Source organism: Bidens hawaiensis, unplaced genomic scaffold, assembly GCF_021521415.1.
Source record: "Bidens hawaiensis isolate Kalapana, Puna unplaced genomic scaffold, B.hawaiensis_p1.1 tig00045993_1, whole genome shotgun sequence".
Classification (NCBI taxonomy): Eukaryota; Viridiplantae; Streptophyta; class Magnoliopsida; order Asterales; family Asteraceae; genus Bidens; species Bidens hawaiensis.
Window position 1 is genome coordinate 10,306 of NW_027498185.1, and position 72,089 is coordinate 82,394.

A 72,089-nucleotide genomic window follows, 5' to 3' on the forward strand; every position below is an offset into this window, starting at 1 on the left:
TAGTAACACTTGAAATCACCTCCTTGTTTCTTGTCCTTGGCCATCCAAAAGAGAAAAGAGAGGGAGAGGATTTTTCCTCTATGTATCTTGTTTGTTACTTGTGTGTTCTTGTGTATTGTTTTGTGGTAATGAGAGAAAATAAAAGAAAGACGGAATAAGTCTTTCAATAATTGACACCACCCAAGTCCACCAATGGAACTCTATGCATGTACCCACTAAAGAAAAATAATAATATAAAATTGAAAGATGCAAAGAGAGAGAGAGAGAGAGGGGGGGGGGGGACCCTCTCAACCTTTTCAAAATCATATTATTTTTTTTTCTTTTCCTTTAAACAAGTTTTATAACATAAACTCAATATATGTTATTTCCTATAATAAACATAACACAATGTAGGTAACATGCTGGTAACCATTTTCACATATTGTTACTTAACCATCTTAAGTAACATTATGGAATGCTATCTCTCAAAATATAAATCATCCATATGATTTATTTATTTCACAAGTACATTGTATTTAGAAACCCCTTTCTAAATAACTCAAGTGTTAATATTTATTTGTTATGATCATAGCATATATAAACAAATATTATTGGTGTTTGACTAGCTTGTTATTGGGTATGACCCGACTTGGATCATGACGTACTAGCCACATAAATAATAATATGTGTCTTGGGCATACCGAGTCCAACACCCGTGAGGCTGATCTTGCCAAAGTGGAAGAGGCAAGGCAAGCTCTTGAGGCTCACCTTGCTTCGCAGGAAGAAATTCTCAACACTCTTCACGCTACCGTTGTTGAAAAGGATCAATTAATTAAAGATCTGATCACGTAAAACCCCAGATATATTGGTGAATAGGGCGCTTTGAAGATGCGTGCTGAGCAAGCTTCCTTTGACTAAGCCTGGTTGATGAAGGAAAGTCTTGCCAAGGTATGGGTTTTCTTTCGTTCGTGACTTGTAAATTTGTTTGTTGACGCTCGAAACATTCTCGCAGGTTATCTCCCATATTCATAAAGGGATATACTAGGAGACTGCCTTGCAGATCTTCTTTGCGCGTCAAGTGACTCAGGGCGTAAGGCAAGTTTCCAGGAGGGGATAACCTTTGCTTGGGAGGGGCGTTCCATGGAGGAGTTTGACCTTCATGGAGTGGATGTGGATGGGAAGTATGATGCACAATTGGACGCGTTTGACCAACTGCATTTTCCCATCCAGGACGCTATCCAAGGTTTTGCTGAAGCGGCGGATGGTGTAACATCTCGAATTTTTCGTATTTGTATTCGTTTAAGTTTAAACCGATTCGGGAACGTAATTCGGATCTTTTGAACTATTTAAAACTTGTATTTATTGGTATTTAACTTGTTTAACTTATTTTATAATTTCATAACTTTCAATTATGCCAAATAGCCCTTAGAAACCTTTAAAATCGCTTAAAACGGTTGAGAATCACATTTTCGGGAACTACAGGGACTAGTTTTGCCAATTCTTTCCTATTTTCGATTGAATTAACAAAACTTAAACTCCAAGAAATGTTATAGCTGGTCCAATTTCGTTTTCTTGGTGCCCAAGACAAATTTTGTTAGTTTTGTACTAGATTTTCTCATTAAATAGCTTATTTTGTTTCCTAATTTGTTTTTAGCATCCAAATCACTTATTTTTGGCATAAATCAGGTAAATTAAGGTCCAAGAAAAGAATTATAACTAAAATACAAGTCCATATTCTTAAATTACTGATAAATCACGAAATCTTTGATATATTACATCAATATTCTCATTAAAATCATATTTTGTTACTTAAACGAGTAAATCTTTCAAATATAGTTCGTTTTTGTAATCTCTATATAAACACATCATAATTATCTGCCAAACCTGTATTCTAACCCTAGAGACACCTCCTAGCCATCACCTACCTCTGACCATCACCAAACCCTTCGGTTTTTGCTTATTCGGTGAAGATACAATCCTTGTTCGTTTGATTTTGACTCATCATATCTCTTGATTCTTTCACTTTCCGGGTAAGTTGTAAACATAGGAATCATTCATAAATATTCCCTAGTCAATAACCTTCAATCAATTTCAGTGGTTGAAGGGTGTTGACTGGTGAATTCGCTTAAAACCCGTTAAAGGGTAAAATAGTCAACAAGTTTGACTTTACATTTTCTCATGCTTCTGGTCGGATTCAACATTCGGTCCAGAAGACTTTTATTCTCGTAATATAATTTTAAGGCTATTGACCAAAACCCGACTTCCAACTCGCTGTTCGGATTTTGGTCAGTACCAGCTCGCTTAAATCTTAAAACAAAGAGAACTTGAATTCTAAATTTCCGTTTGGATTGATTCCATCAGCAACAAGTTTGTTTTTACTTATATTATCATATCCTAAAATCTCAAATTCTGAATTGGTATATCGTTTGACGTGTAGTGGACGACTCGCTTATACCTATTTATATTTGTTTGTCCTTAATCTAAGGTGAGTTTATCATTCCCCTATTTTACAACTTTTCTAAATGTTTTGGGGACATATGTGCATGTATTCGTATTTCATACTATATATATATTCAAACAAATGCATACGTGTTATTATGAGTGATTTAATCAAACATACGTGATACTTGCTTACTTGTGTTACCATTCAATCAATCGTATATTGGGATTACTATTCAATCAATCATATAGCGGGTGTTCCTGCTGGAGACCAACGCCCGATTCACTTGGCAACGGTCCACATACTTGTTTGTGTTTTGATTATATTTACCGCACTTATCATGTCATGCTTATTTATATTGTTGTGTCGAAACTGGTGATAGTCTCACTCAACTTTATGTTGACAAAAACTCCATTTTATACGCACATGTAGGTTGCTTATATTAAAGATTGAAGTTTGGACATGTAGACAAGACCTTAGGATATAATCAAGTTAACTTTTATTTGAGTTTATATTTGTATATTTAAATTGTTTATTGTATTTGGATATGGTGTGTATAATTGAAATAAAATAATTAATTAGATATTGTCACATTTATATTATGATAGTATCTTCGAGCTGTGAGCGATCGGATCACGCCCCGACGTTTTCGCCTTAGGTTGGGGTGTGACAGATGGCATTCGTCAACTCCGCGATTATCTTCGAGAGGAATAATATCCGTACAGGAACTAAAATTCTAAAAATTTAAAAATGGATAATTATGCATTAACTATATTCGTATTAACGTCAGTTCAAGATAAACAGAATCTGGTACGCAGACCAATATAACAGGCACGCAGGCCAACAAAGAGGCGCGCAGGCCTAAGAGAAAATTACATAGTTTTAGATGTAGCACCTTCGCAGTTGTGTAACATTCCAAGTCCTGGGAACAGGAGTGCCGTCCAATTTTTACAGCTTGTATGCACCCTTTCCCAGTATTTCATCAATTTCGTAAGGGCCTTCCCATGTCGGTGCCAACTTTCCTGGCGATTCAGCATTTGATGCTTCATTACTTCAAAACACGTAATCGCCTTGGCTATACTCACATAGTTTGACTCGAGTGTTATAGTATTTTTGGAGTTGACGTTTATATTTGCTTTCACATATAGCGGCCAACTCTCTTCTTTCTTCCAAGAGTTCTAGGTTTAGTCAGAGTTCTTTTTCATTGTCAGCGATCAAAAGCATTTGTGCGGATGGGACACCAACTTCGGCAGGAATCATTGATTCCGTACCTTTTGTCAGGCTGAACGGGGTTCCGAGTTACTAGTTTTTTTGTTGGTTCGATGTGCCCATAGAACATGAGGCAATTCATCTACCCATCCCATTCGTTTGGTTCCAAACCGTGCTTTGATACCTTCTTTTATGCTCCTATTTGCTCGTTCCACTTGCCCATAGCTGGCGGGTGAGCTACCGACGTGAACACCTGATTAATGTGTAGCTCCGACAACCATTCCTGAAGGGTTTTATTAGCGAACTGAGTGCCGTTGTCACCGACTATCGTCTGGGGAAGACCAAAATGGAAGATAATGTATTCTTAGAGGAATTTTTGACGTTTGCTGCCGTGATGTGGGCCAATGGTTTGGCTTCTACCCACTTTGTGAAGTAGTCGATTGCCACGAGCAGGAATTTCATCCGCCCTGGTGCTTCTGGGAATGGTAGCATGATATCGATGGCCCACTTCTGGAAAGGCCACGCTGAGGTTACTGGCACAAGGTTGTTTTGTGGTCTCAAGGTTTGAGGTGCATGCCTCTGACAAGCATCGCACTTCCTGATTTCCTTGACTGCATCAACGTGCATTCCTGGCCAGTAATATTCAGTGTTCATTATCTTTGCCACTACCATCCTTGGACCTGCATGTAGCCCGCATATGCCCTCGTGAATTTCTCAGACCACCTAGTTGGCCTCCTCGGCGTCTACACACATGAGCAGCGGACCAAGGAAGGACTTTCAGAAGAGAGTGTCACCATGGATTTCGTAACACAACACCTTGTGGCGGATCTTCCTTGCTTCCGCTTTGTCATCTGGGAGGGTGCCAGGTGACAGGTATTCCCTTAAAGGTGTCATCCAAGAGACTATGCCAGTCTGGATGACCATTACTTGGTGTTGAGGTGTGGACGGGCTATCCAAGACTTCAATCCTCACATTTCTACCCATGTGTTCAAAGCTGGTGGATGCCAACTTGCTCAAAGCATTTGCGGGTCGATTCTCACTTCTTTTAATGTGGACTACTTTGCACGAAGTGAACTGTTGCATGAGGTCTTTAGCCTAGGACAGATATGAGGCCATAACATCGTTTTTTGCTTCTTAAGTCCCCGAGACCTGTCCTGTGATGAGCATAGAATCGACTCGAGCTTCCAGAAATTTCACACCGAGCTTTTTCGCGATCCACAGCCCGGCCAAGAATGCCTCGTATTCAGCTTCGTTATTTGTACTTTTGAAGTTTAGTTTGATGGAATAAGTGAACTCTTGGCCTTCTGGGTTCATCAGCTTTAGGCCCGCGCCCGATCCTTCCCCGCTTGAAGCTCCGTCAGTAAACAGAGTCCATTGTTGACTTTCGTCGGAAGGGACCGGGGGTTGCTGCTAGGACAAGCATTCTTGGACTTTACTCGTGGGTACTTCCGTGACGAAGTCTGCCAAGACCTGACCTTTGATTGCGGGTCTGGGTTTACACTCGATTGAGTGTTCACCTATCTCAATTGCCCACTTGGCCAGTCTCCCGGATAGCTCGGGCTTGGCTAGCACTGTGCGTTCTTCAATTTGTAATCAATTAACATATGTATTGGGTGACCCTAGAAGTACCTCTTTAACTTCCTTTCCATGTACACTAATGCCAGAACAAGCTTTTAGAGCATCGAATACCGGGTTTCAGCATCCATCAGTGTTCTGCTGACATAGTATATTGGCTTTTGGACGGCTTTCCGATCTGTCAGGAGGACTGCCCCTATTGCAATATCGGATGCAGATAGGTATAACGTGAGGGGCTCTCCTTCCTGAGGTGACGTTAATGTTGGAAGTTCCATAAGACACTTCTTTACTTTTAGGAAGGCTTGTTCTGCTTCTGGTGTCCATTTGAAATGTGCCTTTTTCAGGCAGTTCCGTAACGTGGATACGAAAGGATAAGATTTGGTTGCATGATTTGCAAGGAACCTATTCAGGGCAACCAACCTTCCGTTCAATGTATGGACTTCTTTCAACGAGGATGGGGAGGGCATTCGGGCGATTGCCTGAATCTATCTGGGTTCGCCTTGAATCCATCCCCCGTCACGATTACGCCCAGGAACTTCCCTTCTTCCATCCCGAATGAACACTTTGAGGGGTTCAACTTAATGTTGATCTTTCGCAGAGTGGAAAAAATATCTTCGATGTCCCTTAGCATTTGGTCATCTTCAATGCTTTTGATGACCAAATCATCCATGTAAACTTCAAGATTCTTTTCGATCTGATCACGGAACGTGCTGTCCATTAGACGCTGATACATGGCATCTGCGTTCTTCAGACCGAATGGCATCATTTTATAAAAAAATGTGCCCTGATCAGTACGGAAAGCCATTTTATCTTCATCGCGGGTTGCCATTGTATCTGGTGATACCCTTTGTAAGCGTCTAGGAAGCATTTGAATTTGAAGGGTGCGACCGCGTCAACTTGAATATTGATTTTCGGAAGCCAGTAACAATCTTTTGGACACGCCCTGTTCAAGTCCTTGAAGTCGATACACATCCTCCATGAGCCATTGCTCTTTGGAACCATCACTGGGTTTGCTACCCATGTTTGGTATTGAATTTCGCGGATAATCCCGGCACGTAGTAAGTCTTGCACCTGCTCATTCATGGCCTTTGTTTGTTCAGGTCTCATCTTCCTTTTCTTTTGAAAGATCGGTGTATACGCCAGATTGACCCGTAACCGATGTTCTGAAATTTCATGCGGAACGCCTGTCATATCTGAAGGCTTCAAGGAAAAAATATCAACGTTCTTGATCAACAATTGTTTCAAAAAGACCCGTACTGTTTCAGAGATAGTTGCGCCAATAACAACAGTTTGTTCTGGGTATTCCGGGTTGACAACACATTTCTCAAGCTCTGTTCGCAGTGTCTTTTCAGGGACCTTCGCAGGCTTCGACCATTCGGTCGCGTAACAATGCTTGTTGACTCGAATGATGGCTATCCCTGTTCACGTGGGCACTCCCATAGCGCCATGTGCCGTGGAAGGATTTGCGTTGAAATCACCAATTGCTTCCCGTCCTAAAATGATGTCATGTTTAGACCTCGCGGGCAGGACGAGGAACTCAACGTCCTCGGTCCTTGTATGAATCCCATCACTCAGTGTGACTGGGAATGTTATGATCCCCTTAGGGTGCATAACTTCATACCGAACCCGGAAACTGGGGCATGCACAGGTTTCAACTTCGCTTTATCTTCATCGTCCAGTTGTTCCAAACATTGTTCATACATTATGTCGGATGTACTTCCCGTATCGAACATGACATACTGAGAACGGTAATGACCGAATAGAGCTGTGACGATTAGAGGTTGCTTCATGCATGGGCCTCCCTTCACTCTTGGAAAAATTGCAGATTCACTTTTCCATTCACCCTCATCCGCCTCCATCCGCTTGAACTTCCGAGTAGGTCGTCCCTGAATCATGTGAACATTCAGGTCTTTGATCTGCTTTCGTGAAGGACCTTTGTCTGTGGGAGTCGCATTCTTCCGTGGGCCTTGCCGCACGTTTTTATCAAATGGTCAAGCTTTCCGGACTTTATGGCGGATTCGATTTCGATTTTTAAGCCTATGCACTCGTTTGTGTCATGCCCAATGTCTTCCTGGAACATGCAGTGCTTGTTTGGATTCAGGTTCACTCGCTTTATCAGCGGTTGAGGCTTCCTAAATTCGATGTTCTCCGTTGTTAAAATTCCGGACGGAGTTTTCTTCACGGGGTTCCAATGCTGTTGGTTAGACTTGCCCGCTTTCCTATCTTTTTGTTTCTGCCCAATCAATGATCTGGCATCAAACTACTTGGAAGAGCTTTCTGTGTGTTGAATCCTTGACCAGATTGAACCCCTCTCTTCCTTTTTCGATTGAGTGTTCCGAGGTTCGGCTATTGTGTGTTGCTTCGGTGCTTCCCGCCCCAACAAATTTTCTGTGGCTGCAGAGACCTTGGCCGCGAACGTGATTCCGTCCCAAGTTTGAGGCATGCATTCCCGGCCTGTCAAACATCTAACCATCTCTGGGCTCTTTGCGTTTACTCGGAATGCTCCCCTCAGCATATCCTTACTAATTCCACCAATATTTAAGCTCTCGTTGTTGAATCTGGTGATAAAGCTCTCCAGTGATTCGTTGTCTAAGCGGATGACACTCAGAATCTCTGAAGGGTCACGAGTATGCTTATGCTGCTGACTAAAATGCTATGAGAATTTCACCACTAGGTCGTCCCAGCTTTTAATTTGACCGTCTGGTAACTTCTCAAACCACTCTCTGGCTACTCCTGTTAGTGTCAATGCGAACATGTAACACCAATAAGGCAGCGTCCATCCGCTCAATCCGCCCACCGCTGTGAAGTTCAGTAAATGATCGCTTGGATCAGTCATCCCATTGTACTTACCCAAATTGCTTGGAATTTTGATATTTGTTGGGAAGGGAGCGGTGGTTATTCGCGGAATGAACTTTGACTTTTCTGCGAACGCGGAGGGACGGCATGGCTTGGTGAAATCCTCTTCCGCATCGCTAAAATATTCAGCATGCTTTACTTGTGGCTTGGGACGGCTAGAAGTTTCCCTACCATAGTCCCAACTGCCGTTACTTGCGAAACCCTCTTCTTGCTGAAACACCTCTTTCTGTCGAGTGTCCCGTGGGGTTCTGTGAGATGGGGCACGCTAAGTATGGTGACTTCTTTCGCGGCTTTTTGTAAGTGATCGACCAGCTGATCGAGAGTTATCTTCCAACTCTAGATCCTGAGTGTGTCAGACTGCTGGTGGTGGTGATGGAGATGGCGAGTCATATGTCAGTGTTCTGGCTTGTACCTGATCTCGTCTTATTCTTTGCTCATACTCATCTTTCAACCATTGTTTCTCTTGTTAGTACCACCACTCTTCAGGGGTGAGGATGTTTTTTCCAGATCTGGTCGGAAAAACTCTCGTTTCATCCCCGTCAAATCAGGGAAATTCTCCAGCTCCGTCTTCCAGAGCCGGAGTATGAGTGGTCCGTTGAATCTCAGTGACCTTGTGCCTCGGGAACTCTCCGGCCCTGTCTTCCAAGACCAGAGTTCGGGTGTTCCAGCTGTTGGGTTTTAACAAGATTATCAAAGTCATAAAACTCCGATTTTATGAAAAACGCAGCGGATAAAAGATTTAAATCTTGTTAGTTTATTGTGTATAAAACCGATTTTACACATGCAAAACCCAAGCCCGGATCCAAATACGAAATACATACTATCAAACACATGCATGTCACTATAAGTCCATGCATGTCAAGACTACCTTTCAAGATGACAAATCCAGGTGAAGGAGAGGATGGTAAGAAGGCAAGAACTTCAATAGGAAGGTCCTCAAGCTTGCATACCCCAAGCCTCCGACAATACACCTTGATTAGCTAGGATTTCACACTTTAAAGCACCTCCATCTTGTTCCTTGTTCTTTGGCCGAATTCAAAGAGAGGAAGAGAGGAGAGTGTTTTTGATGTCTTGTGTAATAGTCTCACGTGTTGTGAGAGAGAGTTGGGAGAGTTATGAAAGGCACCACCCAAGGCATCCAATCACAACTCTTGCATGCACCCACTAACTTGGTTATAATAATAAAATAAGACAAGGGTGAGAGAAAGGGGGCGGGGCGGCCCCGCTTCTTACCTTTCTTATTATTATTATTTTTCATAACTTTCCATATATATATATATATATATATATATATATATATATATATAACTTACATTGTGTTATATTACCTCCATTGTGCAATATAACTTACATTGTGTTATATATAACTTGTATTGTGTCATATATCTTGCATTGTGTCATGCACAACAATATTATGCTATACACAATGCTTTGTGTTATACATACTTATATTGTGTCATACACAATGCTTTGTGTTATTCACACTTATGTTGTGTCATACACATCAATAACACATTATAGGTAACATGCTTAACATATTGTTACTTAACGATTTTAAATAACAATATGGAATGCTCTTCTCAAAGCATAAATCATCCATATGATTTATTTATTTCACAAGTACATTTTATTTAGAAACCCCTTTCCAAATAACTCAAGTGTTAATATTTATTTGTTATGATCATATCATATATAAATAAATATTGTTAGTGTTACCGACTTTGATCATGACGAACTAGCCACATCAATAATAATATGTGTCTTGGGCATACTGAGTCCAACAATCTCCCACTTGCACAAGATACATAGAAGATTGATGCAAGTAGCAAATACCGCCTAACTACGGTTTACTACCCCTAATACGCATGATGAAATGCCATTCATTAACATCATCCCCTTCAAGTCCCTTACTTGAATTTATTTAGGTGAATCTTGTTGGGTTTTATACAAGATTATCAAAGTTCAAGTTAACCATATTTAACTAGAAAACGCAACGGAAGCTTAGATTTTAAAACTTGTTATGAACATACCATTATGTTAAAACTAAAACCCAAAGCCAAGGATCAAAATTACAAGAACAAGATGCTCACAAAATGTAAATTGTACCTTCTTCTACCTTTAGAAGAACAAGTGGGTTGTTGAAGGGGATGGTGGATGAATGACAAGCCTCCAAAGAAGAAGACCTCAAGAGTATGATACCCCAAGCTATTTGTGACAACACCAAGTTGTTTTGCTAGGATTTATGAACACAAAACAAGCTCACCAAGCTCTCTTTTTTCTGCTGCTGCTGCCGTGAGTTTATTAGAGAGAAAGAGAGAGTGTTCTTGCTTGTTTTACACTTGAAATTCAAAAGGGACAAGACACACATGCATGTGAGTTGAATGGAGGATCAAAAAGAGAGCCCTTGTTAATATGCAAAGAGCATCTAAATTTTGATTGGGTAAAACCACCACCCCCACATGGGTGGCCGGTTTTGTTTGTTTTTCTTTTTTTTTTTTTTTTTTGTATTTTGTTTTAACCATTTAAAACATCTCCATTCATTTTATAAAACTCATTTTTATAAAATGTACATACATTTATATAATTATTTAACCAATTAAATAATTAATTTATATAAACAAATTATCCAGATAATTTATTTAAATCCTCAAGTGTGTTTGTTTAGAAAACCAATTTTCTAAACACGTAGTGTTCGGTATTCGTTTAATTGATCAAATCATTAAAAGAATACATTTGGTGTTGTCTAGCTTGTTATTGGGTATGACCCGACTTGGATCAAACACAGTTAGCCACATTAATATAAATATGTGTCTCGGGCATACGTAATTCCAACAATCTCCCACTTGCACGAGATACATAGAAAATTAATGCAAGTGGTGAATACCGCCTAACAACAGTTCACCACCCCTAATGTGTTTGACGAAGTGCCATTCAATAACATCATTCCTTCAAGTCCCTTACTTGATATGATTTAGGTGAATCTATCATTATATCCCTTTGTTACTAGATGTCATGTTGGATCTAAGAGACATAGGCGATCATTCTCTTTACAATTCAACTTTATCAGGCCTTAGACATCTAAACTCTCAACACATAAGAGGAACAAATTCCATCTTGACTGTATACGCCTCTCACTATCACTTTATACTCCACCTGAGCTCATCCTTATGTACCATCTTTTACGAATAGCGAAGGGGAGAGTCAAAGTGTAATACTTGGTGAAAATCAAGACCCAGTATACATCTCAGGTCTAAGGATAATATGAAATTCTCCTTTACTCAAAATTACTAATGATCAGGTCCATTGACTCCATGTAGTAATATTTAGAGCGGGTCAGTCCAATATTCGTATCCCACAAATATCTATGAACCTTGGCAGCAAACCTATGCTCCATATTCATTCCTTATGAATATCCACCAATCCTAGTTCATAATAGTCTTGCTTCATATTTGTTCCCGCAAATGTGATCGACTACGGACTTTTAGAATAAGATAACTTATTCATGGATTAAACATGCAAAATTAGAATTTAACTCAAGATTCCATAATCATATAAAAGAGTTAAATTACAAAAGTCTTTTAAACGTAAATACAAAATAGATCAAATCCAATTACTAGAATATCGAAGTCCTAAGCCACTCGCATGACGCTCATGTTTCGGTCTTTCTAGGAGCTTCGTGAATGGATCCGCAAGATTTTGATCAGTTCCAACTTTGCGAATACATATCTTTCCTTTTTCAACTTCATCCCTTATGTAGTTGAATCTCCGCTCTATGTGCCTTGTCTTTTGGTGCGAACGAGGTTCCTTGATTTGAGCAATCGCACCCTCGTTGTCACAAAAGATTTCTAGGGGGTCTTGAATGGTAGGGACCACCCCTAGATCAGAAATAAATTTCTTCAACCATGCAGCTTCCTGAGCTGCCAATGAAGCGGCGATGTATTCTGATTCTGTAGTGGACAATGCTACCACTTCCTGTTTTGAGCTCTTCCAAGAGACAGCTCCTCCATTAAGAGTGAACACATACCCAGATTGTGATCGAGAATCATCTCGATCAGTTTGGAAGCTCGCATCCGTGTAACCTTTTATAGCGAGTTCCTCTTCACCAGATCCATATATCAGAAACATATCCTTAGTTCTCCTAAGGTATTTCAATATGTTCTTAACAGCCATCCAATGACTGTTTCCTGGATTCTGTTGGTATCTGCTTGTCATGCTCAAAGCGCATGACACATCCGGTCTAGTACATATCATCGCATACATAATGGATCCTATAGCAGAAGCATATGGGATTTGTTTCATCATCTCTTGCTCATCCTTTGAGCTTGGACATTGAGCTAAACTCAATATGGTCCCTCTTTGAATAGGTACAAAACCTTTCTTGGAGTTTTCCATCTTGAACCTTTTCAAGATCTTATCAATGTATGTACTTTGGTTCAAACCTATCAAGCGCCTTGACCTATCCCTATAGATCTTTATTCCCAAAATATAGGCAGCTTCACCAAGATCCTTGATGGAAAATCTACTTCCAAGCCAAGCCTTAACGCTTTCCATGGTTGGAATGTCATTTCCAAATAGTAGAATGTCATCGACATACAATACTAAGAAGGTAATTATACTCCCACTAGCTTTCTTATACACACAAGCCTCATCAGCATTCTTGATGAATCCAAAAATTTTGATTTCTTCATCAAAACGATGATTCCAAGTTCTAGATGCTTGTTTCAATCCATAGATTGATTTCTTTAACTTGCATACTTTATTAGGATGTTTCGGATCGACAAAACCTTCAGGCTGAACCATATAGACATCTTCCTCAAGATATCCATTTAGGAAAGCGGTCTTGACATCCATTTGCCAAATTTCATAATCATAATGTGCAGCTATGGCAAATAATATCCTAATAGACTTTAGCATTGCCACAGGCGAAAAAGTTTCATCATAATCAACCCCTTGAGTTTGAGTGAAACCCTTAGCTACAAGTCTTGCTTTATAAGTATCCAAGTTTCCATGCATATCAGTTTTTCTTTTGAAAACCCACTTACTTCCAACAGCTTTGGAATTGAGTGGTGGTTCAACCAATTCCCAAACTTGGTTGTCATACATGGATTGCATCTCAACGTTCATGGCTTCAAGCCATTTGTCACAATCATTCTTGGACATTGCATCACGGTATGTGGTTGGTTCATCCGAATCTACCACGTAGCAACCTTCTACAAAAAATCCATATCTTTCAGGTGGATTGCTAACTCTACCAGATCTGCGAACGTTTTGTGTGTTTTGATCAACCACTTGATCACTTTCAACAACCTCTTGTTGAGTGCTAGTATCAACCAATTGTGTATCATCTTGTGATTCTTGATCCTCATCAAATTTCACTGTTCTACTATTAGTTCCTTCCTCAAGGAACTTAGTTTCCAAGAACTTACCCTTTCGAGCAATAATAACATTTTGCTCACTAGGGTCGTAAAAGTAATATCCTATATCATCTTTAGGATAACCTATAAAGATACATTTAGTGGATCGGACTTCTAATTTGTTTGGGGTGTATTGCTTTACATAAGCTTCACAACCCCAAACTCTTAAGAATGATAGCGATGGAGCCTTTCCATGCCATATTTCAAAAGGTGTCTTCTCCACTTTCTTGGTTGGAGCCATATTCAATATGCGAACAGCGGAAAGTAAAGCATAGCCCCAAAATGATAGAGGTAAAGTGCTTCTAGCCATCATCGATCGAACCATATCTAATAGGGTACGATTTCTCCTTTCAGACACACCATTATGTTGTGGTGTTCCAGGTGGAGTAAGTTGTGAAATAATTCCACAACTCTTAAGATGATCTTGAAAAACACCACTTAGGTATTCACCTCCTCTATCACTACGAAGTACTTTGATTGTGGTCTTGAGTTGTCTTTCTACTTCAGTTTTGAAGTCTTTGAACATTTCAAAAGCTTCATCTTTGTGTTTCATTAAGTACACATAACCATATCGACTATAATCGTCAATAAAGGTAATGAAGTATCTTTCACCATTCCTAGTCATTGGTCTAAAAGGACCACATACATCCGAATGTATGATACCCAATAATTCTTTTGACCTTTCAAAAGTTTTATTAAAGGGTTGCTTTGTCATTTTGCCTTGTAAACAAGATTCACATACATCAAATGAGTCATACTCATTTGTTTCTAGAATACCACTCTTGCGAAGAGTTTGCATGCGATTCTTGTTTATATGTCCAAGGCGACAATGCCAAAGATAGGAATCACCCAAGTCCTTCTTGAGTTTCTTGGTGTTGACATTGTACATTGAACTACTATGTGACGCACCAATTTGATCTATTTCATATATACCATTTATGGGTATAGCTTTAAAATAAAATATGCCATTCATCAAAACATGAATATCATAATCAATAAACTTAAGATCAAAGCCACATTGTTTTAAAAGAGACACGGAAATAATGTTTCTCCTTAACTTAGGAGCATACAAAACATTCTTCAAAATTACTTCCAAACCACTTGGAAGCTTTAACAAGTAGTCTCCTTGGGCTTGGACTTCAACTCTTGCTCCATTGCCCATAAAGAGACTAATGTCCCCTTTGTTGAGTTGTTTACTTCTTTTGAACCCCTGCAACAAATTGCAAATGTGAGTTCCACATCCGGTATCAAGTACCCATGTATTTGAAGAAATAACATTTAGTTCAATATGTATAGTAAAGATAATACCTGAGGTATGCCCCGCATCCCTCTTATCTTTTAACGCATTGAGATAGGTCGGACAATTCCTTTTCCAATGACCTATCTCTCCACACTCAAAGCATGGATCTTGCGCCGCAACCTTTTGCTTCTTTTCCTTCGGTTTGATGGGCGTGATGGCTTTCCTCTTTCCCTTTCCTTGGACGTGGCCCTTGCCCTTAGCAACACTTGCTTTGGGGTTGGAGTTATGTCCCCTTTTTCCTTCATTGATTGTTAGAACGGGTAAAACCCTTTTACCCATTCCCGCTTCGGCCGTTCTTAGCATTGCGTGAAGCTCACCAATGCTTTTGTCCCACCCATTCATGTTATAATTCATGACAAAGGTTTCAAACCTTTTGGTCAAAGAGTTGAGGATCAAATCCGTAGCCAACTCATTAGACACGGGACAATTCAACCTACGAAGCTTTTCGATGTAGCTTTTCATCTTTAGGACATAAGATGAGACGCTTTGGGTTTCCTCCATACGACATGCATGAAACGCTCGAACCGTTTCGAAACGTTCCGCTCTAGCTTGTTGAAGGAACATTTCCTTCAATTGAGTTATCATGTCGTATGCCCCATGATGCTCGAAATCCTTTTGGATTTCGGGAATCATAGTCCCTAACATGAGGCAAGAGGCTTGCACCGAATCTTTGGTGTACTTGACCCAATTGTTATACGCCTCCTCATCTTCCACGTTAGGCTCGTCGGGAATGGGATCGTCTAAGACATATGATATCTCTTCTTGTTTGAGAACTATTCTCAAGTTGCGATACCAATCCATAAAGTTATTATGGTTTAGACGATCCTTTTCAAGGATGGTTCTTAAGGATAGGTTACGGGTGTTATGGGTAGAGGTGTTTGCATTGTTAGCGGCCATCTACAAAATTTAACAAAGTTTTATTTTAGTATTATAAACAATTTAATTATTAATACCCTTTTATTCCAAATTTTAAAATAATAATTAAATTCTAGAATCCAATGATAAATCAAATTTCGGTTAGGTGACCTTTATCCCGTTATTTGATTTAACAAGGTAGTCAATCTTGACAATTGCAACCCTTTGCAACTTCTAGAGGTATGGGACCATTCGAAATCCTTATTTCGTGTTGGCATGTTTATCCCATCAACACCATTGGATCCCATGCTTAGGTGACCTTTATCACATGGTTTCCAATTCAAGTCGTCCTACTTGTATAAACATGTAAGATTAACATACAAGTGGTTAGGTGACCTTTATCCCACAAATATGTTAATATTACCCTAAGTATATTAGTTTGCTCAAAATGGTTAGGTGACCTTTATCCCATTAAAAGTTCCCTAATACGTTAAGTGTCATACAAAAGGATGGTGTTAGACTTGTTTCTTTGGTAATTATGAAAAAAGGGATTTTAAATTTTTCAAATATTCTAGTTGAAAAACATTATGCCATATCCTAACATGCATTTAGAAATATGGCGATTTTGAAAACCAATTTTCAAGGTTCTAGTTATAATAAAACCAATTTTATTATAGGTGAGTGATCGCTTAGTTTTAATAAACCCATTTAATTAAACTAATTGACGCGATATTACCAAATATATATTAGAACCCGTTTTATGCTTGTTGTCGTTCCTATGTGACGGTTTGGATATCCTAATATCTATCAACCACACATTACATTAAGTAAAACAAACAACCAAGCATACACATGCAAAATATAGTCATAACCGAAAACCGCTAAATTTGACCATACTTGTTAGCCGAAACAAGTATAGGTCATAAGTCACACCTAAGGGACAAAACATGACACAAGGATGGAATGTTGACTCCCACTTGATCTTGCATCCAAATGCTTCAAGTATCCTTTCCAAGTTGTTGTGTTCTTGTTGGGCTTGTTAATGGGCTCCAAACTTCCAAAAGTCTTCTTGGGCCCAAGAGTGAAATTTATGGGCCTAATGGGCTTGAATCCCATGATGGGCCGGTGAGGCCCAACAAGCCCAAAATTTCGGTCCAAGGCCCAAATCCACCAATTCTTGCATCTTCAATTTTTACAAAATGTATCCTAATACATATTTTTCTAAAAAAAAGGAAAATGCAACTAATCTATTTATTACATACCAATTTATGAATAAATAAATTACACAAGCCTAAGATTATGAATTATTACAACCATATTGAATAATAAACATAATCAACATACACAAACAACAATCAACACATCCAAGGTCTAGGTTTCGGTTATGACACATCCAAACATACCAAATGTTCTAAGCATGCAACCTAAGCAACCAATGCCCAAAATATCACAAAGACAAAAGGTGCCCCCCCCCAAGAGGCTACGGCCACCCCCCCCCCCCAAAATTTACAATTTTGATATTTCAACATCCAAATGTTAAATGGTTTCCTAAGATCTTTCCATGCATGTCAAGATCTTACAAAACCATGAGGGGTAAAATCCACCAAATTTTCGGACCCCTTTTTCACCCATGAAAAAACCCGAAATTTATGAATACAAAAGAAGCATAAGTCCTTGTAACCGGCTCTTGATGCCATTGTTGGGTTTTATACAAGATTATCAAAGTTCAAGTTAACCATATTTAACTAGAAAACGCAACGGAAGCTTAGATTTTAAAACTTGTTATGAACATACCATTATGTTAAAACTAAAACCCAAAGCCAAGGATCAAAATTACAAGAACAAGATGCTCACAAAATGTAAATTGTACCTTCTTCTACCTTTAGAAGAACAAGTGGGTTGTTGAAGGGGATGGTGGATGAATGACAAGCCTCCAAAGAAGAAGACCTCAAGAGTATGATACCCCAAGCTATTTGTGACAACACCAAGTTGTTTTGCTAGGATTTATGAACACAAAACAAGCTCACCAAGCTCTCTTTTTTCTGCTGCTGCTGCCGTGAGTTTATTAGAGAGGAAGAGAGAGATTTTTGAAGCTTGAATACACTTAAAAGGATTCAAAAACAAGACACAAATGCATGTGTTGTGAATGGAGGTTTATCAAGTGGTCAACTTAAGAAGACAAGGCTTTTGATTGGACCAAAAACCTCCACCCACATGGGGTGGACGGTTATTATTATTATTATTATTATTTTTTTTTGTTTTGTTTTAACCATTAAAACATCTCCATTCATTTTATAAAACTCATTTTTATAAAATGTACATACATTTATATAATTATTTAACCAATTAAATAATTAATTTATATAAACAAATTATCTAGATAATTTATTTAAATCCTCAAGTGTGTTTGTTTAGAAAACCAATTTTCTAAATACTTAGTGTTCGGTATTCGTTTAAATGATCAAATCATTAAAAGAATACATTTGGTGTTGTCTAGCTTGTTATTGGGTATGACCCGACTTGGATCAAACACAGTTAGCCACATTAATATAAGCATGTGTCTCGGGCATACGTATTTCAACACAAAAAACTATAAACAAAAGACCAACCCCTCCACCGAACGTAGAGGAGCCGCCACAACAAAACAGTTAAGAATTTATTAGACAAAAACCAAACCAGCAAGTTGCTAGTTTAGCAGAAGTACAATGCCAAACCAAAACAACAAAACAACCACCCTAACCCTACTCAGCTTCACCATAAAACACTACATCAAAGGAAATGTCTTTGGCTGGAAAAACAATACTATACAGTTGTTTGACCAAGATGGTAGAATCTGTTTGTGTTGAGTGTTTGGGTATTGGCAAATACCTACTACCAGCTCAAATTATTAGTTACAGTAACTACTACACTTATAGAGGTAGGATACCAAAAATACCCAAATACCCTTAAGTATTACCCGCGGGTCGGTGGGAAGCTTCCTACGGTACACCCGTGGGACATTTGGATCACCCGCATAATTGTATAAGATAAGAACATCCTTGTATCATGCGCGGAAGCATCTAGGCACCCTTAGACGTCATCCGTATGGTGACGCATTCACCCGCCAAAAAGGACCAGGAGGCAATGCCATCAGGACAGCTGTAATTAACCAATTACCTTCTAGAAGAACTACCACGATTGTTACTTGGAGAATACGCGACTCATTAACCTATGAATAAAGGACACCTGGCCAGGTTGTTATAACCGTGCACATGGCCAGGGATTAACCCGTCCAATCATAGATCAACACGTGTCCAGGTTGTTATGCCCATGCACATGCAACGTATAGCTCAACCTATCATATGAAGTCACATGTCTAGACAGTTACGGGAGCATCTTCTAGAAAGGGATAGCTGGCCCAATCATATTCCCTCATCCTTCGGCTATTAATACCCTCTCAATCTCCATGAGGTATTCATTCACTCCCCACTATCTACTCTCAATATTCAAGTACTTTCTCTACATCAGAACTGTACTTATTCTCACGCCGGAGGGTGGTTACGGGAAGACCCCCCTCTTGTCCTTCCCGTAACGAGCTCACAGTGTCTGTTTTGCAGGTTCCAGTCACTGGACTTTGGGGAATTGAGCTCGTATCGTATTGGTTGTTATACGTATCCTACCCCGTGGACTAATTGGATCTAGGACCCGTCAAGGGGATTAGATCTGTGTTTCTTCATTGGCGCCATCCGTGCTTTTGTTAGAAGAACGACAATACTTTGGTTTTTGGTTCGTACGATATGAGTCAGTTTCCTGAAGGGCCGGCAGGAACTCCTGCACCTATTTCATGTATCACTGATACGGAAGCACCTGAAGGTTTCGCTTCAAGTGTTTTTGCATGTGTCACGGCTCCCGTTTCACGAACTGCTAATGTAACACCTGAAGGTTTTACCTTAGAGCGTGTTGCAGCACCAGCTGGTCCTACTCCTACTGATTTAGGACGTGTCACGGCACCAGAAGGTTCTAATCTGGGAGATTTAGGACGAATTATGAGAGAAACTCGCCAGACTCGTTCAGAATTGGGTCCGGAAAAGGATTCTGGTGATTCTGAACCAGTGAGAACTCACCGTCATAATTCCAGATCTAGGGGACTCTTATCTCCGGATGAGTGGCTCCATATTCAACAAGAAAGTGTTGCAGCTGAGTACGAGCGTAGAGTGCATGAAGAGAGACTCTATGCCCGTACTCTGACGTATGATGAATCTCCCATGAGGTCTCTATCTCCTCCTCCAACAACGAGGAGGAGCCAGATCCGTCAAAGTGTTCAGACGAATAGAGATCCGGTGGAGGTTTGGGAATTGCGGGAACGTCCTCGCAGGGTTTTGCATGTACATGCTTATGTAGAGGAATACGAAAGTCATGACTCGACGTATCACCCAGGGGACATTAGTTATTACAGTGGTGATAGAAGACTCCACCTACGAGGAGGAGCGAGCTAACCGCGACCAGTTGTTCGCCATGCGGAGTATCATAGTGATGTCGAGCAGGACTTTTCCAAACCTTATCGCCCAGCAGCCTTTGCTGAGAAGTCAAAGTTCATTTCACGCATTGCGACAGCTCCGTTTCCAGCAAACGCAAAAAATTCCAACATCTGTTGGGAAGTACGAAGGGATGATAGATCCCAGTTATCACTTATTGAATTTCGTGGCAGTAGGAGGAGTCAGTGGTTGACTCTTCCCTACTGGTGTCACATGTTCGCACTAACATTCACTGGGCTGCGCGAGAATGGTTTGAGAAATTATCTGATGGACATATTAGAAACTGGGATGACTTTGTGGCTAAGTTTTCCCAACATTTTAGTCAGCAAAAGAAAGATACTCGTGACCTTTCAGAAATATTGGATGTGGTAAGGAGAAACAATGAGTCCATTGAAGACTTCATTACCCATTTTAACAATGAAAGCCTTAACATCAGTGGGGTCAGCGAAGATATGCTGAGAGCAGCGTTCCGCAAAAATGTGAAATGTGATGATTTGATTCGCACTTTGACGGGAAGAGATGGAATGCCCAAAACTTGGGATGAGATCATGACGGCGGCTAAATTGTACGCAAGAACTGAGAAAACTTTGAGTTCTAGTAACCAAAAGCAATTGCCGAAGGTCGAATTTCAAACTCAGAGGCCGAATAAGCAGGCCAAGGGAACAACTTGGTCGAGGCTTCAGCCGACTGCGGAACCATCGAAACAATTCGATGCCAGGTCCCTGATTGGCAACAAGAACAAGCAGAATTCTTCAGCCCAGTCTTCCAACAGTTGGAATCCGCTATCAAAAACTCCTTCACAAATTCTCACCACTGAGAATGAAAATTTCAGGAAACCCCAACCATTAACAAGGAGATCGTTCCTTGATACCAAGAAGCACTGCTCATTTCACAATGACATCGGACACAACACGAATGAGTGTGTGGCCTTGAAAAATAAGATTGAAGCAGTTGCGAAGTCTGGCAAACTCAAACATTTGGTCAAAGGCACAAAACCAGGGACTGGTAAACCTCTCGCGCGAGACAACTAGGGCCCGTTCAAAAAACAGGTTAAAGATTTGAACGTCCACATGATTCAAGGTGGCATAGGGTTGGAGGAAAAAGGAGAGAGTTCCTAGACGAGGAATGGAAAAACGAACCTGTGATTTTTCCCCGAGTTAAGGGTGGATCGTGCAATAAAAATCCTTTGATAATTACTGCCCTCTTTGGTCATTACCGATCGCAGTATGTTTTCTTTGACACTGGTAGTACATCTGACATTATGTACGAGCAGTGCTTTGAACAGCTAGACGAAGAGGACAAGGAGAGGTTAAAACCAATCCATGCTCATGTCTCAGGATTTGGAGGGGAAGTGATGCACCCGCGTGGGGTGATATTTTTCCCGGTCACTCTCAGTGACGAGATACATTCAAGAATGGAGGATGTTGAGTTTTTGGTTTTACCAGCAACATTGAAGCATGACATCATTTTGGGGCGGGAAGCAATCGGTGACTTCAATCTCACCCGTCCATAGCTCACGGTGCGGTAGGAGTTCCAAACCGCACCGGCGTAGAAATCATTCATGTCAATCGACATTGCTTCACAACGGAAAGTTCGAAGCACAGTAAAGTCCCAAAGCAAACTCAGAGGACCGAGCCGGAAAAATGGGTGTTGAACAAAAAATTCCCCGATCAGACAGTTGTAATTGGACCTGCTATCTCAGAGATAGTAAGAACTTTCTTAAAACAGTTGCTAACCAAGAGTATAGACATCTTCGCTTGGCAACCCGTGGACATGGCTGGTGTCTCGTGGAGTATTGCAGAACACAAGTTAAGGGTAAATCCACTAGTTACCCCAATTGTACAGAAAAGTGGAAGATGGGTCCGGAACAAACAAAGGCTATGAATGAACAAGTGCAAGATCTTCTTCGTGCTAGTATCATCCGTGAAATCAAGTATCAAACATGGGTAGCTAATCCGGTCATCGTTCCAAAGAGTAATGGAACATGGCGGATGAGTATAGACTTCAAATATTTGAACAAGGCATGTCCGAAAGACTGTTACCCATTGCTAGAAATTGATCTCAAAGTAGATGCCATGGCCCCGTTCAAGTTTAAATGCTTCCTTGATGCCTATAAAGGCTATCACCAAATCCGCATGGCTGCCGGGTGATGAGGATAAGACAGCGTTTCGCACTGACTAGGGGACTTTTTGCTATAGAATGATGCCCTTTGGATTGAAGAATGCGGGAGCCACATATCAGTGGCTAATGGATCAAGCTTTCAAGAATCAGATAAGTCGAAACCTGGAAGTCTACATGGATGACTTGGTGATAAAAAGCATTGAAGAAGATCAAATGTTGAGAGACATCAAAGAAACATTTGAAACCTTAAGAAGCATTAACATGAAGCTGAATCCAGCTAAATGTTCTTTTGGGATGGGAGAAGGAAAATTCCTTGGAGTAATAGTTACAGGTGCGGGTTTCAAGGCAAACCCTGATAAAGTCCAAGCATGTAACGATTCCGGCAAATTCAGGTATACCCTAGCCGGAATATACTATTTACATGTTATTCAATACTGAATATATGAATTATAATGTGCTTATACGAGTATATAAGATTCACAGTACGAATTATACTCGAATATACAGCTAGTCGTATCGAAATTACGATTAATCGACGAACGGTTATTGAAACCCGAACGAATCGGGGATTACATTATAGAAGAAATATATAATGTTTAGTGATGTTACGAAGTATTAAAGCTTCGGGATAAGTGGATTAAGGCACAGAAAAAGGATCTCGATTTAAAAGTACGTCGGTACGTTAAACGAAACCTTTAATACCAAGCCGAGCAAGAGACGATCGATCAAGCCGAAAAAGATGCACGATAATTAATGATATGATGTTTTAAGTTAATAAACATCATGGTTTAAGTTTTTAAAGTTTTTAAATCGGTTTTAGATAAATTTCTTTTTTTAAAGCCGAAAAACGACCGTTTTAAGCCGAATTAGACGTTTAACTGAAAAACGAACTGAACCAGATTATCCAAAACGTTATCCAGATCACGGAAATCCAAATGAGTGGACTAGATTGAACAAGTGGGTCCCACCCCACCATCCAACTAGTCCGATCGGACTCCATCACCACCAAAACATTCATTTTTTCTTTTTTACACAATCCCAACTCAACATCCTTCATTTCTCTCTAGTTCATAATCCAAAAACCGACAATTCTAGCAAGAATAACGAGGTAATGATCGTGTTATGTACGTGTTTATCTTTGTTTATTGAGTGTTCTTGCAAGAAAAGGAAGTTTCCAAGTGAAAAAGGGTGAAAACCCGAGATGGAAACCGATTCTTGCATGATCAAATGATGTATACAAGTTATACAAGGGATCTTGGTCCAAGAAAGGAGTTAAAGGAGTCAAAAACAAAATTTTACGGTTAAAATCTTTGTTTTAGTATCATAACCGTAACCATGAAAGAAATGGCTTGATCGTGAGTGTAACTTGCTTTGTATTGTGGTATGTTGTTTGTAGGCTCTGTATTTAGTGGTAGATAAGGCGGAAAGATGAGTTTGTAGCTTGTAGTGGCGGAAAACGAAAGGTATATTCGGTTTTTGTCGGTGTATGTGTTTTTGGACAGATTGTTGGTCGTTTAGAGTTAGGTCACGAAATTTTACAGAGGTGTTAAACACATGGAAATATGAGTTCTGTGAATTTTTGGTAATTTTTGAATGAAGGATGAATATTTGGTGAATTTAATGCTCGGTTTTGGCCAAAACTGGTGAAAAATAGTTAAATATCATGAAAAATTCTGGAAAATTTTGGATAAGCTTTTCATATCATGTATAAGTCACACACAAAATTTGAGGTCCGTTGGAGAAGTCTAAGTAGGATTTTCGGTTAAACGAGTTCTAGGGATTTCTAGCTCGGTTTTAGTAAAAATGGCATTTAAAAAGAGATTTTGGTTTTGGAAAAATTACAGGGGACTATGTGGATGGCAGGGGACATCCAGGAGAAATTTGGGATTTTTCTAAGATCGTTTGGTATTTACGACATATTTAGTGTTTAAATGGTGTTTAAAAATAGATAAGTAAATGTTAAATATAAGAATTAATTCTGGAAATAATTTTATAAAATTCCCCACTGTTAAAAAGTGATTTGTGCAAAATTTTAAGATCCGAGAGTAAACGGATAATTATTTGTGTTAATTATCAAACTTTTAAAGTAAAACGCGTAAACCGGTGGAGTTCGCTTAAGCGAGCTGACTGGTGTACAAAAACCCTAAAAATGAACTATTTTCATATAAATGAGCTAAACAAGTAAAAATAAATCATCCGAAAATAATTCGGATGATTTGAGTAATTTTAATCTATTTTAACAGTTTCCGGTACGCCAAAGACGGAAACGGGTCCCGCGGCCAATCGGGAAGTCTAAACCGAGCTATAATTTCACATCTTTAATTAAATTATCAGTCAACCACTATTTACGGGTCGTGTGTGACCAAACTCATTTTTGAAACATAAAAACGGATAACAGTGCTAGGCACGCAAAACGAGAAAAACGACTAATAGTAGTTGTGACCTTGGAACTCTAAACGACATCACAACCTGAGTCCGGAGAAGTATTTCTGGGTTAACATTGCCCCCGAAACAGGTACAGTACTGGGTTAACAGAGTCCCCAGATGTACCGACTGATAAGGTTAAAGATTATATAAACAATGATTGTATAATAACGATCGTAGGGATCATATTACAGATTGGACGTGTTAATTGATAATGATTGTTGTTACCTGCTTGCATGTGCTAAGGTGAGTTTTCACGAGCCCCTTTTACTGAACTGTTTTAAATATTTTCCCGGGGCGGAAAGCATGTTTTTATCAAAGTGTTTAAGTACATGCTGATCGCATGGAAATGAATGAATTTATATAATGTTCAATGTACGGGAATCGTACGGTAATGTATTGAAATGGTAATTGTTTGAGTTGTTAATATTGTAAGGTCCCGCAACAGTTTCTGGGGTAACAGAGTTCCCAGAGGTTATTGGAAGTATGTTTCTGGGGTAACAGAGTTCCCAGAGGTTATTAAATGTGTTTCTGGGGTAACAGAGTTCCCAGAGGTTATTGGAAGTATGTTTCTGGGGTAACAGAGTTCCCAGAGGTTATTAAATGTGTTTCTGGGGTAACAGAGTTCCCAGAGGTTATTGGAAGTGTGTTTCTGGGGTAACAGAGTTCCCAAAGGTTATTGGAAGTATGTTTCTGGGGTAACAGAGTTCCCAGAGGTTATTGAATGTATTTATGGGTTGACAGTGACCCCAAATAATATTATGTTATGATATGGATTTATCATGGTTTACTAAAATTGTGAAACTCACCAACTATTCGTAGTTGACCCGTTTTTCTCACATGCTTTTCAGGTACAACTAAGATAAAGTGATTGATTACGTGCTAAGTGCTTGATGTGTGTAAGTTTTGCGTGCTGGACGTTAGGATACATTATAACAGATAGAATTATGAATCGTATTGTATGAAGTGTGAATCACCTAGACGATAATGAAAGACGAGATAATGTAATTTTGAAGTATATTAATGCATTCGGTTTTCTTTATAAACAATGTGGTTGATATCAGAGGTGTCTGTCGCATCCCGTTTACGTTTCCGCTGCGGTCACGGGGTGTTACAAAGCAGTAGCCCGCATGCCTTCTCCTTCTTCCCTCAAAGAGGTTCAGACACTTAACGGAGATTAGTTGCAATAAATCTATTCTTTTCAAATCATGCAACCAAATCTTACCCATTTGTCTCGACTTTGAGAAATTGCCTTAATAAGGCACAATTTAAATGGACCGCGGAAGCTGAACAAGCGTTCTTGGAGGTCAAAAAAAGCTTGATGGAATTACCCACGTTGACAGCACCTTATGCGGGAGAACCTTTGACGTTATACCTGTGGGCATCTGATATTGCCATCAGGGCTGTGCTACTGACGGATAGAAAGAATGTCCAAACGCCGATTTATTACATTAGTAGGACGTTGTCAGATCCAGAGACCTGGTACTCAATGTTAGAAAAACTTGTTCTAGCACTGGTCTATGCCGCCCGACGTCTCCGCATGTACTTTTAGGGATACCCCGTCAACGTATTAATTGGATACAAACTCAAAAACTTACCGAGTAAGCCAGAATTGTCTTGGCGATTGGCAAAGTAGGCCATCGAGTTGCGTGAACATGCGATAGAATAAAAACCCAGACCAACAATTAAAGGGCAGGTGTTAGCGGACTTCGTCACTGAAGTTCCGCAACACAAAGAAAAAGAATGTTTAATTGAGCAGCAACCCCAAGCACCTCCTGAACAGGGACAAATTTGGTCATTGTTCGCGGACGGAGCTTCAAGCAGCGAGGGATCTGGCGCAGGCCTCAGGCTAGTCAACCCCGAGGGGCATGAATTCACATACGCCATAAAGTTAGACTTTAAAAGTACTAACAACGAGGCAGAATATGAAGCCTTTCTGGCAGGCTTGCGAATAGCCAAGAAGCTTGGGTGAAGCATTTGGAAGCACAAGTAGATTCTATGCTGATTGCTGGACAGATTAATGGAACATATGAAGCAAAAAATGATGTCATGACTTCATACCTGTCACAGGAAAAGGACTTGATTCGTCAATTTTCCTCTTTCAACGTTATTCACATCAAAAGGAGTGAGAACAAGTCAGCGGATGCCCTTAGCAAGTTGGCTTCAACAAATTTTGAGAACTTTGCTAAGGATATTCGTGTTGAAGTCCTTGATCACCCGTCCATTCCACAAAATCAAGTCCTGGTAATTCAGACTGGCGTAGAATCCTGGATGACACCGATTATAGCTTATTTGTCGTCAGGAATTTTGCCAATTGAGAAGGCCGCGGCTCAAAAAATCAAACACAAGGCATTGAATTACCAAATGAATGATGGTGTTTTGTACCAGAGATCCTTCATGGGCCCACTGTTACGATGTGTAGATGCGGAAGATGCGAACTATCTGATAAGAGAAGTTCACGAGGGCATTTGTGGCCTACACGCGGGTCCAAGGATTGTTGTAGCAAAGATCATACTTCCGGGTACTATTGGCCAGGGATGCACTTAGACGCTGTGCAAGAAATCATGAAATGTGATTGTTGCCAGCGTCACGCTCCCAACACCCTACATCAAAGAATGAGTTGATACCGGTGACGTCCGCCCGGCCATTCCAGAAATGGGCTATCGACATTATGGGACCTTTCCCAGAAGCCCCTGGATGAGTCAAATTTTTGATAGTGGCCATTGATTACTTCACCAAATGGGTGGAAGCCAAACCAGTTGCATAAATCACGACATCGAGAGTTAAGATATTCCTTTGGGAATTCTTCATTTTCTGGTTTGGTCTTCCGCAGGAGCTGGTAAGTGACAATGGAACCCAGTTTGGGGACAGCGGATTACAAGAATGGCTGAAAGAACTTCAAGTCATTCAAAATTTTACGTCTGTAGCCCATCCGCAAGAAAATGGTCAGGTCGAAAGGACAATAGAACAATTAAGGAAGGGATCAAAGCGAGGTTAGGAACTAAACGAACAGGCTGGGCTTTCGCACCTAAAAGAATTCCAGTAATTCTGAGACACATTTTAATTTAACCTACGAAACTGAGGCCATGATCCCAGCTGAAATCGGGATTCCATCCGCAAGAGTTTTGATGATTAACGACAATGATAAAGAACTACGAATGAATCTTGACCTCCTTGAAGAAAGGAGGGAACTGGCATCGATATGCGAGCACAATTAAAAACGCTAGCTGCAGAAATATTATAACTCGCGGGTCCAAAAATGTACATTTGATGCGGGAGACTTTGTCTTCCGCAACAGTGAGGCTTCCGGCCAAGAACCTCCGGGCAAGTTGGCCCCAACTTGGAAGGCCCTTACAAGGTAAAACAAATTTTATCCAAGGGCGCTTACAAGTTAGAGAAGTTGGACGGGACTGAGGTCCCTAGAACTTGGAATGTGGCATAATTAAAAAAATGCTACATGTAGCAAGTATGTTTACTTTTCATTTTTGGCATGCGTGCCTAATAGACTAGTAGCAAACATGTAATGTCATCTTTTGTAGTTTCATTCGGCTTATGCCTAATTTATGAAAGTTTTGTTATTCCCACATTCTAGCCTCATGTAATATGTATTTCCACTAGTATGTAATCCTTTATTGACAACGAAGAAGATCTTATAAACACTTATATTATGAAGCATAAGACAAAGCGTACCAGACAAGACAAACTTCTTATTATTTATCAACAGGGATTACAAGAAGATGACAATTACAAACTTCTATAACTATGAAGCCCCGTCTTCATTCTCTGCGTTTTCGCCTTTCGCATCGTCTTGACTTTTTTCATTAATTGCGAGAAGGACCTTTAATTGATCGATGCCTTCTTCTTTGTTTGCAAGCTTCGATATGTGATCCTCAATAGAGAATTTTAAATTATCAAAAATCTTCTATTTATCAATAAGAGCTGTAGCAGTATCTTTACCGTGCAGGACGAATTCTCCAGGAAGTTTACCATCTTCTGCAAATTTAAATCCTTCTTGAAAACCCGTCCGACGGCCATCCAGAGAAGAAGCAACTAAAAGAGCGGAAAGACAATCCCCAATTTCATCGCCTTCTCGAATGTGGGCGATAACCTGTTAGAATAACAAATATGAACAATTGTTCGTAATATGGTTATGTGTTATCACGAGAGTTCACAAAGAGAGGAGAGATACCTTAGGGACCCCTTCCGCCAATAGCCATTTTTTATCCGCCTTGACCGAACAAGCTCCATCTTGTGCCCAACACATTCCAAGGCTTGCTCCTGATTTTTAGAAGCAAGGGTGGCAAGGCGTTCATCCTTGGCTGAAGATTCAGCCAATTGAGGCCTTATACTCACCCAACTGCCGCTGAAGAGCAGCATCGACATTATTAGCAACGGAGCGATGAGCCTTCTCAGCCTCCAATGCTGTCCTGGCATCCGCCAGTTTTTGCTCGACGGCTTCAGCAGCCAAATGGTTATCTTTGGCTTCTTTCATTGCCTCAGCAACTTCCTTCTTCGCCTCGGACTCCTTAATCTCTAATTCCTCCCATTCCTCATTTATACCTAGCCAGTCTCGACATAATTCTTGAGTAGTGGAGACATTATTGGCTAGGCTATAGGAGTAGGAGTTCAATAATTCTTGGCGCGGACGCTTGCGCTGAATTTCCCTTTCCGCCGGAGGAATACTTCCCTGCAAGTATTCCATGCAGACATCCGCGTCGGAAAAAGTTGAATCCTGACGTAAGGACCAACGCGGACGATGCATTGAAGAGTCTTCCTCGTGCAGGGACGAAAACGTTTGTGGCCCGCGCCAAAAGCACTAACCCCTCCTTGTTCCTTAAAGCGGTAGGAAAACTGGAAAGGTGAAGAAGTGTTAGGGTCCTCAGAGTTATCGTCTTTCTTACCTCTAGAAGGAGGGGTATCCACAATAGTGACTGGGTCCTAAACACCTCTCGGAGGAGACGTTGGCGGTGTAGCAGGTGGTGTTGACCCCCGCGGATCGGAAAGATCCTTAGCAGATTTCTCTAGAACTTCTGCAAAAGTATTACGTCTGTGTCAATGACGTACCTCACAAAACTAAAACCAATTGTCAAAACATGGGAAATATTAAAGATTACCCGGAGAAACATCTGTGGTGGCAAGTTGTTGGAGACGAGCCACCAGCTTCGTCCTCATGTGTTTCTGGGTACCGGCAGGCTTAGTAAATTGCACCTTGGAGTCATCCGCATCAACGGCTGGACGATCACCTTCGTTAATGACATCTTCAGTGGCTTGATGTTCATTTCCTGTGGTGACGTCAGCACCTTCGTCATCTACCACCTGGCTAGTGGTTGTTTTCTGGTCCTACTTACGGGTCAGACCTACAATCAAATGTAGGGTATTAGGAGCATCAGTTGAAAGCCCTCCTTTGCAGAGTGATGACTTTTCACTAAAAGAAAGGAGTACTATCACTCCGCTAGAAGTGGCATCAGTAATTGGTCGAGGTTGTAATATACCTCACCTTTCAGAACAAATTCCTCACCTTTCGCGTACATCGCCTCAGAAACTACGGGTTCCGAGCGAAGAACAGCTGGGGATAAAAAGTTATTGCGGGTACGCTTAAGTATGGGTGCGTCCTTTGGATCAATAGGACGGCGCACCATAAGACCTTCTTCTTGGTCTAGAAGTGTACTGAAAATGGAGCCCTCACCCATATAAATTGGAATAGAAGTCAGAACTCAGAAGAAATATAAAAGACTAAGTAATAATATACTTACTCTTCTTCGGTTTCTCGTAATATGGCTCCATATTAGGGAACAGCCACAAACAACTCATCCTGACGCTCACCATCGCTCCCTCATGAATCGCGCACATGGGAGTTGGCGTGCTGGTCAACGTCACGAACCAGGGAGAGTTCACCACTGTGGTAGCGGAAACCGCTGGCATCTTGTCATCCGGTCTGCAACGAGTCATGGCAAAGGGGATGACATCTTCCAGGATCCAGAAAAATTTTGGCTTCCATTCATGGAGGCTGTGGATCCATTCAGTGCCAACAACCGCCTTTCAAGTTGTGGCCCAACTGTACCATCCGCCGAGGTAGGTCATCTTGCAAAATGCTGCAAACATACCGACGGACGGCTCCAGATCGCGAGCCTGACAGCAGAATTCGAAGTGTCGAACCCTCAACATCCCAAAAGGATGGATTGGGATAGATGAACTCCATACAATGTCAATATCGATTGAATAAACCTCGTCCGGGGTAACCGGAAATTTCACGTTGTAAACTGGTCTACATAGACGGCCATTTTATTCGCCGGAGGGTTGATAGCGATCACACTGTCTGCCGGGCGTTCCGTTTCCTACTCCGGTGCCAGGCTGTATACATTTAAACATCGTTGTAGTCCTTTTCCTTGATGTTCACAATGACCTGATGAATGGCCGGAGCACTCTTCTTATCACCTGCCATCGAATTAGCTTTTTAATCGGAGAATTTAAAAGTAATCTCAAGCGACTTCAGATCTCAGAGTAAGAGAGAAAAAGAAGAATTTGAAGGAGATATGAGTGAATGGATATGGGATATGGCCTATTTATACACATTTCAATTAATGCGATTGATTAGACGTCAGTGGAGAGAGAAAAAGGGATCCAATTGAAAACTGACACGTCATGCGGGAAAGACAAAAAAGCAAAAGTAGACTGCCAAAAGACGTCATACACGTCCTGTCAGTTACCTTGCGACGTTTCTCTTTCCGCCACGTCATTGCTATCATACCACTTGTAAATATTCAAAATTGGATAATTTGAAAATATCTCACAAGATATTATCCTAACGCGAAAAAATATATAATTCACAAGAAGACAAAAACTTTCTTTTCATTCATGATAAAGATATTTACAAGATGTGGAAAGAAACTACAAGTTTAAAACCTATTATATGGGTCTGGTGCAGATACATCTTCAGGAGGTGTAGGCGGAGTATCTTCTGTCCCTTCCCCGGAAGAGTGGGATAGCATACCGCACTAAAACCCTGGCTTAACAGCCAATGTCGCACTCTTTCTGCCCATTCCGCCCTCTCCTAAAGATCCCGGAACCCGTAAGCTATTTTTTGTTTATCATTCAAAGATTCAGCTGCACGGGCTTCTGCATCATCACGCGCTTGCAGAAGCGAGTCATAGGCAGCTTGCAACTCAACAACACTTTTATCTTTAAGCTCAGCTCGCTCCTCATGCAGCTTCAATTCCGCCTCAAGCTCTTGGATTTTGGCACCTTGGCGAGTCACTTGGCTTTCTAAAGCTATATTGGCTTCAAGCACCTTAGCCAGGTCCTCCTTTATTCCTTGGACATCACCACGAGCAGCTTCAAGAAGAGAATTTTGCCTCTTACAGGCTTCCTCCCATTAACGTGTGGCAATTGTGTGCCGATCTTTCTCATTTCCGAGAGCGATCTCGGCATCAGATAGCTTCCATTTAGCTGTGTTGGCTGTCACACGACATTCATCAGCTTCTTTTCGAACTTCCTCGGCGGATCGGGTCATCTCTCCCAGTTCCCACCCGTCGTCCGCCATTCGCGCAATATTTCCTGTCCACATGCCAAAGTATTGGCTAAAGACGAGGAATAATCCATATGAAGGTCGTGGCGAGAGCGTCCACGCTGATGGATCCGCTCCGCAGGCGGAACACAATGGTTGATAAACAACGTACAAATGTCCGGATCAGTGAAGCGGGACCCATTCACGATGTCCCAGTGAGGAGTAAACAAGTGATAATCCTCCCCTGGGTTTGCCTCCCCGTAATAATCTGAACTCATTTCTTGGAGTCGAATAGGGATAGAGGAGGATTGATGGGGAGCGTCACGTGTCGCCGCCCCTCTGACGTTCTGCGGAACATGCTGAGATTGACGATCCTCTCCTTCACCCATGAAAAAGGGTGAAGAAGAGAAGGAAAATTGCGGAGGAGGTTGAGGAGGAGATTCTTGTCCTTCGAATACCTCCTCATTCACAATCGGATCCTTTCCTTTGGAACCGGAAGCTCCCCCAGTCCCAATAAGATAATTCAAGGAGTCCTCAGCTTCTGGCTGAAGGATTGGATCTTCTTGATTCGTTTCAGCAGGAGGAGTAGGTGACCTATATTCATTCTCCAGAGGCGGAAATGGTAGTTTCTCGACTTCAGGTGTTGAGGAAGGTAGTTTATGCGATGCAACGCTCCCGCCAACAACCTTAAACGAATCTACATAATAAAACCACATATAAGTATTGATCAAAACAGTAAAGTACAAAGAAAGGTGTTAGTATTTACCAGCCATCGCCTTCATGCGCCCAGCAAGACTGACTCGCTTCTTCGAACGGTGTGTCCGTTGCTTCTTGGTTGTCGGACCTTCCTCAGTATACGCGGAACTAATGCACACATCGCTTGCTTGAAGGGATTTAAAATTCATCTTCCGCTCCAATTTTGCCAACAGATGCGAGACAGATGAAATTTCAGAAGCATCATAAGAGCTATCTTCTTCTTGGGTTGCAGAATCATCACTCGAGGAAAGAATGACGATTATCCCATCAGAAGTAAGGGCATTAAGCGGATGTGGATTTAAGGTATACGCACTTGTCTGGAAGATTGCTTCCGAGGTTGCAGGCTCAACAGGTACCTTGGTAGCAAAGAGAAAGTGATTCTGCGTCCTGTCCAAAACGGGCGTCTCTTTCGCTTCACGGATGCGTTTCCACATGCAACCTCTATTTTAAAAAAAGGGCATTCAACATCGGCCCTTCACCTGAATAACATACAAGAAGTCAGTTAAAATGATTCATAGAGAAAAGCAAAGGAGAGAAAAGGGAAACATAACTTATGTTCGATCATGTCCATGAACACAGGCTCTAAATCGGGATATGGCCATAGGCAGCTCATTCCCGCCCATACCAGAGCCTCCTAAGGAAGAAGCCGCATGGGAGATGGTTCTGAAACCAGGACGCGGAACCATTCCTGCTTCTTTTGAGAAGTTGTAACAACTTCTGGCAGCGCCTCACCAGCCGGACGATGGACCATGGCGTTAGGAACCACGTCCTCTGAGATCCAGAAGAACCTGTGGTGCCAGTCTATCGAACCTCCTTCAGGCACGATTCCAATACTCTTACCCTCTATGGGGTAGCACTTAAACCATCCGCCACGATTGGCCATCCGATAGAACACCTGGAATCTGTCAATCCGAGGCAACATCCCCTTCGCCATACATAAAAATTGGAAGTGTCGAATTTGCATAAGAGCAAGAGGATGCAATTGGGATAAATGGATCCCATAAGCACCTAAAATCTTCATCAGAAAGTTGGTTATAGGGAACCGAAGGTTTGCGTAGACAAAGTAGTTTGAGTATACAACCATCTTACCGGTAGAAGGCATACTCGCGACAGATCCAGCAACGGGAAACTCTGGACCCCATTCCGGTGGGATACCGTAAATACGTAGTAACTTTTCATATTCAGAGATATCCCATTTAATTTCTGCAGTATCAATGGTCAATGCCAAAGACCCTGTACTATTAGCCATCGGTTCGGTGTTGAATGGAAAACAGCGGGCAATTATGATGAAAATCGAAAAATCGGCTATAAGAATTAAAGGAAAACAAAGAAGATCGAAATATCGAAGGTGAATAAACTTCGAAAGGATGATAAACTCCACTATTTATACCCTTCGCAATTAATGCGATGGGATACGAGCAGGAGAAAGAGAAAATCATCACCCAATCAGCAGTCGCCATGTCATGCGGGAAATTCGAAAAAGAGAAAAAGGTGCACAATCGGGTATAGTGACAGCCGGCATAAACGTCTCATCACCTGCCCACGCGGCCGCGAGTGGACAACTTGTCCTTTTTCATGATTATCCATAGTTTTAATAGAAGATATTTCCACCAGCCACGAAAATTAAAAAATCCTCAAATTTATCGTAAGTCCAAAATTTCACCCGCATAAAAACTTCACGCGGAAGAAACACTAGACTGGGGGGACTTATAGAGGTAGCGTACCAAAAAGACCCAAATACCCTTAAGTATCACCCGAGGTTCAGTGTGAAGCTTCCTACGGTACATCCGTGGGACATATGGATCACCCGCATAATTGTATAAGGTAAGAACATCCTTGTATCATGCGCGGCAGAATATAGGCACCCTCAGACGTCATCCGCATGGTGACGCATTCACCTGCCAAAAAGACCAGGAGGCAATGCCATCAGGACAGCTGTAATTAACCAATTACCTTCTAGAAGAACTACCACGATTGTTACTTGGAGAATACGCGACTCATTAACCTATGAATAAAGGACACCTGGCCAGGTTTTTATAACCGTGCACATGGCCTGGGATTAACCCGTCCAATCATAGATCAACACGTGTCTAGGTTGTTATGCCCATGCACATGCAACGTATAGCTCAACCTATCATATGAAGACACGTGTCCAGACGGTTACGGGAGCATCATCAAGAAAGGGACAGTTGGCCCAATCATATTCCCTCATCCTTCGGCTATAAATACCCTCTCAATCTCCATGAGTTATTCTTTCACTCCCCAGTATCTACTCTCAATATTCAAGTACTTTCTCTACATCAGAACTGTACTTATTCTCATGCCGGAGGGTGGTTACGGGAAGACCCCCCTCTTGTGCTTCCCGTAATGAGCTCACAGTGTCTGTTTTGCAGGTTCCAGTCACTGGACTTTGGGGAATTGAGATCGTATCGTATTGGTTGTTATCCGTATCCTACCCTGTGGACTCATTGGATCTAGGACCCGTCAAGGGGATTAGATCCGTGTTTCTTCAATACTACAAATTAAAATCTCTCTTTACACGCTCTCTCTAAAATATTGACATCAACTCAAGTATTCAACTACTATTGTATACTCTATTTTTATTTGTTTATTACTCAAGCTTTACTTTATACATTTATATATGCTTTAACTTTTAAAAATACAATAGAGATCGGTATAATAGATGGTTTTTATTCCCTTTATTTGACTTTTTGTTTCAACTAATTATAATATTTAACAATCTATATTTTTAAACTTTAAACTTGGGCAAGTGTTGGCTTTACATGTTTTAATTGTCGGTTTCACAGGTTCTTTCATATTTAACAAACTAGTGTTGCTTTCTTAAATGGTATAATAGACCAGAACATTTTTCATGATTCAAATTATCCCAGCATTGAAAGAACCAGTGAAATCGATATGATCAACGTTTATGAACATCCACGATGATATCTACTCTACAATATTACGTGCGGAACCATAACAAGGTGAAAAACACAATATATACTAGTAGAAAAATGCCTTTAATGACATGCGCACCATGACATGCAGTGATTTATGACGTGCAAAATCGCGTGTCGTTAAAAAAGAGTCATAATTTTTAAATGTTTAAAAATTTATGACACTTTTTTTGTACATCATTAGACTTGTGTCAAAAATTAAAAAAACTAAAGTTGCACGTCATAATCATCTTAAGATCCAAATAAAAAATTTGAACACCCGCCCAATGTTTCTCTCAAAAGAGCGCCCAATTATCAGTACCTATACAACTATCAGCCCACGATCTTCTACCAATTTTCTCACAATTGAACGAAATCTAGGGTTGGGCATTCTCCATCAGTCCCACGACGCTACACCTTAAGTCCAACAATTTCGTTTTCGGTGCACTACCATCTTAGGGTTCAATCGGTTGGGTTTGCTTATTTGAATTTGTAGGAATTCATCTACTATGAGGAATATGCCTGCAGTGTTGCCTTCTACTATTAATTATTGGTTTCATAATCGTCTAGGGTTTAATTGACTGTTAATAATTATTATTTTTGAAATTTGTGATGGTTATTTAAGGAAATTGGACTACTTTGACTAGATTATGTAGGTATGACTGCTAAAGTGTTCTTTTGATAGCATTAGAGATCTTTTACAGCTACTTTTGTACATGGATTGTGGTACATTAAAAACTTGTCTGGTTATTTGATAATGTTGTAACAGATGAATCATGTGTGGTTCATGTTTTGTAGAGATATGTAGCACTGCATATATAAATTATGCTTAATAATAAGGAATACCAGGGTTTGAGCGTGTAAAATGTCAAGGTTTTGATAGTAGAGGAGGGATACTTGGATATTAGCCTTGTATTGTTGAGTGGTGTATGCTTGCTACATGCTTATCCAAAATGCGGGTTATAGATACACATGCTTATCCCAAATCCCGACACTAACCTAACACGAATTACACGGGTTTGAGTTTGGTATAAACGGGTTCAGGCCAGTTTTGGTTCGATCATGCGAATCCTTCTAACTAAGTGGGTCAGGTTTAATTCAACCCACCAGGTTCATGGGTTGGCCCGTTTTATGTAGTAAATCTAAATATGTGTTATTTGATATTGAATAATATGAATGAATTTGAAGGATTGTAGTGCGGATTGCTCATGTTGAGGATGTTCTTGCATCTCATCCGGCCATTCTTTATCTGCAATAACCAGGTGAGTTTAGCAAATTTGTTCATGACATATATTCTTGAAAGTATTTTGAATTATGTCAATTAGAAATCATAACATGTTCTTTCAGACAAAATAGATGACGATAATTTCATCACACAATAATAATAACTTGGAACTATATATTGGTTTTTTGTTTACATTTGTGTATTAAACAGAGTGAAGGACGAGGATAGGAGATGTAGTGATGACACTGGGAGCCAAAGCTTCTGAGTTTATATCATTGACTTTGTAGCCTAACACGTCTGAATCATTATTTTCAACCCCAATAATCTTCTAATGTTGACATGACAAACAGGTGGGTTAGTAAATCGGTCAAATTAGGTGTTTATGTTGTAGCCTTGCAGGTTGCTGGGTGATCTGGCCAGAACATTCACTTTTTTTTCCCATTATCTGAGGTTTTTTAATGTTATCTACCTTTATTATATGACTTTACAAGTGCGAACATGATTCTTAGCAATATCGAAACAATCTTTTAATGTTGGTTGCATGGATAAATGGGTGAAAGAAGGTATTTTTAATGTGTGCCAGGCCGACCTTGAATAATTTCTTATCCACTTTTTTTATATAATTTTAATGTTATTGTAAAAAATACGATTATAAGAATAACAATCTTCTAATGCTATTTCTTGAATCATCATAACTTAGTAAAATGTTATGATAACAGGTTAGTGCTATTTTTTTTTGTTAGTATGTCATGTTTCGGTGTCATAAATGCATGTCACAAATGTATGGCATTAGTGCGTGTCATAATACATGACAAGCAGATGCGTGTCATTTTCAATTTATCACTGGGTTATCAACAACACACATTTGTGTGTCATCTGTACCCTTTAAAGGCTTTTTTTTTCTAGTATTAATTAATCTCTTTTTTATTACTTGATAGAAGTGAAGTACATCAAGATATGAAAATATAAGAACATGTACAAAATATACCAAAGTCAAAGAACTCAAATGCCAAACAACCTATATATAGTTACAGTTGGGACTTATACGCCGTATATATATTTGAGTTCAAAACATTCAAATTACATTCCAAATCACTACTATTAAAACCTAATAGACAAGACCTACAAGACCTAAGCAATGGACATTTAATGCACTAACAATCTTCCCCTTGAATATTGGTTGGTCTTGTTGTCTAAGCAATAGACATTCATGCACTAACAAACTCCCCCTTGGATATCTCTTATCTTAGACTCGGTCTTCAAACTCTTCTCTTTCATAAGATCAATCAAACATCAAGCTAAAAGACCCACATAAGTTATGCCTTCTGGACCCCTACAAATAATATGACAATCAGAGTATACCATCGGCTTATGATCAGGTTTCTCACCTTTCACGAATCAATCCTCAATCAATCTTTTTCACTGCTAAACTAATTCCATAGATTCTCCACACAATTTGTTATAATGAATCTCAAATCACACCTAAATTATACATTGTTGTTTATTGTGCTTGATTCAAACCCACCTTATAAACTAACCTCATTGGATCCAACATATCAATCTTACCCAATGTTTTCAGACCCGGACCGGACATTGACCCGGACACCTTACTGGGTCACAGGTCGGACCGACCCGGGAGGTCGGACGGTCTTTGACCCGGATGACGTCATAAATAATATAACTATATTTATATATAATTAAAATAATTTATATAAACATTTTAATAAATAAAAGTATTTTTGAGAGATAATATCTCCATATAAAATTATGGTCGTTCAACAAAATGTCTATTCCATTCAAAAAGGAAAACAAAAAGTCTATTCCTAATTTATCTCCTTCTCTTCTCTCTCTCTCTCTCTCTCTCTCCCCCTCATTTTACAGTAACCACTCCCAGATCTAATCCTAACTCAAACTTCAAATCTTCCCCCAATTCTTTCGACGAAGAAAGCATCATCAACTGCGATTGATTCCTTCAATAATCGTTGATGGGGTGAATGTATTCAATTATTCACGATGATGAACTGAAGGCTGTAAGTATTAAAAACCAAATAGGTAAAAAGATGGTGGGGCGGCGGTTGTGAGGTCGTAGGTGGTGGGGCGGAGGTGGTGAGGTCGCTGGATGAAGGTGCGGCTAGATGAAGGAGGATCTGCATATTAAAAATTTATCACTAAAAAACACAAATTTTCCGGTCCGATCGTCGGGTCACCGGGTCCGGTCCAACCGGCGCCCGCACAGATCGGCCAACCCAATAGAAAACGGGTCTTACACCTCGACCCGGACCGGTATTAAGGCCGGGTCCCGGTCGGACCGGTCTGACCGGCTGGGCCGGTTCGGGTTTCAAAACATTGATCTTACCCGATGTCTTCTCTCCAAAAACCAAATTTAATCCATCGACGTATAAGTAATCACAGCGTATAAGTAACATGACGTGTATGTTCAATCTTCAACATGTAAGCATGTATATGGCCTATAAGTTATACTCTCGTATAAGTATGTATTGAACCGAAACGACTTATGCGGCGTGTAACTACTTATGCAGAGATGTTATACGTTGAAAGGTTATACAGAGAGGATACCCGGCGTATAAGTACATATACATTGGAGGCTACGCCTCGGATAAGTTGTCAACAGGATGTTATACGATGTGTATGTACATATGCGTCGTATATGCTAAACGTTTATGTTTTTGCAAGTTTTTGTGGAGAAAATAAAGATGTATGTAACATTCGTCAATTTTCGGACCCGAAAACCTGACCCGTATAACTTTATTTATTTATTGTTATTTTATTACTCGGATATTTTTATCTAATAAAAACTATGAATTATTTTTATTATTATTTTATTTGGTTTTGTCTTTGTTTCCTTTAACGTTTACTCGATTACGTTTACTCGTTAACTATTAATTGTCTATGTTCCGTACTATAACATCCATTAGTTTTTGAATCCGAAACTCGACCCGTTTAAATTTTGGCTTCATATTTTATACTTTTATTTATAAAACTATATATTTTTTCCAATTAACCTAATATATATTTTTTATATAATCACATATCTAAATAAATTAAGAATAGTTTTCACTAAACGAATCGAACACCGTTAAACTTTCAAATCAAGTTTTGTTTCCATTTAAAATATGATATATATATTATTAATTTTGTATTTTATTGTATAAAAACCTTAAAATATTTCGTTCACGCTTTTAATTCAACTTTTATAAAATAATACAAAATATATTTAACGACTTATAAATCTCAAATCCATTATATACTCATCATATTGTGTCTTGTACGTTAAATTTCGTTAGGATAATTATTTCTTTTGTACTTTAAAATTAGGATAAACCGTCGAGACTCATCATGGAACTAAATAGGTCGTTTAAACTATCTACCCGTTAACGCTTTCCCATATTTCATGTGAGTTTACATACCCCGTTTTCTATCTTTTATATTTCGGGGGTAGCATGCATTCCTTATTCACTTTTACTCATGTTTTATTACCACATCTATTCAAAACACAATTCAATATATGTTTATGTGTGATTATTGCAGGTTATATAATTATGCTCTATTTGCTTAAATGTTAATTTTATATTTGATTGTTGGTATCACATCCTCATCTATTCTCATCTAGTAGGATCATACATTTACCCAAGTACATTGATTTTGTATAAGTATGAAAAAGTTCACATCTATTTAGTTGTTTACCATTTCAAAAGATTTGTAATGCTCACCGTTTACATATGAACTGTGATTTACCTATCTACATATATAAAACTAAAACTTATATGTTTTCACCAACAATCGTTTTAACAAACTCTATTTTTATACATGCTACAGGTACAAGTAATTTTTATCGTTCAAGATCGAAGATATTAGTTTTACCTTAGGATATTTATTCAAAATACAAAAGTATGATGTATTTGTTTTTGTGTATTGAACTTGTGTACTTGTTAATGTTAATGAAATTAAATAACTATTTTCTCTTTAATTTGTATCTTTTGAGCTATTGTCCAATCAATACGTTAACCCCCGACATGTTCTGTCGCCTTTGGTTGGGGGTGAGACACATTGGTATAAAAAACGAAGGCTGTAAGATAGGTGGTTAGATAAAACGACCTAGTAGCATGCTTATGGTCCCTATACGTGATATGATTTTATGTGTTTACACCATGTATTATATTATTGATTATCGTAGCCTAAATATTATTTAATGATTAAATATTATTCTTGTACACAAAAGCACACAAAACTCCGAGGCTATGCCTCACTCTCAAAAATCATTTTCAAAACCATATATGTTATTTTAAATTGGGAAATTCCTTAAGAATTCCTGCCATTTTTATTTTTACTCCCCTCTCCTTGAGGATGATTCGTGTGATGAATATGTAGTAACTGTAAAGGGGACACATTTGTTCTCTGAACCCTTGATACCAAGGCTAGTGAGCCTAAGGAAATGCAACGTGTATAAATCTCAATCAGCTGTGAGACTCGGCTGCTTTCCTAGAGGGTTCAACAAGGGTGTGAAACTTATTAAGCCAAATCATATCACCCAAAATGTCCATGAATCTACTAACCTCATTGTATTTGTCACACCCCAACCTACGGTGAAAATGCCGGGCGTGAACTGATTGCTCACAGCTCTCAAGGTACTATCATGCAATATTGGAGATTTCAATATTTATTAAATTAACTTCTTTTATAAACAAATATTCAATACAATATCTAAAATCCAATAATTCACTGAACAAACATATATCATAAATCAAAAGTCTTGTTTATTTCTCTATCTGGAATCCTAAGTTCTCTTTCCAATCCTGAGTTAACTCCACATCACTCGATAACCTGCATATGCGCTAAAAATAAAGTAGATTTGTCAACACAAGGTTGAGTGAGTAGCATACCAGTTTTGGTGTATATATATAATAGATAAATAAATACGCAACAAAGTCAAATGAGCTAAGCAATTCAACCAATGAGTAAATAAATGAGCTGTTGAAAAACACGAAGCTATTACGACTGTCGTATGATCATACTATTATGAGATTATGTTGGACCTCTCCGAATGCCATTCACATAAAGAAAATAAGAACATAACAAGTAAGGTACAAATCGTTAAACACAAGTGACAATAGTTGCAGTTTGTGTATTAAATAGTAGGGAAATAAATATTAAACGCATATGTCCCCAAAACAGTGTAAAATGAGTTTCAAAAGGGGGAATGTGATACTCAACTTAACAAACGAGAAAAAGGGAATAAATAGCAATAAGAATGACGATTCTCGGGGATCATGCGTTCACGATAAAGCCTATAAAGGAAGATAGAATATGGATACGCTAAGTTAATGAACTAGATCGGATATGAGAGTTCGATAATTATTATAATATTTATTAAGTTAATATTATATTAAAAGTTCGTAAAATCCTTTTTAAAATATCTCATAATTATATTATAATATTTTATTATATAAAAGTATTATATAAGTATAATACATCTTTTAAAAATATTATTAGTTTGTTAAATATATAAGTATATTGTAAATATAAATTTACCTTTTTAATGTATTAAATTAATTAATCTTAGATATTAAACAAGTGTTATTATATATATATATACATATATATATATGTATGTATATTTATATACCCATATGCATATACACATGGACGAAACAAATATGCGGAAAAAACACAAGTATTATTGTCGGTTTTATAAAAAGACAATTTATTTATTAGTTATTATTATATTTATTAAAATAGTTAAAAAAGAAAATACCAAAAATAGTTACAAAATGGGGTGGCAGGGACTCGAACCCGTGACTTGCCACTCCGCAACCAAGGTGCTAACCAACCGGGCTAACCAGTTCATGTAACATAACTTATGTGACATTACCCATTTTTGGGTCAATTTGTATTTGTTTTTATTATGAAAACCGGCCCGTTTTGTATCCCGAGCCTTTCAATAATATAAAAATGTTGAATTTTATGTTACATATTTGTTATATGGTTGTCGGATCTCAAAAAAAATCTTTTACAACCCTTAAAATGCCCCTAAAACGCTCAAAACGAACTTCAGGGACTAAAACTGCCAAAGTTGAAAAATCAAATTTTTCCTTCCGCGACCTTAGCGCCGCGCTAAGTGGCAAGGGCAGAGCCCTTAGCGCCGCGCTAAGGGGCTATGCAGCAGCAATAACTATTTTTTTTTGTTTTGTGTTTGTTTGACTCATTTTTCTCCACCCATTTGCATGCAAACACTTGAATTAAACCTCATGCATGACCCATTCAACTTACCTTATAAATACAAGCATATTCCCTTCATTTTTCCCTTCTCATTTCATCAAATCTCTCTCTCTCAATCTAATATTTCTAAGGTTATTTTTCAAGTTCTTGGTAGTTTGACTTTCCAAAGTCAAACTGAGTTTAATCCTACATTTTAACTAACTTCTTAGGAATTAAAGCTTGTTGTTGCAAATATATATAATATATAACCTTTGTTTTCCTTCGGCTTTCACTTCTTCGGTCTCGGTCGGTGAAGTGTCGGGCATATAAGGCAAGGCTACATGAAGAATTATACCATATTCCGTCTTAATGCTTATTAATCTTGTAGTTATTATTTATTTCAGTTTCTAATACATATTTATTGAGTTCCATGGTATTGGGTATGTGGTGACTAGCCTCGGTTTCATCCCGAGTTGAGAACCGAACCGAAACCGAACTTTCGTGTAAAAGCTTTATTGTTAACATTTTGAATGTAAAACTTAAGTATTATTATTTATAAGTTATTTTACAATTTCCATGGTATTTGGGCATGTGGTAACCATCCTCGGTCTTTTTCCGAGTCAAGGACCGAACCAAAACCGACTAAACCGAGTTTATTTGCATAAGACACACAAGTGTGTTTTGGGCCACCGAAACTCATCTTTTTCTTCAAGATTATATTTTAAACTAATTTTGAATTATTTTCTCAACATACTTGGCATATCGGAATCCAACTTGGTCTTATAACAAGTTGGACCGATAAAACCAAATACTCGCTAAATGGATGTTAAGGTTCTTCACAATTGAACTATATACTTGGTTAAGTCTTTTTCGATTTTGCTGAGCTATCTCATAAAATATATGACTTTGGAAAGTTGACTTTAAGTTTGGTTAATTATGAAGTCTCGAACCGACAAATCCGAACACTCGTTTAAAACCTCGTTTTGGTATTTATATAACAAAGGGTCTTGCAATAGTGCATTATAACCCACCTAGTGTAAGGCCCCGTTACCGGTGCCCTACTTTGGACGTTAGATTTACTCATAAACACAATTCTAAATATCAAAGTTAATTAAAACTTTACGCGGAATAGAAAACTTTCATAACATTACAATAATAATTCATAACTAGTCTTAAACATTCTTGTCTTTCAACATTAAAACATAAAACATAAAACAACTTGCGTCTTCAGATACCAGACCCTTATTCTTCCTCCATGTGTCCCTGCTCATGCCAGCTGCCTCATCCTACTCACCTGTGTGCATACTAAAAGTCAGTTATGTTGAGTGTGTTCTAGTTACTCACACATCATACAATACGTACACTTACTTTCAATTATGCATCCGAAGATACATAATAATTACATTGCTAGTTAACTTTCATTACATAACTTCATACATACGTTCACACTTTATAACTTTCATACTATATAATTACCGTCTTTTCTATCTCAGATATTATTAGGGTCTTTTCTATCTCAGATATTATTAGGGTCTGATCCCTCTTTCCTTTGTCTATCTTAGATATTATTAGGGTCTGATCCCTTTCTTGTCTATCTCAGATATTATTAGGATCTGATTCCTCTTTACTTCTCTATCTCAGATATTATTAGGGTCTGATCCCTTATTCTTCATCTTCGTTCTGTCTTTACATACCCGTAACATACATATACATTCTTTACTCATTCATACATATTCATTTGTTGTATATATATCTATCATACACATTCATCTATTATATACATACCTCCCTTGTCTGTTGGAACTCGTATCAATAACAATTACAACTAACAGATCTTAGATCTGTATCTATACTATTAATACGTTTTCGGATCTAGCTCATGATTAACATCGATTCAGTGTTATAAATATGTGTATATATTATAAATAGATTAGTAGTATTGTATGTATAATATTAAGGTGAAGCTTGAAAGAGATCTGGAAAGCACTTCGTTAATTAGCTCCCAAAAACTTCTTTTAAATTATGAACAGAAGTTCACTATATATAGAAGGTGATCTGGTTCGCTAACATTTCCTAGTGAACCAGCCTCTCCTTCGTTACATACATTAACATAGCGAAACATCCCCTGATTCGTTAACATCCCCTAACGAATCAGGAGGGAATACATTTAATGTCTAGTTCGCTAACATCCCCTAGCGAACTAGACTATAACTTAACGAACTAGCTATTAAATAAAGTAATTATTACATTAATTAATAAACAAACGTTAATGATAAATACAAAGACTCTAGACGCAAAACCGTGCACTAACAGACACCCCCTCGTCTTGAGCTCTTTGTCTTTAACTTATTTGAAGCGCTTTGACTGCCAGTCACTGCAACTATGAATTCCATGTTCATGACACACACGAACGACTCGTTGGAATTGCATAGCCAGGTCGTAATCTTCTCGGCGCTCGATCATAATCTGCTTCCTGTGTACAAAATCATTGTCTGTCTCTGATAAATTAACCAACCACATTGGGTCGATTATCTTAATGAGTTCAGTCTTCAGTCCACTTCCAAGAACAATGACGGCCTCGCCAGTACGATTGTCATAGTACCAGCGGTTGAAAGAGAGATGCATATGTTGAGGCATCGTCTTCACAGGAACCTTTTTCATCGTCTTTGGCGGCTTCACTTTCAAGACAAGTTTCTTCCAGCCGGTCCTTGGATCAATCTCGTCAATGCGCTTACGTCTTGGGACCTGGGGCTTGAAGAATTTGAAGCTATGATTGACCTTGAACAGTAAGTGTTGGTGAAACCACTCAGCTGTTCGGTAACCCCCACGATTGATAAATGTACGTCTCGCGAGGGTACGAATATCCCACCGCGGTAATGTCAGAACATCCATTATCTTCTCGTAATACTGGACACCCTTTTCCCACTTGACTATACATAATTTAAGGTCAGAATCATAGAGCCAGGAGACAATATCACCATGTACCTTAGAAAAGGTCTTGAAGGTGGTCACTTGATTTGCTTTAACCCAAGCTGCAGCTGTGTCTTTGCGTTCTTGGTCAACAATGCGATGTGCCTTAATAATCTTTCCCACAGCTTTAAACCTGAACCAACTCTTAATCTCATCAACAGTCGGATCATAAGGCTTAGCAGTATAAAAACCTTTTTCTTTGGACTTCACTTCAAGACAATCCTCAGCTTCTTTAATTACTTCTTCATGAAATACCGGAGCACCTTGATCAACGTTTGCGTGTTGATACAAGTCCGGGTACTCTTCAGCAGTCACATCCTCCATCTCTACATCCTCGTTCTCATAAATAAAATCTGTATTCATCTGAATTGACGGATCAACTTCCAAACCCTCTTCTAAAGCATTTAGCTGATCGTCATTCAGCCCAAGCAGAATCGAAATCTGCTCCCGTGTCAAGGATCTAACCACAAACTCACAACCTCTATCTCATCTCTGTTTACCACACTACGAACCACCCCTGATCCATCAACAAATATCACTGTGTTAGCTGCAATCATTTCAATTGGGTTGACAGCTGTTGGATCTTGATAAATAATAATCTGTTGGCTCGAGTCTTCACCCCCACTAGTACCAGCACCAGTAGATGAACCGTGAGCTTGTTTCGGCTCACCCCCAGCACCCGACTCGTCAGGATCCTCATCATCGTTCTTGAGTCGCTTCAGGGCATCATCTTTACACGTCAGTTGTAGGATAATTTCCTCTTGCTCTTTCAATTTCACCCCTGAGACGTAACAATCTCACGGAGTTAACCATTTTTGACGAAAATTAGATCGCCATAAACATCTTTACCTTAGGAATCCAAAGATATCTTAGAAATGTCAAAATGTGAAGGTTGAAATTTCAGAGAAAAATTTGAATAAGATTACTTTAAGGTGAAGGAAGAAGGTGAACAGTGGAGAACTGTTCGTTTTTCTTGTCTTTTATAACCTTGCACGCAACTCGAGGTACAACTGGCACGAAGTAGGCAATTCGTTTGAATTAACGTTAGCGAATTAGCCCATTCGTTAATTAATTCATTAACTTAGGTTAACGAATCACTTACTGATTCGTTACATTAAATTAGCGAATCAAGATATGATTCGTGGCGTGATTCGTTAAATATGCATAACGAAGGGATGATTCGTTACAAAGTGCGGAAGCGAATTAGGTGAGCGAACCAAAAGTTAGTTCGCTAAAGAATCACCTAGTTCATTATCCATAAATAACGAATTAGATTCTAATTAAAAAAAATATTTTATTTAATTTTAAATTAAATAATTAAATGAATTAAATAATTAAATAAAATAAATAAATTAGGTTATCGAGAATCTTTTTATCCCGACAACCAAATACCTTAAAAACGTTTCAGTTTTACGAAACATAAATTAAAATATTTTGAAAAGAAAAAGAGAAAAATCTTTTTGGAATTTTGTAAAAAATAAAGAATAAAGAATGTATTTACAAAAAAATATCCGAATCATAAAAATAGACAATATTTTTGTGTTTTTCAATGATTTATCAAACGAAATATATTTTTGTATTTTTGTCGAGTTTGAGCAGAGAATCATATTGACCAAATTGCCCTTCCATCACTTTTATATTTCAGCGATATTATGACTGGCGATAAGTCGGTCATTGGTATTGTTATCCACATAAATCTAATAATACACATTCAAGTATTTTTGTGATATGATTAATTTGTTCAATTAAAGCACAGAATATCAGAAACTATCAGCCTCTAATCTCGGTTCAAGCTTAATTTGATTTTTTGCCAAATCACCCCAACTTGACTTAAACCATTATATTGTTGATCAAAATTTTTGATACCAATTCTGAAATTTTGAGCAATGCATCAAGTTTCCTTTACTGTGAGTGAGTATGCACGAGTCCATCTGTCGGCTTACATACATTATATCCCCTGGGGTCCGTTTCTTATTGGTATTAAGGCGCACGCAAGGGAGGAACAATTGTATGACTAACAACGGATTTTGATCAAGTCAGTAATTTAAATTGTACGAAGTACAGCGGTGATCAAGTTTAATGACTTTGGGTTTGCTTCTTGAAAGCGAGTGAAATATTCATGCTTATGAATACCCAGATGATTAAGCCGCATAAAGACTCACAGTGTCCAGAATCCTAACTCTTGTTATTTGCTTTATTTTATTTTTGGGTGATCAACAAATATAAGGCTTGAGTATGACTGGTTATTACGTTTCTGCCATCCTCACCGAGACTTTTGTTAGAGACTAACACCTCTTTCAATTTGGCATTTCTTTGTGTTTATATCACATACTTTACTCTACTGGGTTGTTTTAAGACCTACCAATGCACCAATGCAATTAAGCACACAGTCATTTAAACTTACTTTTTTGCTGGATTTGGGGTCAAGATAATCAATGTACTATCATGTTCTCTTTTTGCTTCAAAAAATTCAAAATTATGAGGAGCATAAAATAAAGAAAAGGTAAATTTAATCGCCCCAGTTAATTTATGTTTATAAATAAATGGCTAACCATCAATTCACAAGTGAATAATAGGACCAAGAAATGCAAGCATGCTTCACAACCTTAAATAACTGACATAATTTTCAGCGAGAAAATAATCTAAAAACGCCTGCAAAAATCTTTTTGGTTTTTCTCTATACAAACTTTAAAAAACCCAATATTTTTGTCTTTTTCAATTTTCTTATAAACAAAATACATTTCACAATCTTTTTGGATTTTCGGATTTTTCTGTACAAAACATAAATCATATTCTTTTTGGTTTTTCAAAATTTTAAAATGTTTTTGGTTTTTCTAAATATTTAAAAGAAAAATATTAAAGAACAAAAATCACAATATTTTTGAATTTTGAAATTTTTTAATGTTTTTGGATTTTATAAATATTTAAAAGAAAAACATGAACAGAAATCACAATATTTTTGAATTTTGAAAATTTTTAATGTTTTTGGATTTTATCTATACAAACGAAAAACACACTCTTTTTGTATTTTCTAGATTTTCCCTCCCTAAAACTAAAATAAATTATAAAAGAAAAATATGACAGAAAATAAAGATAGTCATCCTTGTTTAAGGATATCAGCGAGGGTCTTCAATCCGTTTAAATCAAGCAAAAATTTAAAACGCGTTTTGTCAAAAGCTTTAGTAAACAGATCGGCTTTCTGAAAGTCAGTATGTACTTTCTCAAGGTCAATCAACTTCTTCTCAAAGCAATCCCGTATAAAGTGATATCGAATTTCGATATGTTTTGTTTTCGAATGTTGTACGGGATTCTTTGTGATAGAAATTGCAGTAGAATTATCAATCAAAGTAGGAGTAGTAAGAAACTTCAAACCGTAGTCGCGAAGATGTTGTTGTATCCACAAAACCTGGGAACAGCAACTCGAGGCTGCAACATACTCAGCTTCGGCGGTTGAAGTGGAGACCGTTGTCTGCTTCTTACACTGCCAGGAAACAAGCCGGTTTCCTAAAAATTAACATCCTGCAGTCGTTGATTTGAAGTTGATCTTGCAACCACCATAGTCCGAGTCTGAATAGGCAGTAAGATCAAAAGTATCATCCTTGGGGTACCACAACCCGATGTCTGGATTTCCCCTCAAATACTGAAGAATTCTCTTGACTGCAGCTAGGTGAGTCACTCGTGGACTTGCTTGATACCTAGCACAAAGACAAACAGCAAACATAATATTAGGGCGAGAAGCTGTTAAATACATTAAAGAACCGATCATGGCACGATAGAGGGTAGGATCAACGGAATCCTCCAATTCATACGGTGATAAATTGTGCCCTACTGGAAGAGGAGTAGAAGGGATTTTTCCAGCAGAATTCTTGAATCGGCTCAAGACGTCGTTCACATACTTAGTCTGGTGAATAAAAATTCCGTGAGCCGACTGGTGAACCTACAACCCTAAAAAGAAATTCATCTCTCCCATCGAGCTCATCTCGAACTTTGTTTGCATGGACTTTTCGAATTCCTTACACAATGTTTCGTTTGTAGACCCAAAAATAATATCGTCGACATAAATCTGAACTAGGAGAAGATCGTCACCAACTGTTTTATGAAATAAAGTGCAGTCGACAGTCCCTCGTTTGAAGCCATGATCAGTCAGATGGTCGGCGAGCGTGCCATACCAAGCTCTCGGGGCTTGATGTAGACCATACAAGGCCTTGTTTAATCGGTAAACACGGTCCGGATAATCAGGATCTTCAAAACCAGGAGGCTGTAAAACAAACACTTCCTCGTGTAATTCACCATTGAGAAAAGCACTTTTAACATCCATTTGATAGACCTTCTTGATATTCTTATAAGCTGCATATGCCAGGAAAATTTGAATCGACTCTAATCTTGCAACTGGAGCATATATCTCTGTGTAATCAATACCCTCTTGCTGATGAAAACCTTGCACCACTAGACGTGCTTTGTTTCTGACAATCACCCCTCGATCGTCTTTCTTACACTTAAATACCCATTAGTCGGAATGGCTTTCTTGACTCTAGCAGGTTTGTCTATTAAGTCCCAAACACCCATACGTGCAAATTGCTGTAATTCTTCTTGCATAGCTTCTACCCAAGAAGGATCTTCAAGTGCCTTACAAGCTGTCGTTGGCTCAACTTGAGATAGAAAGCAAGAGAATTTAGCAAGATTTATAATTCCCGAAGATTTACAACTAAGTCATTTGCCATTAAATAATTCATCTTTCTGACATGTATGTGACCCATTCTACGATGCCATAGAATCGAGTCTTTCTCGGTTGCTTTCGAGACAAAACATGTTTCGATCAATGTGGATACCTTAGAACTCATATTTAAAACATAAATATCATTTGATCGTGGTGATCGCATGACAACCATGTCCTCGGGAATAACATAACCCGGTTTCAAGATAAGAAATTCTTTGTTAGTAAATATCGTAGTGTACTTTTTATCACAAATCTGCGATACACTCAATAAGTTATGATAAACTTTGTAGCAGTAATTCACTTTCTCAAACGTAATGTGACCATTTGAAACTTCACCCTCTTGTGTGATCATGCCCCCAGAATTCCCAGCAAACGCTACATAACCCCCTTCAATATTTCTTACGTTGGTTAATAGGTCGAGATTCCCAGTGATATGACGAGAACATCCGCTATCCATGATCCAGTTTTCACCAGAGATTGTCTTGGATGAACCCTACACACAAATGAAAGTGATTAGTTCAATAAGGCAGCCCAGGCCTCGGTCTTGGGCACCTTTTGGTTTTCTCTTTGATCATTAAATTGAATAGATTTCAACTGTTGTTCAGCCACTTGTGAATAAGTTACCGGCTTCCTAGACTTTCGTCTTAAGTAAGCTGCCTGAACAATGTTTGAATTCTTGTTCTGACATATGGGTTCAGTTGGAACGAATTTTGGTTTCACTTGACCATGTGTCTCGTTGACATGAAGAACCTTCTGAGGATTCATATTAGAGAACAAAATATGAGTATCATCAGCATACGACACAGGTCGTTTCAGGATCTCCTTGACCAACGGAATTGGCTTAGATTTGTCCTTGATAAAAGGATGAAGATTCTGATAGTTCTGCTGACTACAATTCCTCACAACATGACCCTGTTGACCGCATAAGAAACAACTTCGCATGTCTACACGATGTTGTTGCAAGGTATTTGGAATGAATGACCCAGATGTTTGATGATGACTCATATTTTTAGTCATGCTCTTAGCAAACTCATCAGATAATTCAGATTTCTTCTTTAAGTAAAAATCTAAATTAGAACAGTTCGAAAAACTTTTTAGTGTATTTGTCCCAGTTGACTTCACAAAGTTAATTTTCTTAGCTTGTTCTAAAAGTTGTTTTGCCTTAGTCAATGGGTCAGATTGAACTGATGTTTTTGTTTGAGCATACACACGTTCAAGTTCATGAATTTTTGAAGTTTCATTAATAAAAACACTCTCAATAAGTTCAGGTTTGATGATACTTATTGGAATATCTTTTTCTGTGAACATCGTGTCCATTCCTTTTAACTTAAAAACTCTATCCGATGAAGACTTAGAACTCGGAGGATTAATGAAACGCATTAAGTCCTCGTCAGAAATCTTTGGTTTAACTGACTTCTTTGCCCTCACTGGTTTGGTTTTCACAGTTTCTTCCTTGTTCACTTGAGATTTGAATGAACCATACACAGCTTCCTCAAACTCTTGAGGTTCGCAAAGAATATGATTAGAACTAGGAATGTTCTTATTCTTGTGTATTATCTTAGGTTCAAACACATCTTCAATAATCACTTTGTCAACATTTTCAACAAAGACCTTTTTACTTTCCACATGAGGTTTTTGAGGAGCAACTTGGGGGTTGACAATTTCAGGTTTAACCAATTTAGGTTTTTCAAAAATCACAGAATCATTTTGAATCAAATCCTCTTCTTTTCTTGCAAAAGGATTAATTTTATAATCATTATGGTAAGGTGGTGGAATTTCAACAAAACCAATACCTTTCTTGGAATCCTTTTGTTTTCCAGATACCTCAATGATTTCATTCAACAGAAAAGACGAATTTCGAAATTTCCCCAATTTGTTCTTCAACTCAAGAACCTCATTCTCAAGCTCAGTTATCTTTGAACGATGTTTCAAAATATCTTGAAATTTTTGTTCATTAATTGTCATCTTCACAGATAACTCAGCCTTGAGATCATGGTTACTTGTCGACAATGCTTCAATCTTTTCTCGAGATCTCATTTGAGACTCAAGAGATTGTCGAAGTATCCATAAGAGAAGCAATTTCTCTTATTAGACTATCATTTTGATTTTCAATGCTTCTAACTTAGATTTGTTAGATTCACAGTCAACACATGATGCTTTAACAGATGAAGTAGCAGAAATAAAATTACTAACCTCGTTAATCTTGGCCATGCAAGCAAACATTTATTCGGAAGGCTTGTCGCAAGAGTCGTCAGAATCAGATCCAGAATCATTATCGGAAGACATCTCACTACCAGTTGCATCTTGACAATCTTTATGTAACCCAAACATAGACAAATTTGCTTGAACATCATTGCATAGTAACCGTTGTGACCAATCAGTTCCATCTGCTAACATTGCTTGTGTTGTAGAAGAAGATGATTTCTTTTCAGCATCACTTCCTCGTGAAGAAGAAGCATTTTGATTTTTATCACGAGAACCAGTGTATTCTTTCCTTGGTTTGTCACATTCCTTTGCGAAATGCCCAAATTCTTGACAATTATAACACTTTACTTCTAATTTGTCAAAACCCAACTTCTTGTTTAAAGCTGGAAGATCTTTTCCAGTTCTCTGCATGAATCTTTTAACTTTACGGACGATCATTGCCATGTTCCATTTTAAATCCTAGATTTCTAGATCATCTGGATCTATTTGATCATAGTCCTCATCTGTTAAATCACTTGTGGCAATCTACTACTCACTAAGTTTTCATATGAAGACATAAAAGCCGTCAGAAAAGCAAAGTTTTGCTCAGCTTCCTTCATATTAACACTAGGTAATATAGCAAATGGATTTGTATTAGTTGAACTTCCAGAACCACCCGAATTACCAGCAGAGTATAAACAAACTTTTGGATCATTAAACATAGTTGATTCTTTTTCACTTGCAGCATGAGTAAGAAAAGCAGTGATTGGAGAGATCGTTGAACTAAGAGGCATACTTCCACCATAGAAAGCTGGATCTTGATTTTCTTTGGAGGATTTTTGACACTTAAGATCGTATTCTCTAGCTTCGATCTTTTGTAGAAATTCAAGTGCCGTCAAGTTTTCATTCACAAAATAGTCATTCTCTTTTAAAACCATTAGAAATGTTGAGTAAGAACTTGGAAGCACACTTTTAATAGTGTCAATTTTATCCCTTTCAGAAATTTCCATTTTCATCTTGTCCATTTCAGCAATTAAATGACTAAATCTTGTAGTCATCTCTTCAACTGTTTCTCCCTTCAATAGATTAAAGTTTCGAAACTGAAACTTGAGCATCACTTTCTTACTCTCAGCTGTGTTTCCCATGCTTCTCATACGCAGATGTTGAAATAAAGACGCACATCTCTTGATACTACCAACTTGATGAAAGATATTTTCTGGTAATGCCATAGTCAGAGTAGAATAGGCTTTTATCTCGATTTCTAAAGCTTTCTTCTCTTCTTGTGAGTATTGAGAAACAGATTTAGGAGTATACCCAATAGTATCATCACCAATAATTGGTGCAATATAAACTTCATCAAGACAATATGAGCAGTCAGGATGAACAGATCCCAAATGAGCACGAAACCGAGGTTCCCACTTGGCAAAGTCACTGAACTTCATTAATCTTGGACATTTAGAATGCGAACCTATCTCGGTATCAAGTTGCAACATCTGTTGCATCAACATGTTTTGAGAAGCTAATGCATACATACCGGCCATCTTTGAAAATTTAAGTGTTTAACGAATCAAATAGTGAAATAGATTAATGAATCAGTGAACAGTTATAGCGAACTGTGAATGGTGTAGCCAATCAAGTCTTAACGAAGTTAAGATTGAAAGTTAACGAATCACAAATAAGGTTAATCAACCAAATGACGAAACAGATAACGAATGACAAGTCAACTTAACGAATTGACCAAACGAATCACAAAGGATTAGCATAGCGAATCAGATAGGATTAGTTTAGCGAATCAGATGATAATCAGTAACGAATCACTAAGGAATGCTTAGCGAAATAAGATAACGAATCAGCTATAGTTGATTAGCGAATCACACTATAGTGAATCAGGTTGTTACAACCGTTTGTAACAAACTCTGACACTTTATGCCACGTGGCAAAGGTTGTTAGGACACAAATCCCAAGTTGTACGCGTGTCACACGAATCAGTTAATCTAGTTAATGAACTAGATAACACGAACCAATAACTCACACGAACTAGTTAACGATCAAGGTAGCGAAGTAACAAAATTGATAACGAATCACAGATAAACATATAGCGAATCACCATACAGATGATAGCGAATTAAGTTCATCTTCAAATATTCAAACATTCAACATAATTTTCCAGAAATTATGAAGATCAACCCAGATGTAACACCCCGTAACCGCAGCGGAAACGTACACGGGATGCAACAGACACATCTGATATCAACAGCATTGCTTATAAAGAAAATACCACTACATTAATTTATATCATATTACATTGTTGATAGTTTCGTTACTGTCTAGGTGTTACACACAGAATTTACCGATAAGACATTACTATATTCATTTCAAACTATAGATCAGCAAGCCTCCAACAAGTAGCACAGATCATTAAGCACATATCAATCATTCCAACTTGGGCATACCTAGAAAACATGTAAAGAAAACGGGTCAACTACGAATAGTTGGTGAGTTTCACTAATTTAAATAAACACTGACAGATCATTTTAATAATCATTTATTAAACAATGTAATTATGCGGGGAACTATGTTTCCCCAGAACATTTATAACCTCTGGGAACTAAGTTACCCCAGAACACTAATAACCGCTGGGAACTATGTTACCCCAGAACAATAATAACCTCTGGGAACTAAGTTACCCCAGAACACTAATAACCGCTGGGAACTATGTTACCCCAGAACAATAATAACCTCTGGGAACTATGTTACCCCAGAACAATAATCACCTCTGGGAACTATGTTACCCCAGAACAATAATAACCTCTGGGAACTATGTTACCCCAGAACAATAATCACCTCTGGGAACTATGTTACCCCAGAACAATAATAACCTCTGGGAACTATGTTACCCCAGAAAAATAATAATAACCTCTGGGAACTATGTTACCCCAGAACAATAATAATAACCTCTGAAAACTATGTTACCCCAGAACAATCCCACACGATAAACAATTTATATATTCTATGCATCAAACCATATATATATTTAAATATACAAGTGTTTCCATACGATCAGTATGTACTTAAATACTTTAATAAATACATGCTTTCCGCCCCGGGAAAATATTTAAAACAGTTCAGTAAAAGGGGCTCGTGAAAACTCACCTTTCTGTGAGTCGGGACGTGATACAATGAACTGCTATAAGCTTGGATCTGTAATATAATATCTAATCGTTACTATATAATTCCCATAAATTAAATCCGTGTTAATCGGTACATCTGGGGACATTGTTAACCCAGTACTGTACTCGATCCGGGGACAATGTTAACCCCGTGACACTTCTAAGGACTCAGATTGTGACATTACTTAGAGTCTGACGGTCAAAATTATCATTTTTATGATTTCCTTGATTTGCGTGCCTAGCACGGTTATCCGTTTTTAGTTTCAAAAATGAGTTTGGTCACACCCGACCCAAAAATGGTGTTTGACTGTTAATTTAGTTAAAGTGATGAAATTAGAGCTCGGTTTGGACACCCTGTTTGGCCGCGAGGCCCGTTTCCGTCATTTAGGTGCCGGAAACAGTAAAATCGGGTAAAATTACCCAAATCATCCGAATTATTTTCGGATGATTTACTTTTATTTAATTTACTTAGTATTATGAAAATGGTCAATTTTTAGGTTTTTATATACCAGTCAGCTCGCTTATGCGAGTTTTGCCGGTTTACACGTTTTAAGCTTTAAAAATTTGTTTTTATGTTCTTTTTAGCACAAATAATTACCCGTTCAGTCTCGGGTCTTGAAATTTTGCACAAAACTTATTTTGACAGTAATAAATTTTACAAAAATTTTCCAGATTTATTTTTTTATATTTTCATTTATTTATCTTTTTTAAACATTATTAAAACACTAAATATGTCAAAAATACCAAAAGACTTTAGAAAAATCCCAAATTTTTCCGGGATGATCCCTGCCATCCTCATGACTCCCTGGAATTTTTCCAGAACCCAAAACTCATACTTCAAGCCATTTTCACAAAAACCGAGCTAGAAAGCCCTAGAACTCGTTTTACCTAAAAGCCCCTTTAGACTTCTCCAAATGAGCTCAAATTTTGTGTGTGACTTTTATATGTTATAAAAAGCTTATCCTAAAGTTTTCAGAATTTTTCATCAAGTTTAGCTATTTTTCACCATTTTTGGCCAAAACCGAGTATTAAATTCACCAAATATTCATCTTTTATCCAAAAATTACCAAAAATTCACAGATCTTATATTTTCATGTGTAGATCATCTCTGTGAAATTTCATGACCCGACTCTAAGTACACTACAATCTGTCCAAAACCATAGATCCACACGAAAACCGAACTATCTTGTGTTTTCTAGCGTTAGATCGCAAAGATCTTGGTTTCTAGCCTTTGCTAGCCACTAGATACAACACTTACAAGCACAATAATACTATACCAAGCAAGCTACACCAACAATCAAACCATTTCATTCATAGTGTCGGTTTTGATATAAAAACAAAGGTTTTAACCGTAGAAATCCATTCCCGACTCTTTTTACTCATTTCTTGGACCAAGATCCCTTGTATAACTTGTATACATCTCTTGATCATGCAAGAGTCGGTTTCATCTCGGGTTTTCACCCGTCTTTCACTTGGAAATTCATTTTTAAAGATTCTAACCGTAAAAATTCGTTATTGACACTTTTAACTCGTTTCTTGGATCAAGATCCCGTGTATAACTTGTATACATCACTTGATCTAGCAAGGATCGGTTCCATCTCGGGTTTTCACCCATATTTCACTTGGAACCTCTTGTTCTTGCAAAACAACTCAAAATAAAGAAATCAACACCAAAGATCATGCATTATAACATGCTTATACCTTGTGTTCTTGGTTAAAATTGATGAGTTTGGATGAACACTTGAAAGGGTTGAGAGATTTGATAGAGTTTTTGTTGTGAAAAAAAAAATGGAATGATATGATCAACCATAGGGCCGATCGGTCCAAGTAAGGTGGGGGGTGGGCCCCACAACTTCAATATTAGCCACATATTCGGATTTCCGTAATCCGGATAATGTTTTGGATAATCTGGCTCAGTTCGTTTCTCGTTTAAACTCGTAATTCGGCTTAAAACGAGCCTAAAATGGTTGTTTTTCGGGTTAAAATAAAATTTACATAAAACCGACTTAAAAACTTTAAAAACTTAAACCATGACATTAAAATATCATATTATTAATAATTACGCATCTTTTTCGGCCTGATCGATCGTCTCTTGCTTGGTTTGATGTTAAAGGTTTCGTTTATCGTACCGACGTACTAATAAATCGAAATCCTTTTTCTGTGCTATAATTCACTTATCCCGAAGCATTAATACTTCGTAAACATCACTAAACATTATATACTTCGTCTATAATGTAATTCCCGATTCGTTCGGGTTTCAATAATCGTTCATTGGTTAATTGTAATTCCAATACGATTCACTATATAATCGAGTATGATTCATACTATGAATCATATATACTCGTATATACGTACTATAACTCATATAATCAATATTAAATGACACGTAAATAGTATATACCGGCTAGGGTATACCTGGATTTGCCGGAATCGTTACATTCTCCCCCCGTTATAAAAATTTCGTCCTCGAAATTTTACACGTCAACTACTTCCTTTTGAGGAAATAGGTGGGGGTATTTCTTCCGAAATTCATTCTTTCGTTCCCAAGTAAATTCTGGGCCTCGTTGCGAATTGCATCTAACTTTGACCAACGAGATCTTATTGTGTCTAAGTTGCTTGGTCTTACCGTCCACTATTTCAATGGGCTCCTCTACGAAGTTGAGCTTACCATTTAATTGAACACCCTCTAAGGGTAACACCGATGTCTCATCCGACAGACACCTTTTCAAGTTCGACACGTGAAACACGTTGTGAACTGCACTCAGTTCATCAGGCAGTTCTAATCGGTATGCTACAGGACCGATTTTTGCAATAATGTCGAATGGTCCAATGTATCTCGGGGCTAACTTCCCCGCCTTTCCAAATCTAACCACACCCTTCCACGGTGATACTTTCAAATATACCTTTTCCCCCTTCTCAAATGACAACGGTTTTCAACGGGTATCGGCATAACTCTTCTGCCGATCCCGCGCGGCTTTCAGGTTGTTCTTAATTTCAAGAATCTTGCTGGTCGTCTCCTGGACCAGATCCGATCTAATGACCTGCGAGTCACCCACTTCAGACCAGCAAAGTGGTGATCGGCATTTCCGTCCATACAATGCTTCATAAAGTGCTGCCTTTATACTGCTATGGTAACTGTTATTATAGGAAAATTCAACGAGTGGAAGATGTTGATCCCAATTTCCCTTAAAGTCCAGTACGCAGGCACGAAGCAAATCTTCCAAAGTTTGAATGGTCCTCTCAGACTGACCATCGGTCTGAGGGTGGTAAGCTGTGCTTAGGTCAATACGTGTTCCCAATGCTTCTTGGACAGCTTGCCAAAGTTTGGAGGTGAAATGGCTATCCCTATCGGAGATGATTGAGATGGGGATGCCATGACGAGACACTATTTCACTTATATAAATCTGCGCAAGTCTCTCAGTGTTATAATTATTTCTAATCGGGATAAAATGTGCCGATTTGGTTAATCGATCCACGACTACCCAAATTGCATCATGTCCCCGGGGTGTCTTAGGGAGGTGTGTCACGAAATCCATCGTGATCTGCTCCCATTTCCATTCGGGAATTTCCGGTTGTTGTAACATTCCAGAGGGTTTCTGGTGCTCCGCCTTAACTCTCGCACACGTCGTACACTTGCCGACGTATGTGGCTATATCCTTTTTCATACCTGGCCACCAGTAAAATTCTTTCACATCCTTGTACATTTTATCTGATCCCGGATGTATAGAATATTTTGATTTATGTGCTTCGTCCATAATTAATTCACGAAGGTCATGGAGGGTCGGAATCCAAATCCGATTTTTGAAATAGAGAATTTTGTCCACACGCTGTTCGAAATTCTTCTCGTTACAGAAAAGTCCCTCTTTTTCCAATTGGTCCCCTTTCAACGCCTCGCATTGAGCGTCTCGAATCAAATCCGAGAGGTTCGACTGGACTATCATTCCCAACGCTCGCACGCGTAGTGGCTTAACTCGATCTTTCCTACTCAAGGCATCGGCTACAACGTTAGCCTTGCCGGAGTGATATCGGATGTCACAGTCATAGTCACTCAGTAACTCGACCCACCTTCGTTGTCTCATATTCAGTTCTTTCTGATCGAATATGTGTTGCAAACTTTTATGATCAGTGAAGATGGTGCACTTTGTACCGTAGAGATAGTGCCTCCAGATTTTAAGTGCGAAGATGACTGCTCCCAGTTCTAGGTCATGAGTAGTGTAATTTTTCTCGTGAACTTTTAATTGTCGAGAAGCATAGGCAATAACCTTACTATTTTGCATCAATACGCATCCTAACCCTCTCCGGGATGCGTCACAATACACAACAAAACCATCGTCTCCGTCGGGGAGACTTAAGATTGGCGCTTGGCACAATCTTTGTTTTAGCGTTTGAAACGCCGTTTCCTGTTCTTCACCCCATTCATACTTCCGATCCTTTTGAGTCAGGAGGGTTAAAGGTTGGGCGATGCTGGAAAAGTTCTCAATAAATCGACGATAGTATCCAGCTAAGCCTAAGAATTGGCGGATTTCCTTTGGAGATTTAGGCGCTTGCCAATTCTTAATTGCTTCAACCTTACTCGGATCAACGTGTATTCCTTGGTGGTTTATAACGTGACCGAGGAATTGCACCTCTTGTAACCAGAAGTTACACTTGGAGAATTTTGCAAATAACTTCTCCTGATCCAGGAGCTCTAAAACTAACTTTAAGTTTTGCTCGTGCTCTTCTTTACTCTTCGAGTATATCAAAATATCGTCAATAAATACAATGACGAATTTGTCGAGATAGGGTTTACAGACTCGATTCATGAGATCCATGAATACTGCTGGCGCATTTGTTAGCCCAAAAGGCATAACTAAGAATTCGTAATGGCCGTAGCGAGTCCGGAATGCGGTTTTTGGGATATCCTCCTCCTGAATTCTAACCTGATGGTATCCCGATCTAAGATCTATTTTTGAAAAGTAGCTCGCACCTTGTAGTTGGTCGAACAGATCATCGATTCGGGGGAGAGGATACCTATTTTTGATTGTCAACTTGTTCAATTCCCTGTAATCAATGCACATTCTAAGGCTCCCGTCCTTCTTTTTCACGAATAAAACAGGTGCACCCCACGGGGAATAACTGGGACGTATAAATCCTTTATCCAACAATTCCTGCAACTGATTGGATAATTCTTGCATCTCGGATGGTGCAAGTCGGTAGGGCGCCTTAGCAACAGGGCCAGCTTGAGGTAACAGATCAATTCTGAATTCGACCTGTCGGGTTGGTGGTAATCCAGGAAGTTCCTCTGGAAAAACTTGTGGGAATTCGCGTACCACGGGAATATCGTCCACCCGTTTTTCCTCAGGATCAGTGGCCGTCAGGCTCGCTAGATACGCCACACATCCCTGACGTATATATTTTAACACCTTGAGATGGGATATAAATGGTATCATGGTGCCGGATTTTTCTCCTTGCACTAATACCTCCTCGTCATCCGACACTCGGATCTTGACGATTTTCTTTTCACAGTTTATTTCTACCCTGTTACGTGCTAACCAATCCATTCCCACTATCACGTCAAAACTACCCAATTCTACCGGTAACAAGTCAATCAGAAAGGATTGTTCGTTCAGAATAAAAGGGCAATTCCGAACTATCCGGTTAACTATCATGGTTTTACCGTTAGCGACTTCTACGGTGTAAGGTTCTATGGTTTCACCAATAGGAAGGTTTGCTATCGAAAGGAATCTAACGGAGACAAAACTTCTATCGGCGCCTGTATCAAATAATACAGAAGCGTAATGATCAGAGACGAGGAAGGTACCTGTCACTACGCTGGGGTCCTGGCGCGCCTCGTTCGCCCCCATCACGAATGCTCGGCCTCGCGCCGGATTGGACGACGATGCCTGACCCGTGAGTTGTCTCCCGTTTCCTCCCTGGTTCAGTTTCGGGCAGTTCCTTTTGAAGTGATCCGTGCTGCCGCATTCGTAGCAAGCACGGCTAGTGGTCACCATCTGGTTTCCTTGCGGGTTCTGCTGTCGGGCTGGTTGAGTTCTAAATGGTTGCGCACGAATAGGTTGCGGTTGTCGGTTCAGGTTGTTCAGATTTGTCTTACAATTTGGTGCGTAGTGTCCAATCCTGCCACACCGGTGGCACACCACCTCTTTGCACACGCCACTATGGTGGTAACCACATTTCCCGCACTTAGGAAACGTTCCCTTCTGCGGTTCTTGCCTTCCGCCCGAACTAGTCATGGCATAGCTCTGGGCAGCGGGCCTAGTTCGTTTGCTTTGCTGCTTTTCCTGGATTCTATGCTCATGTGTACCCCGTTTTCCCCCAGCGGATTCTCCTGTCACCTTTAGTGATCCGCTCCGCAAGAAATCATACGTGACAATGCCAGCCTGTGTCACTGCACTTTCATACGTCTGGTGTCCCCCCGCGTTGACTATACTCCTCACTACTGGAGTAAGTCCCCAAATATAACGTTCCACCCTCTTCGTCTCCGGGGTGACCAACCACGGTACTAATCGTGACAGTTCATTAAACCGATTGGTATAACCCAAGTGGTCCGCCCCCTTCATCTCCAGGTTCCACAACTCATTTTCCAGTTTCTGCAATTCATTCTTTGGGCAGAAATGTTCCAACACAAGAGCCTTAAGCTCCGTCCAGGTCATGAGGTTTATCGCCGCCTGACCTCGAGTCTGTACTATGGTGTTCCACCATGTCAAGGCATGGTCGGTGAATGTACAGGTGGCGTACTTAACGACACAATCCTCGGGACAGTTGCTGATATTCACCACTGATTCTATTTTCTCTATCCATTTAACTAACCCATTCGGTCCTTCAGACCCGCTAAACTCTAATGGCTTGCACAACATAAAATCCTTGATCGAACATCCCCTGGATGCACGAATTGGTTCAGTACGGTTTGTCTCTACCGTAGGTATAGGGCCATTGCTGTCAGTAACGACCACCCTAGGCGGTGCGTCATTACTCGGAATAGTGTTATCATTCCTTGGAGGATTAGCATTTTGTTCCCCGTCATTATTTATGGGCGTTTGATTGCTTGGAGGGGTCGGATTGGTCGAGTTGTTAATACTGGCGGCGATGCGTGATACTATATCCGGTATCGCCGCCTCCAACTGTTGAGCAATCAAACGGCTCACATCTACTTCCGATATTTTAGTTGATCGTTTCGGTGCCATTCTACACAACATCAAGAAATATATATAATCAATACCATCTCAAATTATAAAACACAATACATATTTCATTCATTAGTAAACATTGATACATATTACACAAACATCAGTTTACATACTTTCCAGTCAACATTACACAACTAAGTTTTAATACAAGGGCCCTATGTCGGTATCATCTCGACATAACCCGTAAAGGGGTCAGTGCTTGGATGATACCCAAAAGTATCTATAATGATTATGCCCCAAAAGAGACCCACCCTAGGGGCCAGTGGTTGTATCATAACTAAACCAGATTCACTCCATGTTAGTATCACCACTAACTACTTACACAGAGTATCAAAAAAAAAATGGTCCCTGACTATCCCCATCCAAACATAACTACTAAACACGGTGGTATGCCCACCACATCATCACTGCCACCAACGCCACCACTACTGCCATCACCCCCCGGAGCCACGCCTCTTACCGCTGAACCATCAATAGGGAGTACGAGCACTCCCTTGTCAACCGGTCGAATGCATACTGGCAATCCAGTATGCGGTCACCAAGGTACACCCGTCTCTGTACCCCCACGGTCAGGGCGGCTGAGTGCTCATTTACTTGCTCTGTGAGCACTCGTAGCCAGGCCGCTGCATCCCGCTCCTGTCTAGGAAGGCCCCAGACAGGTGGAGCCATCGGCTCGGGCTGAGATGAGGACTCTCCCCGACGAGTAGCAGGTCGGGGTGGGGGAGAGGTCGGTGGGACACGCGGAATGCTGATCCGCGCCGTAAGGCGGGGACCAAATCCCGGAGGGACAGAGGTGGCCTGCAGTGCGAGTGGAGTAGGGGATCTGACGATCCGGGCCGGGGAGGACTGGCTCGAGCTCCTGTGACTCGCCTCGCTAGGCTCGGAGTCGGATGACACGTGTAGGCTCCCGGAGTTTCCGGGGCTAACCTCCTCCGGGTCCTCCTCTACTGATAAGCTATGCGGGCTTGACATTTTTACCTGCACACAAGTTAACAAGCATATAGTTCTTTCCATAGTGTAATTCATAATCAAATTAATACATACTTATTTATACAACTTTACCACATAATAATATTATCATATATTTACACATATGTTGCCAATTTTACCTATTTAAAGTTCCTCGTGACTTCCCCTGAATTCTCCCGTGCAGACAAGTCTGTTATTATGTTCCGGACCATAATAACTCACTTGTCCATCCAAGTTCATCCAGATCCCGTCACAATAAATTATTAGTTGATATTCAGATCCTATAATACTTGAGCTACTGGTTATATTTTAGGTATCTCTTTCAGACATCCTAATTCTTTATAACCAATGGCTCTGATACCAAGTTCTGTAACACCCCGTAACCGCAGCGGAAACGTACACGGGATGCAACAGACACATCTGATATCAACAGCATTGCTTATAAAGAAAATACCACTACATTAATTTATATCATATTACATTGTTGATAGTTTCGTTACTGTCTAGGTGTTACACACAGAATTTACCGATAAGACATTACTATATTCATTTCAAACTATAGATCAGCAAGCCTCCAACAAGTAGCACAGATCATTAAGCACATATCAATCATTCCAACTTGGGCATACCTAGAAAACATGTAAAGAAAACGGGTCAACTACGAATAGTTGGTGAGTTTCACTAATTTAAATAAACACTGACAGATCATTTTAATAATCATTTATTAAACAATGTAATTATGCGGGGAACTATGTTTCCCCAGAACATTTATAACCTCTGGGAACTAAGTTACCCCAGAACACTAATAACCGCTGGGAACTATGTTACCCCAGAACAATAATAACCTCTGGGAACTAAGTTACCCCAGAACACTAATAACCGCTGGGAACTATGTTACCCCAGAACAATAATAACCTCTGGGAACTATGTTACCCCAGAACAATAATCACCTCTGGGAACTATGTTACCCCAGAACAATAATCACCTCTGGGAACTATGTTACCCCAGAACAATAATAACCTCTGGGAACTATGTTACCCCAGAACAATAATAATAACCTCTGGGAACTATGTTACCCCAGAACAATAATAATAACCTCTGGGAACTATGTTACCCCAGAACAATCCCACACGATAAACAATTTATATATTCTATGCATCAAACCATATATATATATTTAAATATACAAGTGTTTCCATACGATCAGTATGTACTTAAATACTTTAATAAATACATGCTTTCCGCCCCGGGAAAATATTTAAAACAGTTCAGTAAAAGGGGCTCGTGAAAACTCACCTTTCTGTGAGTCGGGACGTGATACAATGAACTGCTATAAGCTTGGATCTGTAATATAATATCTAATCGTTACTATATAATTCCCATAAATTAAATCCGTGTTAATCGGTACATCTGGGGACATTGTTAACCCAGTACTGTACTCGATCCGGGGACAATGTTAACCCCGTGACACTTATAAGGACTCAGATTGTGACATTGCTTAGAGTCTGACGGTCAAAATTATCATTTTTATGATTTCCTTGATTTGCGTGCCTAGCACGGTTATCCGTTTTTAGTTTCAAAAATGAGTTTGGTCACACCCGACCCAAAAATGGTGTTTGACTGTTAATTTAGTTAAAGTGATGAAATTAGAGCTCGGTTTGGACACCCCGTTTGGCCGCGGGGCCCGTTTCCGTCATTTAGATGCCGGAAACAGTAAAATCGGGTAAAATTACCCAAATCATCCGAATTATTTTCGGATGATTTACTTTTATTTAATTTACTTAGTATTATGAAAATGGTCAATTTTTAGGTTTTTATATACCAGTCAGCTCGCTTATGCGAGTTTTGCCGGTTTACACGTTTTAAGCTTTAAAAATTTGTTTTTATGTTCTTTTTAGCACAAATAATTACCCGTTCAGTCTCGGGTCTTGAAATTTTGCACAAAACTTATTTTGACAGTAATAAATTTTACAAAAATTTTTCAGATTTATTTTTTTATATTTTCATTTATTTATCTATTTTTAAACATTATTAAAACACTAAATATGTCAAAAATACCAAAAGACTTTAGAAAAATCCCAAATATTTCCGGGATGATCCCTGCCTTCCTCATGACTCCCTGGAATTTTTCCAGAACCCAAAACTCATACTTCAAGCCATTTTCACAAAAACCGAGCTAGAAAGCCCTAGAACTCATTTTACCGAAAAGCCCCTTTAGACTTCTCCAACTGAGCTCAAATTTTGTGTGTGACTTTTATATGTTATAAAAAGCTTATCCTAAAGTTTTCAGAATTTTTCATCAAGTTTAGCTATTTTTCACCATTTTTGGCCAAAACCGAGCATTAAATTCACCAAATATTCATCTTTTTATCCAAAAATTACCAAAAATTCACAGATCTCATATTTTCATGTGTAGATCATCTCTGTGAAATTTCATGACGCGACTCTAAGTACACTACAATCTGTCCAAAACCATAGATCCACACGAAAACCGAACTATCTTGTGTTTTCTAGCGTTAGATCGCAAAGATCTTGGTTTCTAGCCTTTGCTAGCCACTAGTTACAACACTTACAAGCACAATAACACTATACCAAGCAAGCTACACCAACAATCAAACCATTTCATTCATAGTGTCGGTTTTGATATAAAAACAAAGGTTTTAACCGTAGAAATCCATTCCCGACTCTTTTTACTCATTTCTTGGACCAAGATCCCTTGTATAACTTGTATACATCTCTTGATCATGCAAGAGTCGGTTTCATCTCGGGTTTTCACCCGTCTTTCACTTGGAAATTCATTTTTAAAGATTCTAACCGTAAAAATTCGTTATTGACACTTTTAACTCGTTTCTTGGATCAAGATCCCGTGTATAACTTGTATACATCACTTGATCTAGCAAGGATCGGTTCCATCTCGGGTTTTCACCCATATTTCACTTGGAACCTCTTGTTCTTGCAAAACAACTCAAAATAAAGAAATCAACACCAAAGATCATGCATTATAACATGCTTATACCTTGTGTTCTTGGTTAAAATTGATGAGTTTGGATGAACACTTGAAAGAGTTGAGAGATTTGAGAGAGTTTTTGTTGTGAAAAAAAAATGGAATGATATGATCAACCATAGGGCCGATCGGTCCAAGTAAAGGTGGGGGTGGGCCCCACAACTTCAATATTAGCCACATATTCGGATTTCCGTAATCCGGATAATGTTTTGGATAATCTGGCTCAGTTCGTTTCTCGTTTAAACTCGTAATTCGGCTTAAAACGAGCCTAAAATGGTTGTTTTTCGGGTTAAAATAAAATTTACATAAAACCGACTTAAAAACTTTAAAAACTTAAACCATGACATTAAAACATCATATTATTAATAATTACGCATCTTTTTCGGTTTGATCGATCGTCTCTTGCTTGGTTTGATGTTAAAGGTTTCGTTTATCGTACCGACGTACTAATAAATCGAAATCCTTTTTCTGTGCTATAATTCACTTATCCCGAAGCATTAATACTTCGTAAACATCACTAAACATTATATACTTCGTCTATAATGTAATTCCCGATTCGTTCGGGTTTCAATAATCGTTCATTGGTTAATTGTAATTCCAATACGATTCACTATATAATCGAGTATGATTCGTACTGTGAATCATATATACTCGTATATACGTACTATAACTCATATAATCAATATTAAATGACACGTAAATAGTATATACCGGCTAGGGTATACCTGGATTTGCCGGAATCGTTACACCAGATCCCAGAAATACCAAATCTGTAATACTACCATCGTTACTAAACCAAAATGCACAATCAACCTACCAAAATCCTCGTAAACCAATTCCGAATCCAGTACACTATACCACTAAGCCAATTAACATCGATTACCAATCCAATTTGACCAATAATAATTCCCTGTTTTGGACTTAAACCAAAACCAAAACTAAATCACACAAATCCAATCTAAACCTCAATTCCACTTAACCACACCTATCCAATACCTTAACCAACACAAATTCAATCCAATCCGTCCATAATTCAACCAATTCAAACCAAAATCGATTCAAAAATTCTAAAACAGAAAAACTTAATAACAATAACAATTGAAACACCAAATCAATTGTAAATCGAGCACCAACAGCTCTGATACCACTTGTTGGAACTCGTATCAATAACAATTACAACAAACAGATCTCAGATCTGTATCTATACTATTAATACGTTTTCGGATCTAGCTCATGATTAACATTGATTCAGTGTTATAAATATGTGTATATATTATCAATAGATTAGTAGTATTGTATGTATAATATTAAGGTGAAGCTTGAGAGAGATCTGGACAGCACTTCGTTAATTAGCTCCCAAAAACTTCTTTTAAATTGTTAACAGAAGTTCACTATATATAGAAGGTGATCTGGTTCGCTAACATCCCCTAGCAAACCAGCCTCTCCTTCGTTACATACATTAACATAGCGAAACACCCCCTGATTCGTTAACATCCCCTAACGAATCAGAAGGGAATACATTTAATGTCTAGTTCGCTAACATCCCCTAGCGAACTAGACTATAACTTAACGAACTAGCTATTAAATAAACTAATTATTACATTAATTAATAAACAAACGTTAATGATAAATACAAAGACTCTAGACTCAAAACCGTGCACTAACATTGTCAATACATGCAATATCCAAATATCGTTCACATACCGACAGGTTTTAATTCACATTCAAGATATACATAATTAACATATAAATTATACATGGCATACACTTACCATTTAAGGTAAGTGTATTAACTATCACATCGAGTTTGCACACAACCCCGAAAACATAACAAGGAAATGGGGCTAGAAACTCACCTGAATACGGTTACGTACAGAGTTAATGGTAATCCCTTTCTTTAGTTGTGCGCGGCTAACTGTATAACAATTACGCGTATTAATTACTATCACTATCCATAACGTATTCTCTAGTTTAATTGCAACCCTCAACGAACGGGGGTCCGGGGGCAGCGCCACTAGCAGCGAGGTTCTAGGGGCGGCAGCCCCTAGCGGGGTCCAACGAATGGAAAAAAATTTTTTTCATTAATTGTCTTAACACATTTTTCATTAGATTTTTTAATTATTATTTTATTCTCTACTCATTCGTTATATTGAATTGTCTCTGATTCGTTATGTAATCTTTCTTAATTCGATATCCTGATTCGTCATCATCTGATTCGTCATTCATTCGTTATCTTAATCGTAACGAATTGGCGAGTAACGAATCACCTGTTTCGTTTTCTGGTTCGCTATCCAAGTTCATTAGCCTAATTCGTTATCATGATGTGACCTGATTCGTTATCTTAATATAACGAAAAAGCAGATAACAAATTAAAGGTTCATTCGTTATCAAGTCACACGAATGAGTCTCATTCGTTATGACTGCATAACGAATTGATCAGTCATAACGAATCATCCCCGTTCTTATCTAGACTTTGACTCAAGAGTCAAAGTCAAAATCATCAAGAACATACGTAGTCAACCATCATCAGATTTGCAATTGGACCTCAAATCTCAACGAAATAACACGAATCTGGTATCATTGAGCTCAGAATCACAACGCCTATAAACCCTAACCATCTATTCGTTCAAACATCGGGTTTTAAGGTTGCGATTGGTCGATATATGCATGAGGTTCATTAGTAGATTAATTAACCTACCATATGCTAACGAATTCCTGTAAGATTCATCCCGTTTGATTAGTCTTCATCATACTCATACAGATCTAAGGTTTCCCAAACAAATCCGAACCTAAATGAACGATTTCTAGTTATAAACGTACCTTAAAGGAGTTGGTTTACGAACTCGAGCTAGTCTTGGTGTAGGTTTGGCTTGCCACGACGTTCCAACACTAACAAGCTCGGGTTTTCGCCTTCGGATCTTGGTTCGGGATAAAGGATGATGTTTGTTTGTGTTTTTAATGGTGTAGGCTATGGTGTAGAGATGGAAAAAAATGGAAAGGATTAGGGTTTAAGGGGGTATTTATACTCCGTTAATCCCATGGACCTAAGGCTCATTCCATCTCTTATTCCATCTTTTAAAGCCCAAGCCCATCCTCTATTAGTTTATTAATTTAAATCGATAAATGACACACTATAAAATAAACAAAATTTATTTTATTAATTCTTAACGAAAGTAGGATGTTACAAGTCTTCTTTCCTTAAAGAGGTTTTGTCCCCGAAACCTTACTATTACATAAACAAATTTGGGTAAAACTTGCGCATCTCATCCTCAACTTCCCAAGTAGCATATGAACCATTGCGATGCTTCCATATCACTTTCACTAAAGCTATAACCTTGTGACGAAGTTGCTTCTCCTTTCGGTCAACTATCTCGATCGGTTGTTCAATATAGTTCAACTGTTCATCAACCTCAATGTCCATTAATGACACATGAGACGTGTCATCCGCTAGACATTTTCTCAGATGAGAAACATGAAAAGTAGAATGAATTCCTTCCAACTCTGTTGGTAAATATAACTTTTAAGCCACTTCACCTACTCGATCTAAAATCTTGAGCGGTCCAATGTACCTCGGGCTTAGCTTTCCAATTTTTTCGAAGCAAATAATTCCTTTCCAAGGCGAGACCTTGAGCATCACATTGTCACCAACGTTAAACTCGATTGTCCGTCGCCGCTTATCAGCATACGACTTCTGTCTGTCTTGAGCTGCTTTCATTCTTGCCTTGATCAGATCGAACTTTGAAGAATTTTCTTGCACAACTTCTAAACTTCCCATCTCTTTCTGACCAATCTCTCCTAACACATAGGAGTTTTGCAACGTCTTCCGTACAATATTTCAAACGGTAGCATACCAATACATGAATGGTAGCTATTGTTATAGGAGAACTCTACCAGATGCAAATGATCATCCCAACTTCCTCGAAAGTCTAAGACACAAGCATGTAGCATATCCTTAAGGGTTTGGATCGTCCTTTCAGACTGTCCATCTGTTTGAGGATGATACGCCGTACTGATGTTCAATTTTGTTCCCATAGCTTCATGTAACTTCTTCCAGAATCTCGAAGTAAATCGAGTATCTCTATCAAAAAAGATCGACAGTGGCACTCCGTTCTTAGTCACAACCTCTTTTATAAACAAGCTTGCTAACGTTTTTAACGAGATAGCCTCTCGTATAGGCAGAAACTGAGAACTCTTGGTCAAACAGTCCACAATCACCCAGATGGTATCATGATGCTTAGCTGTACGAGGTAGCTTAGTTATGAAATCCATGGTGATGTGTTCCCACTTCCATTCTGGTATCTCTAGCAGTTGTATCTTCCCAAAAGGTTTCTGGTGCTCTACTTTTACTTGTAAACAAGTTAAGCACTTACTAACATAATCTACCACATCATTCTTCATTCCTGGCCACCAGTAACCTCTTTTCAAATCTTGGTACATCTTCGTGGTTCCTGGATGAATTGAATACCTTGACTTATGAGATTCGTCTAAGATTCGACCTCTAAGATCCCCATGGTGTGGGATCCACATACGGTCAAACCTAGTCTTAACACCATGAGTGTTTTCTATC

At 38.9% G+C, this 72,089-nt stretch overlaps 1 protein-coding gene across 1 annotated transcript; it reads left to right on the forward strand.

The window, feature by feature from the left end:
• Positions 1-26,685: 26,685 nt before the first annotated feature.
• Positions 26,686-27,234, forward strand: LOC143596069 (uncharacterized). The gene has a single exon (XM_077074935.1). It carries the CDS (start codon positions 26,686-26,688, stop codon positions 27,232-27,234), a length of 549 nt encoding a protein of 182 aa, XP_076931050.1.
• Positions 27,235-72,089: the final 44,855 nt, after the last annotated feature.

What these genes read in the sequence shown, in the direction of transcription:
- LOC143596069 (XM_077074935.1), top strand. Translation starts at nt 26,686, where the DNA reads ATGCTGATTGCTGGACAGATTAATGGAACATATGAAGCAAAAAATGAT.